The sequence below is a fragment of the Prinia subflava genome, unplaced genomic scaffold (genome assembly GCF_021018805.1).
Source record: "Prinia subflava isolate CZ2003 ecotype Zambia unplaced genomic scaffold, Cam_Psub_1.2 scaffold_208_NEW, whole genome shotgun sequence".
Classification (NCBI taxonomy): domain Eukaryota; kingdom Metazoa; phylum Chordata; class Aves; order Passeriformes; family Cisticolidae; genus Prinia; species Prinia subflava.
Window position 1 is genome coordinate 1 of NW_026960730.1, and position 51,878 is coordinate 51,878.

General features: G+C 65.1%; 5 protein-coding genes and 1 long non-coding RNA gene across 7 annotated transcripts; 5 read left to right on the top strand and 1 right to left on the bottom strand.

The window, feature by feature from the left end:
* Nucleotides 1-1,557: 1,557 nt before the first annotated feature.
* On the top strand, nt 1,558-12,754 carry LOC134565325 (neurexin-2-beta-like; the record flags this gene model as incomplete). The annotated part of the gene is made up of 6 exons (XM_063424846.1): nt 1,558-1,743; nt 3,643-3,814; nt 5,901-5,990; nt 7,976-8,295; nt 8,766-8,844; nt 11,951-12,754. Coding segments are annotated over 6 exons (1,581 nt in total), but the record flags the coding sequence as incomplete, so codon positions are not given.
* A 674-nt stretch (nt 12,755-13,428) lies between these two features.
* On the top strand, nt 13,429-18,910 carry FRMD8 (FERM domain containing 8). Its single transcript, XM_063424847.1, has 10 exons — nt 13,429-13,590; nt 14,063-14,221; nt 14,923-15,024; nt 15,114-15,172; nt 15,271-15,437; nt 15,996-16,184; nt 17,025-17,148; nt 17,230-17,412; nt 18,084-18,288; nt 18,690-18,910. The coding sequence occupies exons 1-10, from the start codon at nt 13,533-13,535 to the stop codon at nt 18,815-18,817; spliced, it is 1,374 nt and encodes a 457-aa protein (XP_063280917.1). The 5' UTR covers nt 13,429-13,532; the 3' UTR covers nt 18,818-18,910.
* A 1,966-nt stretch (nt 18,911-20,876) lies between these two features.
* LOC134565329 (uncharacterized) lies at nt 20,877-26,069 on the top strand. The gene is made up of 2 exons (XR_010083874.1): nt 20,877-24,573; nt 25,803-26,069. It is a non-coding gene; the product is annotated as an uncharacterized LOC134565329 (long non-coding RNA).
* Nucleotides 26,070-28,081: 2,012 nt separating this feature from the next.
* On the top strand, nt 28,082-37,210 carry SCYL1 (SCY1 like pseudokinase 1). The gene is made up of 16 exons (XM_063424850.1): nt 28,082-28,333; nt 28,818-28,961; nt 29,221-29,343; nt 29,824-30,038; nt 30,124-30,214; nt 30,668-30,823; nt 31,483-31,641; nt 32,376-32,483; nt 32,761-32,874; nt 33,513-33,668; nt 34,618-34,806; nt 35,445-35,517; nt 35,872-36,063; nt 36,219-36,301; nt 36,374-36,581; nt 37,110-37,210. The coding sequence occupies exons 1-16, from the start codon at nt 28,196-28,198 to the stop codon at nt 37,208-37,210; spliced, it is 2,250 nt and encodes a 749-aa protein (XP_063280920.1). The 5' UTR covers nt 28,082-28,195.
* Nucleotides 37,211-37,471: 261 nt separating this feature from the next.
* TRPT1 (tRNA phosphotransferase 1) lies at nt 37,472-42,108 on the top strand. 2 transcript variants are annotated; one of them, XM_063424848.1, is made up of 7 exons: nt 37,472-37,565; nt 38,274-38,355; nt 39,181-39,338; nt 40,219-40,393; nt 40,968-41,024; nt 41,139-41,249; nt 41,977-42,108. In XM_063424848.1, exons 1-7 carry the CDS (start codon nt 37,509-37,511, stop codon nt 42,051-42,053), a joined length of 717 nt encoding a protein of 238 aa, XP_063280918.1. In that variant the 5' UTR covers nt 37,472-37,508; the 3' UTR covers nt 42,054-42,108. The 2 variants fall into 2 exon arrangements, with proteins under 2 accessions (XP_063280918.1, XP_063280919.1); XM_063424849.1 differs by lacking the exon at nt 40,968-41,024.
* A 342-nt stretch (nt 42,109-42,450) lies between these two features.
* EHBP1L1 (EH domain binding protein 1 like 1) lies at nt 42,451-50,823 on the bottom strand (the record flags this gene model as incomplete). The annotated part of the gene is given in 21 exon segments (XM_063424845.1): nt 42,451-42,599; nt 42,726-42,840; nt 43,224-43,297; nt 43,523-43,622; nt 44,286-44,391; nt 44,622-44,664; nt 44,758-44,795; nt 44,894-45,029; nt 45,573-45,820; nt 45,916-45,930; nt 45,932-45,965; nt 46,253-46,341; nt 46,343-46,402; nt 46,915-46,978; nt 47,122-47,253; nt 47,374-47,377; nt 47,829-48,000; nt 48,458-48,493; nt 48,495-48,512; nt 48,622-48,717; nt 50,698-50,823. Coding segments are annotated over 21 exon segments (1,794 nt in total), but the record flags the coding sequence as incomplete, so codon positions are not given.
* Between the last annotated feature and the right edge of the window lie 1,055 nt (nt 50,824-51,878).

A 51,878-nucleotide genomic window follows, 5' to 3' on the forward strand; every position in this document is an offset into this window, starting at 1 on the left:
CTCACCTTTCTCTCATCCTCATCCTCCCCATCTCCATCAGCTCCGTGCTCTTCCTCACCCATGGGCACCACGATGAGCCTTCATCACCCTCAGCATCGTCACCTTCATCCTCCTCCTCCCCATGGCCCTTCCTCACCCACAGCCACCTCAGGGAGCCTTCATCACCCTGGTCTTCCTCATCAACCTTCTCCCTCCTTGTCCTTATGGGGACCCCAAAATCCTCCTCCTCCTCTTCCTCCTCCTCCTCTTCCTCAAGCCTCAGCCTCCCTCAACTTCCTCTTCGTGATGACAGGGACACAGATGGCCTTCCTCCCCCTCCTCCCCCCCTCCTCCTCCTCCTCCTCCTGCTCCTCCTCCTCCTCGTCTTCTTCCTCTTGCTCTTCCTCCTCGTCCTCCTCCTCTTTTCCTCTTCTTCCTCCTCCTCCTCCTCACCTGCCTTGGGAACCTGGGACAGCCTTCATCCTCCTCCTCTTCCTCCTCCTCCTGCTCACAGGCACCCAACCCCCTCCTCCTCCTCCTCCTCCCCCCCAGGAACTCCAGCCGGCCTTCCTCCTCCTTCTCCTCCTCCTCTTCCTCCTTCTCCTCCTGCTGCTTCTCACCCTCCTCCTCCTCCCCACCTGCTCGCGGGTGCTTCAGCCTGGCCTTCCTCCCCCTCCCCCTCCTCCTCCCTTGTCACCTCCTCTTCCTCCTCCTCCTCCTCCTCACTGCCTTGGGAACCTGGAGCAGCCTTCCTCCCCCTCTTCCTCTTCCTCTCCCTCCTTATCCTCCTTCTCCTTCTCACCTTCCTCCTCCTCCTCCTCCTCCAGGCGGGGTTTGGGGCTCAGGGCCGGGTTTGGGGGGGCCCTGCGGGGTCCTGTGCCCCCTCCGTGTGTCCTTGCACACGCGTGTGCCCGGCTGGGGGGCAGGGGTGTGTCACGAGTGTGCACCACGCGTCTGATCGGGTGGTTTGGGGGTGGTTTTGAGGTGGGTTTGGGGTTTTTTTGGGCTGTTTTGGGATTTTTTTTTGGGCTGTTTTGGGGGGTTTTGGCTGTTTTTTGGCTGGTTTTGGTGTGTTCTGGGTGTGTTCTGGGTGTGTTTGTGAGCACTGAGCCCTCGTGCAAGGCCAGATCCTCGTGCAAGACCCTGGGAGGGGTGAAGGGGGGGACACAAGAGGGACCCCCAGACATTGGGGGGGTCCTGACGGTCCCACAGCCCCTCCCCCAAATCCAGAGGTTCCCCCAAAAAATCTCCGGGGTCCCCCCAAGTGTTGGAGCCTCCCCCGTTCCTCAGGGTCCCCCTGGATGTCCTGGACCCCCCCAATTCAGGGGTCCCCCATAAATGTTGGTGTCCCCCCCCCCTCAGATTCCAGGTCACCCCCAAACTCCGGGGGTCCCACCAGGACCCCCCCAGGTGCCGCCCACTCCCCCAAATTCCAGGCTCCTCAAACTCTGCCTCCTGCCCCCCCAAAAACCCGCGACCCCCCCAAATCCAGAGGCCGCCCCCCAACCCTGAGCCCCCCTCTTTGCCCCTCACCCCCTCCTTTGCCCCCCTTGACCCCCCGTTTTTCTCTCCCCCCCCCCAGCGGGCACCACGTACATTTTCGGCAAGGGGGGGGCCCTGATCACCTACACGTGGCCCCCCAATGACCGGCCCAGCACCCGCGCCGACCGCCTGGCGCTGGGCTTCAGCACCCGGCAGCGCGACGCGGTGCTGCTGCGGGTGGAGAGCGCCGCGGGGCTCGGGGACTTCCTGCAGCTCCACATCGTAAGAGAGGGGAGAAAAGTGGGGTATGGGGGGCTGGGAGAGGCTGGGAGGGGCTGGGGGTTTATTTGGGTCTGGGGGTGCTGCTGCGGGTGGAGAGCGCCGCGGGGCTCGGGGACTTCCTGCAGCTCCACATCGTAAGAGAGGGGGGGGAAAATTGGGGTACGGGGGGCTGGGAGGGGCTGGGGGTTTATTTGGGTCTGGGGGTTTATTTGGGTCTGGGGGTGCTGCTGCGGGTGGAGAGCGCTGCTGGGCTTGGGGGCTTCCTGCAGCTCCACATCGTAAGAGAGGGGAGAAAAGTGGGGTATGGGGGGCTGGGAGGGCTGGAGATATGGGGGGGTCTGGGCGTACAAAGGGTCTGGGGGTTTATTTGGGTCTGGGGGTTTATTGGGGTCTGGGGGTGCTGCTGCGGGGTGGGGGCTCGGGGGCTTCCTGCAGCTCCACATCGTAAGGGAGGGGGAGAAAATTGGGGTACAGGGGGGGCTGGGAGGGGCTGGGGTTTTATTGGGGTCTGGGGGTACAAAGGGTCTGGGGGTTTATTTGGGTCTGGGGGTTTATTTGGGTCTGGGGGTGCTGCTGTGGGTGGAGAGCATGGACAGGCTCAGGGGCTTCCTGCAGCTCCACATCGTAAAGGGGGGGGTCTAAAAATTGGGGTACGGGGGGCTGGGAGGGGCTGGGAGGGGCTGGAAGGGGCTGGGGGTTTATTGGGGTCTGGGGGTGCTGCTGCAGGTGGGCACAAAATTGGGGTCTGGAGGGGTCCTGGGGCATTCTGGGGGGCTCCGGGGGTTCCTCAATTTGGTGACACCCTGAAGCTCTGCAGGAGGGGCACAAAATTGGGGTCTGGGGGGGTCTTGGGGGGGTCTAGGGGGCGCTCCGTGGGTTCCTGTCCAAATCCAGATTTGGGACCGTTTTCTGTAAGAGGAGCCAAAATCGGGGTGTGGGAGGTGGGGGGGTCATTCCTGGGCGGGGGGGGGAGGGGACAGTCACCCACCTGTGCCCCCCCCGTGCCCTCCCCCCGCAGGTGCAGGGGGCCATGGGGGTCCTGTTCAGAGCAGATTTGGGGCTGTTTCCTGTAAGAGGAGCCAAAATCGGGGTGTGGGAGTGGGGGATCATTCCCTGAGATGGGGACAGGGGACAGTCACCCACCTGTGCCCCCCATGCCCTCCCCCCGCAGGTGCAGGGGGCCGTGGGGGTCCTGTTCAGAGCCAGATTTGGGGCCGTTTTCTGTAAGAGGAGCCAAAATCGGGGTGCAGGGGGGGTCATACTTGGGGACAGGGGACAGTCACCCACCTGTGCCCCCCTGTGCCGTCCCCCCGCAGGTGCAGGGCGCCGTGGGGGTCCTGTTCAAAGTCAGTTTTTGGGCCATTTCCTGTAAGAGGAGCCAAAATCGGGGTGTGGGATCATTCCCTGAGATGGGGACAGGGGACAGTCACCCACCCTGTGCCCCCCGTGCCCTCCCCCCGCAGGTGCAGGGGGCCATGGGGGTCCTGTTCAGAGCCAGATTTGGGGCTGTTTCTTGTAAGAGGAGCCAAAATCGGGGTGCAGGGGGGGTGTCATTCCTGGGGACAGGGGACAGTCACCCACCTGTGCCCCCCGTGCCCTCCCCCCGCAGGTACAGGGGGCCATGGGGGTCCCTGTTCAGAGCCAGATTTGGGGCTGTTTCCTGTAAGAACAGCCAAAATCGGGGTGCGGGGGGGTCATTCTTGGGGACAGGGGACAGTCACCCACCTGTGCCCCCCGTGCCCTCCCCCCGCAGGTGCAGGGCGCCGTGGGGGTCCTGTTCAAAGTCAGTTTTTGGGCCATTTCCTGTAAGAGGAGCCAAAATCGGGGTGTGGGATCATTCCCTGAGATGGGGACAGGGGACAGTCACCCACCTGTGCCCCCCGTGCCGTCCCCCCGCAGGTGCAGGGCGCCGTGGGGGTCCTGTTCAACGTGGGCACCGAGGACATCGCGCTGGAGGAGCGGGGGGCGGCCGTCAGCGACGGGCGCTTCCACGTCGTGCGCTTCACGCGCAGCGGCGGCAACGCCACGCTCCAGGTGGACGGCGGCCCCCTGCACGAGCGCTACCCGCCAGGTACCCCCCCCGCCGCGCCCCGGGGCGCCCCCCCAGGGACCCCCAGAGACAAACCCACAACGGCCCCCCCTAGGGATGGACAGGGGCGGGTCCCACAGGGGTCCTGCAGAGCCCCCAGGGCTGTCACAGACCCCCCCCAGGTACCACCCAGGTACCCCCAGGGGTGTCACAGACCCCCTCAGGTACCCCTAGGGCTGTCACAGACCCCCTCAGGTACCACCCAGGTACCCTCAGGGGTGTCACAGACCCCCTCAGGTACCCCTCAGGTACCCCCAGGGCTGTCACAGACCCCCCAGGTGTTCCCCAGGTACCACTCGGGGCTCCCACAGACACCCAAGGGACACCCCAGGTGCTTGGGGACACCCCGAAGCCATCCCAGTGGCACCTTCAGACACCCCAGGGACACCCCAGGGACAGCCTGAAGCACCCCAGGGTGCTCAGGGACACCCCTATGGCAGCTGTAGGGACCCCAGGGACACCCCAGGGACACCCCAGGGACACCCCGAGGCACCCCAGGGTGCTCAGGGACACCCCCATGGCAGCTGTAGGGACCCCAGGGTGCCCCCGCAGCACCCACGGACACCCCAGAGCACCCAGAGCCCCCCTGTGGCACCGTGGGACACCCCGGGGTCACCCCCAGGTGCTCAGGGACACCCCAGGACACCCCAAAGGCACCTGTAGCCCCCCCCAGGCACTCCCAGCACCCACAGGGCCCCCCCTAACGAGGGCACTAATGAGACAGCGCTAACGAGGGGTCCCACGGCCACACCCGCCCCTCCCCCGCTAACCGGCCCCCCCTAAAGGCCACATAAACCCCCCAAGGGCCACCCCCACCCCCCGGTGACACCACGGCCGGCGCTGGGGACATCAGCAGGGGCGTCACGGCTGCGGGGACACCGCTGGTGACACCGGTGGTCCCACCGTGGTGGCACTGAAGGTGACACTGATGGTGACACCAATGGCCAGACCACAGTCCCATCTTGGTGATATTGATGGTGACACTGACGGGTGACACCAATGATGAGGCCACGGCCACACCAAGGCACCGGTGACACCGTGGACACACCGACGCCATGGTGACGGTGACACTCATGGGCTCACACCCCGGTGCCACTCACAGTGATACCGCCGTCCCACCATGGTGACATCAGTGGTGGCACCACGGTCCCATCACGGTGATGCTGATGGTGACACCGGTGGCAAGGTCATGATCCCACAGTGGTGACACCAAGAGTGCCACTAACGATGAGACCAAGGTCCCATCTTGGTGACATTGATGGTGACACCAATGGCAAGGCCACAGTCCCACAGTGGTGACACCAAGAGTGCCACTAACGGTGAGACCACAGTGCCATCATCTGATGGTGACACCAATGTCTTGGTGACATTGATGGTGACACCAATGGTGCCAATAATGATGAGACCACGGTCGCCACCATGGTGACACCGATGGTGACACCAATGGCAAGGCCACAGTCCCACTGTGGTGACACCAAGAGTGCCACTAACGGTGAGACCACGGTGCCATCATGGTAACATTGATGGTAACACCAATGATGCCACTAACAATGAGACCATGGTCCCTCCACAATGACACTGATGGTGGCACCAACACCAAGGCCACAGTCCCACCACGGTGACACCAATGATGCCACTGGGACCGTGGTGACACCACCGATGCCACTGAGACCACGGTCCCGCCACAGTGACACCGATGGTGGCACCAACACCAAGGCCATAGTCCCACCGTGGTGACACCACTGATGCCACTGAGACCGTGGTGACATCAATGATGCCACTGAGGCCATGGTGACACCACTGATGCCACTGAGACCATGGTCCCGCCACGGTGACGCTGATGGTGGCACCACCACCAAGGCCACAACCCCACCGTGGTGACACCACCGATGCCACTGAGACCACGGTCCCGCCATGGTGACGCCAATGGCGCCGCCCGCCGTGACCGCCGCCGTGACGCCACCGCCGCCACCCCTCTCGGCGCGGCGCTGCCACCGTGGCGCTGCCCACCGCCGGTGTCCCCGTGCCGTGCCCGTGTCCCCGTAACGCTCTTCTCCTCCCTCCGAAGGCAGCGGGGACAGCGAGCGGCTGGCGCTGGCGCGGCAGCGCATCCCCTTCCGCCTGGGGCGGGTGGTCGATGAGTGGCTGCTCGACAAAGGTAACGGCAGCGAGCGCCCCCCACACCTGGGCACCCCCCACACACACCTGGGCACCTCCCCTCAACACCTGGGCACCCCCCAAAAAACACCTGGGGGCCCCGCTGTGGGCGGCACCCGGAGATTTGGGGTCCCAGGTGTCTGGGACCTGTTTGGTTTGGGGAGTGTCCGGGACCCCTGACACCTGGAGGCTCCCACACCTGGGCACCGCCACACCTGGGCACCGCCACACCTGGGCACCCCGGGATGTGGGCACTCAGGTGTGTGGGACCCACCTGTTTGGGGTCCCCAGGTGTTCGGGGGTCCCGGCATTTCGGACCCCCTGTTTGGGGGTCGCGGCACCTGGGCCCCCCCAGGTGTGCAGGAGCCGCGTCCCGCAGGACCCCGTTGTCCAGGGACCCCCCCAGGTGTCCGGGGAGGGAGCGCAGGTGTTGGGGGAGGGGCCAGCCCCTGTCCCGCCCCCTCATTACCTGGTTAAAGGGATGCTAACGCACCTAACGGCCCCCCTAAACCGCGCTGAGCCCAGAGCCCCCCTAAAGCCGCATAAACCCGCTAAACCCCCCTAACCCCACCTGCCCAGGGGCTGCCCGGGGCCGGGGCTGCGCCAGGTGTGCACCGGACAGGTGTGCGCCAGGTGTGCACCACGGCTGGGGCGTGCACCAGGTGTGCGCCATGGCTGGGGCGTGCGCCAGGTGTGTGCCAGGTGTGCACCAGGTGTGCACCATGGCTGGGGCGTGCGCCAGGTGTGCACCAGGTGTGCACCATGGCTGGGGCGTGCGCCAGGTGTGCACCAGGTGTGCACCATGGCTGGAACATGCACCAGGTGTGCACCCATGGCTGGGGCGTGTGCCAGGTGTGCACTGGGCCAGGTGTGCACTGGGCCAGGTGTGTGAGCCAGGTGTGTGAGCCAGGTGTTTACCAGGGCCGGGTGTGCACAAGGGCAGGTGTGCACCAGGTGTCCGTGTACACAGGTGTGCACCAGGTGTCCGTGAGCACAGGTGTGCACCAGGTGTCCGTGTACACAGGTGTGCACCAGGTGTCCGTGTACACAGGTGTGCACCAGGTGTCCGTGGGCACAGGTGTGCACCAGGTGTCTGTGAGCACAGGTGTGCACCAGGCCAGGTGTGCACCACAGCAGGGGCTCACCAGGTGTTGTCCAGGTGTGCACAGGGCCAGGTGTGCGTGCGGAAGGCGCACAGGTGTGTCTGCCCTGCAGGCCCAGGTGTGCACAGGAGCCGCCCCAGCCTCGCACGCCCCGGCCCCGCCCAGGCAGGGCCCCGCCCCTCCCCCCCCCGCCCCACCTGACCCAAAATTGGCCGAATTGAGCCCGAGCGGAGCCGGGGGCCGGGGGGGGCGTTGGGGTCCCTTTAACTGCCGGGGGGGAGGGGGGTGGGGTGGAAGGGGTGTGGGGGGAGGGTGGGCAGTGTGGGGGTGCGAGGCACACCCAGGTGTGCCCCAGGTGTGCCCCAGGTGTGCCCCAGGTGTGCCCCAGGTGTGCCCCAGGTGTGAGGGTGGGGGATGGTGGCGGGGTGGGCGTGGCAGGGTGAGACAGGTGGGGCAGTGGGGGGGGTGTGCCAGGTGTGGGGATGAGGCCATGCCAGGTGTGCCAGGTGTGCCAGGTGTGCCAGGTGTGCAGCTGCCTTCTCCATCCATGACACTGTGTCAGGGTGAGCCAGGTGTGCAAGCCCCCCCCCATCCATGGGGGGAGGGTGTGAGTCTGGGGTGACAGTATTGGGGTAGTACAGGTGACACAGGTGACACAGGTGAGCTGGTGCCAGGTGTGCCAGGTGTGCCCCTCTCCCCCCAGGCCGCCAGCTGACCATCTTCAACAGCCAGGGGGATGTGTGTGGGTGAGGTGACAGTGCCAGGATGACAGTGTCAGGGTAGCACAGGTGACACAGGTGTGGCAGTACCAGGTGACACAGGTGACACAGGTGTGGCAGTACCAGGTGTGCCAGGTGTGCCAGGTGTGCCCATCTCCCCCCAGGCCGCCAGCTGACCATCTTCAACAGCCAGGCGCGTGTGCGGGTGGGGGGCCGGGACCGCGGCCGCCCCTTCCAGGGGCAGCTCTCGGGGCTCTACTACAACGGGCTGAAGCTGCTGGCGCTGGCGGCCGAGGGCCACCCCCGCGTGCGCCTCGAGGGGGACCTGCGGCTCGTGGGGGACCCCCCACCACCCCCCGCGCCCCCCGGCGCCACCCCCGCGCCCCCCGACATGGCCACCACCATCATGGAGACCACCACCACCATGGCCACGACCACCACCCGCCGCGGGCGCTCGCCCACCCTGCGCGACACCGTCGCCCAGGTAAGGAGGGGAGGGGGTTTGGGGGGTGAATTGGGGGGGAGGGGGGGTTTGGGGGTTTAATTTGGGGGGGAGGGCAGGTTTGGGGAGGGGGAGGTCACTGGGACAGGTAAATGGGGAGAGGGAAATTGAGGGGGGGGAATTGAGGGAGGGTCCTCCCAAGGGGGGGGGTGTGGGGGGAGGGGGGGGTAAAAGGGGGGAGGGTCTGCAGGGAGTTTGGGGGGTCCCAAGGGGGGGGGATGGGGGGGAGGGGCAGTTTGGGGGCTGAGAGGGGCCGCCCCCAACACCTGGGTGAGCTCAGGTGAGCCCTGAGCCCCCTCCCCAACACCTGGGTGTGCTCAGGTGAGCCCTGAGCCCCCTCCCCAACACCTGGGTGCGCTCAGGTGAGCCCTGAGCCCCCTGCCGGGCACTGGGGGGGTCTCTGGGGGGTTTGGGGGTCCCCAGGCCCCCGCTGACCCCCCCGTGCCCCCCAGAACACGGACGATCTGCTGGTGGCCTCGGCCGAGTGTCCGAGCGATGACGAGGACCTGGAGGAGTGTGAGCCGGGCACAGGTGGGTGCCGCTCCGGGGCCCCGGGCACGCGCGTGTGGCACGGCCCGGCACGCGTGTGGCACGGCCTCCAACACGCGTGCGACACGGCCCGGCACGCGTGTGGCACGGCCGCGGAGCCCGGGGCTCTTCCCCACCTCCCGCACAGGTGTGGGGGTGTGCACACGCACAGGTGCGGGGGGCCGGGGGCGTTGCACACGCGTGTGAGCAGGGAAGGTGCCAGGCTGCTCATGGCACGGGGACATGCGGGTACGGGAGCTGCTCACACACCTGGACAGGTGTGCGCACACCTGAACTAGTCACACACACCTGGACAGGTGTGCACACACAGGTGTGGACACACACACACACCCCTGGACAGGTGTGCGCACACCTGAACTGGTCACACACACCTGGACAGGTGTGCACACACAGGTGTGGACACACACATACACACACCCCTGGACAGGTGTGCACACATCTGAACTGGTCACACACACCTGGACAAGTGTGCACACACACACCCCTACACACACACACCTGGACAGGTGTGTGCACACCTGAACTAGTCACACACACCTGGACAGGTGTGCACACACAGACACCTGGACAGATGCACACACCTGAACTGTTCACACACACCTTGACAGGTTCACACACCTGAACTCTTCACACACACCTGGACAGGAGCTGCTCACACACACACAGACACAGGTGTGCACACACACCTGAACTCACACACACACTCACACCTGTCCCTCAAATGCAGCACCCCCCGCACCCCCAGGTGTCCCCCGTTTGCACACCCAGGTGCCCCCCCTTGCACACCCAGGTGCCCCCCCTTGCACACGCGCTCCCACCTGTGGCCCCGCCCTTCACCTGTGGCCCCGCCCCCACCTGCACAGGTGTTCCCGCCCATTCTGAGCACACACCTGAGCCCGGGGGCTGTGCAAGCCCCGCCCCCACCCCCCGCTTCCCCTGACGGACGGACACTCGGACACTCGGACACTCGGACACTCGGACGGGCAGGGAAGACACCCCGGGGTGGGGTCACCCCGTGTGACACCGTCACACCTGTGCTGCTGCTGGGACCTCAGTGAGGACCCCCCCCCACCCCCAGTGTCACCCCGGGTGTCACCTGGACACCCCCCGGACACCTGGGGCCTCACCTAGCACCCACAGCTGTCACCTGGACACCCCGGAGTGTCCCACCCCAGCACCCACAGGTGTCCCCCCGGACACCTGGGTGACCCCCCACAGGTGTCCCCAGGACACTGCGGTCCCCCAAGACCCCACTTGTGGGGGAGGGGCGGGGGACAGACAGACGGACAATGGACGGACAGTGGTGGACATTGGTGGACAGTGGTGGACAATGGACTCTGGATGGAGGACGGACGGACGGACACACGGACAGACGGTTGGATGCCTGTGGGGTGTCTGGATGTGAGGAGGGGATGGACACACAGGTGTGAGGATGGACGGACGCGTGGGTGGATTTCGGGATGGACAGACGGACACAAGGTGAAGGGGCGGATCCATGGAGAGGTGGAGAGATGGATGGACAGACGGACGGACGGATGGGTGGATGGGCTCAGGAATGGATGGATGGATGGATGGATGGATGGATGGATGGATGGATGGATGGATGGATGATGGATGGATGGATGGATGGATGGATGGATGGACGGATGATGGATGGATGGATGGATGGATGGATGGATGGAGGGATGGATGGACAGATGGACGGATGATGGACAGATGGATGGATGGACAGATGGACGGATGGATGACAGATGGATGGACAGACAGACGGACGGATGGATGGATGGATTTAAGGCTGGCAGGATGGACACAGGGATGGCCAGCTGTAGGGATAAGCAGAGGGATGGACGGACGGACAGACGGATGGATCAGTGAACGCACGGATTCAGGGATGGATGGAACCAGAGACAGACGGACACATGGATCGGGGTTGGATGGACACAGCTGGATTGAGGGATGGCTGGATGGACTCAAGGATGGATGGACGGATGGATGGATGGATGGATGGATGGATTCGAGGATCCATGGGTGGATTTAGGGATGGACAGATGATTCAAGGATGGATGGACGGACAAACGGATGGAGGGATGGATGGACGGATGGATGGATGGATGGGTGGACGGACAGATGGATGGATGGAGGGATTCATGGATGGATTCAGGGATCCATGGATGGATTTAGGGATGGACAGATGGAGGGATGGATGGATGGATGGATTCAAGGATGGATGGATGGACAGATGGACGGACGGATGGATGGATGGATTCAAGGATGGATGGATGGACAGATGGACGGACGGATGGATGGATGGATGGATGGATGGATGGATGGATGGATGGATGGATGGATGGATGGATGGATGGATGGATGGATGGAGGGATTCATGGATGGATTCAAGGATCCATGGATGGATTTAGAGATGCACAGATGATTCATGGATGGATGGACAGATGGATGGAGTCAAGGATGGATGGACAGATGGACAGATGGATGGATGGATTCAAGGATGGATGGATGGATGGATGGACGGATGGACAGATGGATTCATGGATGGATGGGTGGATGGATGGATGGATGGATGGACGGATGGCTCCAAGGCTGATGGCCAGTGGCCGGTGGCTGATGGCCGGGGGCCGGTGGTGGCCGGCGGTGGCCGGGGCCGGCCGGGGCCGGGCGCTGGCGCCGCAGGGGTGGCCGCGGCACCTTCTCACCGAGTGTCTCTTCTCTTCTTTTCTTTTTGTTCTTTTTTTCTCTTTTTTCTCTTTCTCTCGTTTTTTGTGTGCTTTCCCTTCCTTCCTGCAATTTCTTTTTCCTCCACGCTAAAATCACCCGGCCCCATCCCGCGATGTAAGTTGACGGCAGCGCCGCGGTTTGCTCTTAAAAAAAAAAAAAACAAAAAAAACGAGGAGAAAAAAAAAAAAAAAAAAGTAGCGGAATTAGCTAAAAATGCAGAGAAAAAAAAAAAAAGTAACCTAGAGCGGAGCTGGCGCGGAGGCGGCCGGAGGCGGCGGGGGGGGGTCGGGGGGCGCAGCGGGGCGCGGCGGCGGGGGCTGACGGGGGTCTCCCCGTCCCGTTTCTGTCTCCGCAGGCGGGGAGCTGGTGCTGCCGGCGTCCCCGGGCCCCCCCGCGCCCCCCGCCGCCCCCCGCGCCCCCCCGGGCTGCGGCCCCGACTGCGACGAGCCCTCGGGCTTCGCCTCGGGGGAGGCGGCGGACCCCGACCCCGACCCCGGCCACGCTCCCGGCCCCGAGCAGCCGCCGGCCGACGACGAGGACTTCGCGGGGCTGGGGGGCGGGGGGAGCCCCGAGGCCGCCGCCCCCCCGGCGGCCACGGCCGCGCCCCGCGGCGCCGGGACCGAGCCCACGGTGGCGGGCGCGGCTCCTCCCGGGCTGGTGCCGGCGGGCGAGCGGCACCCGCGGGAGGGCGCGGGCGGGGGGCGGCGCGGGGGGGGCTCGGCTCCTCCCGTGACCCGGCGCCCCCCCGTGCCCCCCACAGCCGCGCCCGGAGCGGTGGAGGTGGTGCGGGAGGCGGGCGGCACCACCGGCATGGTGGTGGGCATCGTGGCGGCCGCCGCGCTCTGCATCCTCATCCTCCTCTACGCCATGTACAAGTACCGCAACCGCGACGAGGGCTCCTACCAGGTGGACCAGAGCCGCCACTACATCGGGGCCGCCCCCGCCGCGCCCGGGGGGGGCCCGGGAGGGGCTCCCGGAGCCGCGTCCCCGACCCCGCCCGCCGGGACCCCCAAGGAGAAAGCGGCGCCCGCGCCCCCCAAAGCGCCGGGCAAAGCGCGGCGCAACAAGGACAAGGAGTATTACGTGTGAGGGGGGGGTCTCCGCGCGTGTCCCTCGACCCCCCCCCCCGCCGCCGCTCGCCGCCACCCCCCCCACACCGGGGGGATGTCACCTGCCCGCCCCGCCCCCCCCCCCGGACCCCGCCGCCGCCGCGGGGGCGCCTCTGTGGTTTCTCTGTGTGTGTGTGTCCCCCCCAAACCCGCCGCGGGAACGGGGGGCGGCGCGCGGGGGGGGGCGCGGGGGGCGTGCGGGACCCCCCCTCTCCCGAGAGGGGCGCGGGAATCCCCCTCCCCCCCTCCAATCGCCCCCCCCTCCCGACCTCGGATCGGTTTTTTACCGCCCCCCCCCCTCCCCTCTCGCCCCCTCCCCGGGTATTTCTTTGGGTTTATTTTTTAATTTCGAGAGCCCCGATTGGCGTCGGGACCCCCCGGGGTCCTGCCGGGACCCCCCAAAAGCGCCCCCGAATCCCTCCGAGCCCCCCCGGGCCGCCCCCCCGCCGCGCACAGAGGAATACACGGTTCTATACTTCGTACAGCGGCTCCGCCTCTTTCTGCACCCCCGGGACACCCCCGGGACCCCCGAGACCCCCCGGGATCCGCCGGGACCCCCCGACCTCCCCCCGGGACCCCCCGGTACCCCCCCGGGACCCCCCGACCTCCCCCCGGGGCGATCCCAGCCCTCCCCTCCGCCAGGGGGCGCCTCCTCCCGGCCCCGCCCTCGCAATGACGTCACCCCGGAGGCCCCGCCCCCTCCGCCCACCCGTGGCGCTTCCGCCCCGCGCGCGGGAGCGGCGCGAGGAGCGCGCGGAGCCGTGACCCCGCGGTGACCCCACGGTGACCCCGCGGTGACCCCGCGGTGACCCCACGGTGACCCCGGTCATGGACGGGGAAGGGGAGGGGGAGGGGGAGGGCGCGTCCGCCCCGCCGGGCGCTGCCGGTAAGGGGGCGGGGCCACGGGAAGGAGCGGGGCCGCGGGTCCGGGTGTGGGCGTGGCCGTGGGACCCCCGTGGGTGGGGGGCGTGGGGCGCTTTGGGGGCCGGGAGACCCCCAGGGGAGCGTGGGACCCTTTGGGGGGGTGGTCCGTGGGGGGGCGTGGCCGTGGGACCCCCGTGGGTCCTTGGGGTCTGTCCCTGAGTGGGTCCCGGGGGTGTTTCAGTCTGGGGGTGGGGCGGGGTGTCCCCGGGGGTCCCGGGGCAGGTTTGGGGGTCCCGAGTGGGGGGTTCCCTTGGTGGAGGGGGGTGTCTCACGCCCCCCGCCCCCCCAGCCCTGCTGTACCTGCCGGACGGGCTGTGATGGGGTGGCTGTGGGGGGTGGTTGTGGGGAGGTGTGTGGGGGTCCCGGGGTGTGTGTGGGGGTCCCGGGGGGTATGTGGGGGTCCCGGGGGGGTCTCACACCCCCGATCCCCCCAGCCCTGCTGTACCTGCCGGACGGGTCGGCGCTGCCGCTGCCGCTGGAGCCGCCCCCGGGCCCCACGGCCGCGGAGCTGCTGCGCCGCCTGCAGGGGGCGCTGCGCCTCCCGCCCGCCGCCGGCGACGCCCTCGCGCTGTGGCTGGGGTCGGAGCTGCTGGGTGAGGGGGGGACAGGGGACACTGGGGACATTGGGGGGACAGGGGGACATTGGGAGGGACCCGAGGAACACGGACATTGGGGGGACAGGGGGACATTGGGGGGACATTGGGGGGACAGGGGGACATTGAGAGGGTCACAGGTCCCGCTGTGGTTGGGGTCGGAGCTGCTGGGTGCGGGGGGGACTGGGGGCATTGGGGACATTAGGGGGACATTGGGTGGGACACGGGGAACATGGACATTGGGAACACATGGGGAGTTGGGGGGACAGGGGGACATTGTGGGGGACACAGGGAACAGGGATATTGGGGCGTCACAGCTCGCGCTGTGGTTGGGGTCAGAGTTTCTTGGTGAGAGGGGTTCAGGGGGACAGGGGAGGACATGGGGACACAGAAGGGACATGTGGGGACACGGGGTCGCAGCTCAGTTGTGATCGGAGCTGCTCAGTGAGGTGGGGACATCGGAGGGTGCCATGAGGGACAGCGAGACAGGAGGATCCCCCGGGGGGATGGGCTGGGGGGTCCGTGAGCCCCCGCGGGGTCCCCTTGGATCGGTGGGTCCCCGTGCCCGCGGGGTCCCCGTGGGTCGGTGGGTCCCCGTGCCCGCGGGGTCCCCGTGGGTCGGTGGGTCCCCGTGCCCGCGGGGGTCCCCTGGGTGGTCTCCGCGGGTCCCCGCGGCGGTGCCAGCCCTGTGTCCCCCCCAGAGGTGCAGCTGAAGCCGCGGCACCGACCCCTGCGCCTGGTCCGGCACTGGCCGGAGCTGCTGCTGCGCTTCAGCCTCGGCTCGCCCGCGGCCATCGCCCAAGGTGAGGGGCGGGGGGTCAGGGGGGTCCCCTCGGGGGCTGGAGGGTCCCCTCGAGGGTCCCCCGGCCCCACCGACCCCCTGCCCCCCCAGATGAGCCGTGTCTGCAGCTGCGCAGGAACGTGTTCTTCCCCAAGAGCCGCGAGCTGGAGGTGACGAGGGGGACACGGGGGACACTGGGGGGTGTGGGGTGGGGTCGCGGTGGTCGTGGGGTCTCTCCGGGTGACCTGGGGGTCTCTGCGGGTCTCAGCTGCAGGAGGAGGAGCTGCTGCGGTTGCTCTACGAGGAGGCGCGGGAGCAGCTGCAGGGGGGGCGCTTCCCCGTGGACCCCCCCGAGGCGGCCGAGCTGGGGGGGCTCAGCTGCCGCCTGCGCCTGGGGCCCTTCGAGCGCGGCCGGCACACGGAGCTCAGCCTGCGGTCAGCACCGGACCGTGCCCACGGGACCCCCTGCCCGGGGGACCCTTGCCCGCGGGACCCCCTGCCCATGGGACCCCTCCCCATGGGACCCCTGCCCATGGGACCCCTGCCCATGGGACCCCTGCCCGCGGGACCCTCACCCGCTGGACCCGTGCCCACGGGACCCGTGCCCAGGAGACCCCTGCCCAGGAGACCCCTGCCCGAAGGACACTCACCCGTGGGAACCCCAGGGACCCCTGCCCGCGGGACCCTCACCCATGGAAACCCCTGGGACCCCCTTTGCGACCCCACTCAAGACCACCCTGGGGCATCCCCCGTGATCCCCCTCTTGCGGCCACGCATGGGACCCTCTCACGCGACCACCCACGGGACCCCCTCCACCTGGGACCCCCACCCATGGGATACACCTGGGACCCACCCACAGGAACCCCTCCGGGACCGCTCCTCCCCACGGGACCCCCCATCCCCTGGGCACACGGTACCCCCTGACCCCCCTGTTCCCCCCGTGACCCCCCCGGTCCCCGTGTGTCCCCCCCGTGACGCCCCCGGTGTCCCCAGGCCGCTGCTGGGGGAGCTGCTGCCGCCGGGTCCTCCGGCCCGCTGGGGGGCGCTGTTCCGGCGCTCGCGCGAGCCGGGCCCCGCCCAGCGCCTGCTCGAGGCGTTCGCGCGTGCGCCGGGCCCCGAGGCGCCCCCTGCCGGATTGTACCGGGACTTCCTGCGCCGCTGCCACGCCCTGCCCGGCTACGGGTGAGGGGGGCGGGGGGAGCCCGTTAGAGACCCCCGGGACACCCCCGGTGGGACACTCCCAATGGGACACCCCAAATGGGACACCCCAATGGGACACCCCCCCTCTGACACCCCGAATGGGACACACCAAATGGGACACCCCAAATGGGACACCCCCAATGGGACACCCCCAATGGGAAACCCCCTCGGGATACCCCAATGGGACACACCAATGGGACACCCCAAATGGGACACCCCCCCTGTGACACCCCGAATGGAACACCCCCTAATGGGACACCCTAATGGGACACCCCCTATGGGACACCCCCCGGGATACCCCCAATGGGACACCCCCAATGGGACACCCCAATGGGACACCCCCCCGGGACACCCCAAATGGGACACTCCAATGGGACACCCCCCTGGGACACCCCCCCGGGACACCCCAAATGAGACACCCCCAATGGGACACCCCCACTGACGCCCCCAGACCCTCAGGGAACCCCACCAAGACTCCTCCCAGGGACCCCTCCAGACCCAAGGGACACCCCCAGGCACCACCCAGAAACCCCCAGATTGAGGGGGACCCCCCCAGATTGAGGGGGACCCCAAAAGAGCCCCCCGTGCACCCACCCTGCCCCCCAGAGACATTTAATGAGACCCACAGACCCCCAGGGACCTCTCCGAGGGACCCCCAGACCCACAGTGCCCCCCAGGACTCCTTCCAGACCCCCAAGTTCCTTGGTATCCACACCCCGAGGGACCCCCCCAAATCACCCCACGCTGCACCTGAGGACTCCTGGACTTTGGGGGAGCCCTGGGGTTTGGGGGTGACCCAGGTGTGTCCCACCCCCCCTCCAGGTGCGCCTTCTTCCCGGGAGCCATCGAGCGGCCCTCAGGGGGGCTGCTGGGCCGGGGGGGGCTGCGCCCCGTCAGCGTGGCCGTGGGGCTCGAGGGGGTCACCATCATCGACCCCCGCCAGAAGGTACTGGGGGGCTTTGGGGGGCTTTGGGGGGGCTGGGGGGGGTCAGGGGGGCACTGTGGGTGACACCCCCGTGTCCCCCAGCACGTGCTGCTGTCGCTGACGTACCCCGAGCTGTGCTGGGAGCTGGTGGGGGCCGTGGGGCAGGACGGGGACCCCGCGGGGCAGGACGGGGACCCCACAGAGCCCCCCCAGCTCTGGCTCGAGTTCGATGGGGAGCACGAGGGAGCCCCCGTGAACCGCCTGCTGCGCGTGTTCTCCCCACAGGTGCGGTGGGTGGGCGGGGGGCAGCGGGAGCACTCGGGGGGCACTCGAGGGGCACTCGGGGGCAGGGGGGTGTTGAAGGCACCGGGGGAGTTTTGGGGGGCTGTGCGGAGGTCAGTGAGGGGACAGTTTGGGAGCACTTGGGGGGTTCCCTGGGCTCGGTTTGGGGTCCCCTCAGGGGGTTGGTTTGGAGGCCCGTGGGGGTCAGTTTGGGAGTCCTGGGGGGTCCATTTGGGGGTCCCTGGAGGAGGGGAAAACTGGATAGGTGCCAGGGTATTGGTTTGGGTATCCCTGAGGTGGGCTTGGGGGTCCCTGGGGGGCGGTTCCGGAAGGGTTTGGGGGTCCTTGGGGGGGTCCCAGAGGGGTTTAGGGGGATCTCTGGGGGTGTCCTTTGGGGGTGTTTTGGGGGTCCTTGGTGGGGGTCCCAGAGAGGTTAGGGGAGTCTCTGGGGGTGTCCTTTGGGGGTGTTTTGGGGGTCCCTGGGGGGGGTTCCGGAGGGGTTTAGGGGGGTCTCTGGGGGTGTCCATGGGAGGGTCCCGGGGGTGTTTTGGGGGTCCTTGGTGGGGGTCCCAGAGGGGTTTAGGGGGGTCTCTGGGGGTGTCCATGGGAGGGTCCCGGGGGTGTTTTGGGGGTCCCGGGGGCTCTCGTGCCCCCCGCGCTGACAGCGCCCCCAGGCGGAGCTGATGAGCGCCCTCATCGAGTGCTGCATCGAGCTGGGCGGGGCGGCCCCGCCCCCCGAGGACCAGGCCACGCCCACGGGCGCCGCCGCGGCCACGCCCCCCGAGCCGGCCCGCGCGCAGGGCGCCCCCGTGCGGCGGCAGCAGAGCGTGACCCGGCCCCGCCTGCAGCGCCTGGCGACCATCGACTACGTGCGGGACGGTGCGACAGGCGACAGCGGCGACAGGGGACAGCGGGGACATGGGGGGCATGGGGGACAGCGGGGACATGGGCGACAGCGGGGACATGGGGGGCATGGGGACAGGAGGGACATGGGGACACACACATGGGGTGACCTCAGCATGGGGGCTGTTGGGGCCATGGCATCGGGGAGGGGGACACAGGAGCTTCCAGGGGACAAGGGGGACACTCATGGGGACATAGAGGGACAGGGACCTCGGGGGGGAATGTGACAAGCAGGGGACACGGGGTACAGGGTGGTCTGGAGGAACATGGAGCTGAGGGGACACGGGAGCCTGAGGGTGGTGAATTGGGACACCGGGGGTGGCACAGGGGACCCCGAGGCGTTTCCTGCCCTAAATCGCGCCCCGCTGTCCCCCCAGGGCAGGAGCTGCGGCGGGTGAAGCCCCCCCGGCGCTCGGTGTCCTTCTTCAGCCGGGGGGGGACCGGGGGCGGCTCCTACAGCCCCGTGGCGGGGGGCACAGGGGGGGCCGCGTCCGAGCAGGGCTGAGCCCCCCCAGACCCCTCCCAGTTCAGACTGGGAGCACTGGGAGCCCCCGAGATCTCCTCCTCTTTGTACTCACACCCCCCAATAAACTGCACTGCCCCCCCCTCCCCAGGCAGGGCTTGGTGGAATTTGGGGCCTTTTGGGGCAGACTGGGGCAGATTTGGGGCTAATCCAGAGCAGTTTGAGGCAGTTCGGAACCAGTTTGGGGATGATTCAGGGTGATTTGGGGCAGATCAAAGCTGAGTCCGGGTGGTTTGGAATTTACTTGGGGTGTTTGGGGTTAATTGGTGGCAGTTTTTGAGCTAATTTGGGATATTTGGGGTTCGATTTTGGATAATGCAGGGCATTTTCCAGCCAGTTCCTGGGGGTCTGAGGCCACTTTCAGTGGAGTTCGGACATTTTGGGGCCAGTTCTGGGGGGTTTGGGGCCAGTTCTGGGGGATTTGGGGCCAATTCTGGGGGGTTTGTGGCCAATTCTGCGGGGTTTGGGGCCAATTCTGGGGGATTTGGGGCCAGTTCTGGGGGATTTGGGACCAATTCTGGGGGGTTTGTGGCCAATTCTGGGGGGTTTGTGGCCAACGTAGCCAAATGGCGGCTCCACGTGACCGCGGCCATTTCGGGCTGCGGCCTCGGGGACACGCGTGTGTCACAAATGTCACGCGTGTGTCACAAATGTCACGCGTGTCACACGTGTCAGGGCTTCTGTGTTGAGGGGAGCCCCCCTCATTAGCACTAGCCAGATCTTTGGGGTAAATTCTGCCGATTTTGGGGCATCGCTCGTTGTCCATTTGGGGCCGTCACAAACCCACCCAGATTCCCCCTATTTCACTCTTTAACCCCTTTTCCCACTCAGCAGGGCTGCATTATACCAAAATATCACATTTTTCTACCCATAAACCCCACACGCCTCCGCTCTGCGGCAAAACCGCCTCAGTCCCCATTAACTTCATTTTCTTAAGGTGCTTTTTAGAAATTTAAGGAATTTTTTTTTAAGGGAGAACCGGTGAGAGTTTTGTGCTGTGGGAGGGGTCGGTGTTACTGAGGTTTAAAGAACACGGAGGAACTGCTCAGAAATCCAACACTTAGGAACTAAAAAAGGGAAGAAAATATAAGTATTTGACGGGGTAAAGAAATGTTTTGGAATAAATGTTTTGTGAGGGAAATCGTGAAGGACGCGGCCCCTCCCCCCCGGGGCTGCTCTGTGAGGAGGCGCCATTTTGGGGGGGGGCGGTCATGAATGAATAAAATGAGATTTTCTAAAGGGAATAAGGCATTTCTGAGGTAAAATTTGTCATTTCTGAGGTAAAATTTGTCATTTCTGAGGCGAATCGGACACTTCTTGAGGGAAATGAAGCTTTTTAAATACAAATCAGACATTTCTGAGGGAAGTAAGACATTGATGAGGTACGTAAGACATTTTCCAGACAATTAGGGCATTTCTGAAGCAAATCGGACACTTCTAGAGGGAAATCAAACATTTTTGAGACAAACCAGACGTCTCAGAGGGAAATGAGACTTTAATGAGGTAAAACCAGACGTTCCTGAGGGAAACCAGACATTTTCTGACGGAAGTCGGTCATTTCTGAGGCAAACGAGATTCTCCTGAAACAACTCGTGTTTTTCGGAGGTAAAACCAAGGAGAAAAGTGTGTGTTTTTTTAACCGTCCAGTCCCTCCGGACGCGGCGGAGGTGACCCGGCGCCTCCCCCGCCCAATGCGGGGCGCTCGGAGCGATCGCGCCGCGCTCCCGCCCCCGGCGCCGCCCCCGCGGCGACTGCGGCAAAGCGGCGGGAGGGGCCCGGAGAGGGGCGGGGTCTCCGCTTGGCCCCGCCCACTTTCTCCTCACTCCCGGATCCCTCCGCGCGCGGATCGCTCCGCCGGTCACGTGACCGGGGACGCTTCACACCGCGCCCTGCGCGGGTCCCTCCGCCGGATCCCTCCGCGGCCGCGCCCGCCTCCAAATTATTTTCTTTTTTTTTTAAATTTGCCTCTAAATGGGCGTGGGGGAGGGGCGGAATGAAAGTCGGAGCTGTGGGGGAGGGGAAAGAGTGGGGGGAGGGGGGTCTGTGCGAATTTCGCGGCATTTCGAGGGGGCCCCGCGGTGAATCCCCCCCCGTACGCGCCCCTTTTTTTTGTGAGGTAATTTTTGTGTGAAAAGTCGCTAAAAAGGGTCGGTTTTTAAAAGGATGGAAAGCCTCAAGGAAATGGTGGGTTTAGACTGAAAAACTGAGGTGATTTTTCTTCAAAAATTCACCAAGGGGGCTGCGGCAGTCTCCTGGTTTAGGTTAAAATTTGACCCGTTTGGCTTTAAAAAGCAGCTTAAAAGCTGCAAGGTTTGGCTTAGTGGTGATTTTTGAGGGCAAAACATGTATCATATGCCGCAAAAAATGGCTTTTACTGACCTTAAAGTGCTCTTAAAGCTCTCTGGACGTTTTAGTGCTATCCTAGTTACAAAAAATAATCGAAAACTGATTTTTAATTTTTTTTTCTTCAAGAAACTGCCAAGATTTGGTGAAGAGCATCTTAATGGAGGAAAATGTTTTAAAATGGCCTCTCCAGGCTGAGTTCCTGAGGAAAAAGCAGATTTTGGGGGCATTTCCATTCAAAGAAATGAATTTTAGGCATGCCAGAAGTGAGAAAATAAAACGAAGCTGAAATGAGGGGGATGTGGTTAATGACAATTAAGAATGGACAGATTACTGCTGCTGAAATAATTATTGAAGTTTATCTTCCCCCTTTATTTCCCTGATAGAAGTCACAATTTTTGTGAAAACCTGATTTACCTTTTTGATGGAAAATGCTTTAAAAGGGCCCCTCCAGGACCAATCCCTGTGAAAAAGCAGATTTTGGAGTATTTTCATGCGGAAAACATCAACTTTGGCCGTGTCAGGGTTGCTAAAATAATTTTAAATTTTAAATTAGGGCTTAAATCAGCTGCAAATGGGCGAATTTTTGCTGTAAAAATAAAATTGAGATAAATCTTCCCTAAATTCGGGGTCATTTTGGGGGAGGCTTTTTCCAGCACCTGAAATAGGGAGGAAAAATGACATTTGAGAGTCTTAACAGTGGAATAACACAGAAAATAATAATCATTAATAACAATATAGAAATAGTTTCTCCTACAGGAAACGCCCCAAAAATGTCGGAACAGCTCCTCCCACACCCCCAAAATGCCTCATTGGCTTCGTCAGCAGCTTTAATTAGCTTTAGAGCAGCTTTAATGAGTGATAATTAAAGGGTTGGGGAGGGGGGTTGTCCCCTCCTTACCAGCAATTTTTGGGGTGTCATTTCCGCCCGGAAACGCCTCGAAATGCCCAAAAAAATCGCCTAAAAGTGCCTAAAAAACGCTTAAAAATGCCTAAAAAACGCCTAAAAATGCCTAAAAATGCCTCCACACAGTGGGCTTTTATTCCATGAGACTTCCATGACTCGATGTGGCCCAAAATGGGGTGAAATGCTGAAATTTCGGTGCATTTCTGTGATTAAAAAGAAAAAAAAAATAGTTCGAGCTGTGCTGGACCAGGGTGGGAAAAAAAAGGTTTTTAAAGGGTTGTTTTGGCTTTTTGTGGAACAAAAATTGATGAAAATTAGGGTCTGTGCCCCCTCAAAAACTCCTTTTTCATCCCTAAGTTTTTTAAACCTTTCGAGAACAAACGGCGCCTCTGGCAGCGGCCCAACCGCGTGACGCAGCAAAAGCAAAACCGGGAGCAAAATGAATGAATAAAAACCTAACAAACAACAAAAAAAAGCTCTAAAACCACCCGGCAAGGTCGAAGCCAGGGATTTTAGGGCAGAATTGGCCAAACCGATCGAAAAATCGCCGTTAAATTTAACTATTTTCGTGCCGGACCGCGTGGCGCGGCCAAAGCCCCACGGCCGGGGGGGGGGGGGCGCGGTTTGTGAGGGAAAAAAATCACAGAAAAGGGTAAAAAAACGGGAAATAACGAGAAAAGAGGGTTTTTCACACTGGGGGCGGTGCGTTTTGGGGGGTGATTTTGGGGGGCGCTGCCCTTTTTTGGCGATTTTTGGGGACTATTTTGTCGCCCCCGCGGGGGCGGTGCTGGGCCTGTTATAAGGGAGGGCCCCGCGCCGGCAGCGCCCGGCCCTGGAGCAGCCCCGAATCTGCCAAAATTCGGCCCAAAACCGCTCGATTTTAAGCCAAAAAGCTCCTAAAGCTGCTCGATTTTAAATAAAAAGCTCCGAAAATGGCTTTATATTTTCTAGAGAGCTCCAAAAATGGCTTTACTGCCGATAAAAAGCTCTTAAAGCTGCGAGAATTTCTAGAAGGAGCTCCTAAGGCTGCTTTATTTCATAAAAGCGGCTCTTAAATCTTTATTTAAAAGAAAAGAGACAAAAGTTTTTTCCTTTAAGGAAAACTGAGCTCTTGAAGCTGCTTGATTTCAATAGAAATCCTTAAATTGCGGCGATTCCATTAATGGGAAAAGCCGGGGCAAGCCGGGGCACTTTTAAATGAAAAAAAATATTGCCAAAAACCTTAAAAAAGCTCTTAAAGCTGGTTTTTCTTGAAACCGAAGCTTCTGATGCTGGTTTTTAAGAAATCGCTGCTTTCAAAGCCGATTTCTGGGAGAAATCGCAGCTCTTTAACTCTTACAATTCCATAATGTGATATTTCCAAAAAGCCGGAGCGAGCTGGGGCGGTTTTATTTTCAAAAAGAGCTTTTTAAGCTGCTTTCATTTAAAGAAAGAAAAAAGCGCTTGATACGCTGTTTTCTGCTAAAAAAGCTCCTAAATTTGAATTTTTTAAAAAAGCTCCTAAAGCTTTAAAAATGTAATTTTGTCCCCAGGCGGGGCCGGGCCGGGCAGCGCAGGCGGGGGCGGCCGGTTTGGGGTGAAATGCGGCATTTTCAGGCTCAGGATGGATTGAGAGGAGCCAAATTTGAGGGAAAAGCAGGAAAAATGAAGAGTGAAGATGGAATCGGCAGGGAAATTAAAGTTTTTCTTCGCAGTGGCCCCATCTGGGGGAAAAAAGGACTTTTTGGTAAAATTGCGGCAGTTGGGCAGGGGAGGAGCAGAGAGAAGAGAGAAAAAAAAAGGAGAAAAAGACAGAAAATAGAACAAAAAAAAGAGAGAAAATAGAAGATATTCAGAAAAAAGAAAATAGAAAAATGTTAGAAAAAAGAAAATAGAAAAAAGAAAATAGAAAAAAGGAAAATAGAAATTGGAAAAAAAGAAAATTTAAAAAGCGTAGAAAAAATGGAAAAAAGAAAATAGAAAATAGAAAAAAAGAAGAAAATTGGAAAATAGAAGAAACTAGAAAAAATTAAAGTAGAAAATTGGAGAAAATAGAAGAAGTTAGAAAAAAGAAAATAGAACAAATAGAAAATAGAAGACTATAGAAAAAATTACAGAAAAATTTAAAATAGACTGGAAATAAATAGAAAAAAATACAGTTGGAAAAATACAATTGGGAAAAAAGAAAATAGAAAAATAAGAAAATAGAAAAATAAGAAAATAGAAAATTATAGAATAAAAGAAAAACCCAAGTTCTGAAAATTTGAGAAGATGGAAGTGAAAGAAAACAGGGAAAATACGAAGAGAGAAAAAAATAGAAGAGAATAGAAGAGAGGAAAAATGAGAGAAAATCAAAGAGGATTTAGAGGAGAAAATAGAAGCGAAAAATAACGAAAAAAAAAGAAGGATAAAGGGAGAAAAAGGAAGAAAAATCCCGATTTGGGTCCCGGAGCCAGGAAAATTGAGGATTTTGAGGAAAATCCCAAACGGAGCCAGAGGCAGCGGCCGGGTGAGGCCCCACCCCCCCCGGGGGTTTGGGAATTTTGGGGGGATTTTGGGGGTTTTGGGGTTTTGTCGTTTCAGGCGCCGCCGCCGTCGCCCCTTCCCCTCCCCCTTTTTTCTATTAAACTCCCCAGAAATGGGGAAAAAACCCCAAATTCCTGCAGCGCCTCCGGCTCCGCCGCTCCCGCCGGCGCCGCTCCGTAAGTGTCAAAGTCTTTCTTTTATCCCAAAGGCGTCCGCGGGAGGGGCCGGTGATAAAAACCAACCAAAAAAGGGAGAGAAACGATCAAAAGAAATGTTCTGTATTTTTTGGGAGGGGGAGGAAGAGGGAGGGGGTGTCTCGAGTGTTTTTCCCCCTCAGGGAAGCAGCGAAATGCAGGGAAAAAAAAGCAAAAAAAGGTGAGAAAAAGCCGAGGAAAGGGAAAAAAAAAAAGAGGATTTAACCAGAAAAGGCCAGTCTGCACTCAGAACGCGCTCAGGAGATTCCGGCAGGGATTTGAGGAGAAACCCCCCCAGATTTGGGGAATGCAGAGAAGTAAGAGTTGATTTAATTTCATTTTTTTGGGAGGTCGGTTTTTGTGGGGAGGGGGCGGTTTTGGGGTGTTTTCCGCCCTTTCCGCAGCCGCAAGTGGGAGGAGTCAGCAGCACCAAAAAGAAGCTTTTTTACCCCAAAGTGAAGCTGGAAGAGCAGGAATGTGGCTCCAGGAATTTTCCTTAGGAAAAAACGAAGTAAAACCCCCCAAAAACCCCGCGGGGGGGGGAGGGGCTGGAGCAGGCGTGGGGGGAGGGGACAATAATCATCTTTTCAGGTTTTTTCTCCAAAACCAGCAGCAGGAATGCTTAAATTTAGACTTTTATCCCCAAAACGAGTAAGTGTAGGAGCGAGCGAGGGGGGGGAGCCTCAAATTTGAGGCCAAACCCCCCCGAAATCGGCGGCGGCAGGTACCGGGCGCGCCCCTCCCCCACCCCGAGCCCTCCCCCCACTCGGGACCCGCGCGGGAGGGGGGAGGGGCGGCGGATTTGGGGCGATTTCGGCCGTTTTGGGGCGTCGGGAGGCGGGGGAAGCGCGGGGACCCCCCCGGCGTGGCGTGCGGGCACCTCCCGACCCCAAATCCCCCCAAAAGCGGCGGCAAAACCGCGACCTCCGGGCGCTTTCACCAATTCGGCCGCTTCTCGCCCCAAAGCCGGCTGTGCTGACAGGGGGGTCTGGGGGGGTCTCGTGGGTGTTTTTTGCAGCCCCCGCCGGCCCTGCCCCCGCCAGAGGAGCCTCCGAGAGCCAGACTGGGGCAAAAAACCCCAAAACAGGGTCTGCAGGAACAGTAGGGAGCCAGAAATTGGTATTTTTTGCCGCTTTCACCCCAAAATGGGTCACTCCAGGGATGGAAGGGGAGGAGGGGGAGATTTGGGTTTGGCCGCTTTCCCCACCCCCAAGAAAAAACCCTAAAATTGCCTCAGAACGCGCTGCTGGCAGGGCCCGCCCCCAAGCTGGGAATTTAACCAAAATCCAGGGGTTTTTCCCCAAAAAAAAAGCTTAGTCAGCGCCTTTGTTTGGTGCCTGGGGAGGGGGAGGAGCTTTTGAACCATTTTCCCCAGATTTTCCCCCAAAAGCGAAGGGATGGAGGAGCAGGTTCGGGGGATGGGGGGTTGGGTGTTGTCTCTCTCCCCTCCCCACAGTGACAGTGCCAAAACCGCCTCGATTCGCCCCAAAATGGACAATTGCCTCCAAAAAACCAAACAAAAAAAGGCTTAAAAAACCTAGAAATCCCCCCAAAATAAGAGGCAGGAAAAGGTGAGCGAGCGGAGTAAGTACCGGCGGGGCCCCGGGAACGCGCCGACCCCAAAATCCCCCGGTTTCGGCCCAAACTGCGAGGGGGGCGCGTGATTAACCCAAAATCCCCAATTTCGGAGCTAATTCTGCGCCGGGGGCGCGCGTTGGACCCCGAGGGGCCCTCACTGAGCCCGTTTAGCGCCGGGATTGACCCAAAATCCCCAATTCTGAGCCCATTTTGCGCCGGGGGCGCGGGATTGACCCAAAATCCCCAATTCTGAGCCCATTTTGCGCCCTCTTTCTGGCCCTATTTTGCGACCGGGATGCGCCTGTGGCCCCGATCCCCGTTTGTGTTTTAACCTGGGCCGTGACTCAGACCCAAAATCCCAATTTCTGTGCCCAAATCGCGCCGGGAGCGCGCGCTGGGCCTGAACCCCCCAGGCCGCCTCGTTTGGGGCGCGCTCCGGCCCCAATTTCCCCACATTTTGCCCCAGATCTCTGGGGCAGGGCCGGAGCCGTTTTGGGGAGGTTTTTTTGGGTTTTATTTCCCCCATTTCGGGAGGTTTTTTCTTTTCCTGAGAAAACTTTTCCCCGTTTTCTCAGGTTTTGCTTTTTCTCCTCCGGACCCAAAAAGGCCAAAAAAAAAAAGCAAAAGGCGCCGGTGGTGGCACCCCCGGGACCCCCCGGGGCGGGGTTCGAGCCCCCGCGGCGCCGCTGCTGCTGCTGGCCTGGGGCTCTGTCGTGACGGAGACCACCCCATATCGCGACAGGGAGCCCCCCATATAACGGGGAGACCCCCCTGTTTGTCCTCCTTGATTAGGGGAAGGTATCCAGGGGAAAGGGTGACCCCCATATCCCGACAGGGGCCTCGTATCGTGACAGGAGCCCCCCTGTATTGCGACAAGGACCTGATATCGTGATGGGAACTCCCCCTTACTTGTTCACATGGCTTTGGGGGACCCATGATAAAGGGAGGGGGTTGTTCCATGTCGTGACAGGGAGCCCTCTTAGTAATAGACCCCTGCATATCGTGACAGGGACTCCTTATTGTGACAGGACACCCCTGCCCTTCATGTCCCAGAGCCCCACGCTGAGTGACCCACCCACCAGGACAGGGGTCCCCCATATCCCGACAGGGATCATCTATCGCGATAGGAACCCATGTTCTGCAAGGGCTCGATCACAACAGGACCCTGGATCGCGCTGAAGACAGGTGTTGAGACAGGACGCCCCTGTCACGACAGTGCTGCTGTATCGTGACAAGGACCCCGCGTTGCTCAAGGAGCCCGGACTGCGCTGGGCCCTGCATTGCTGTGAATCCCCATTGTCGTGACTGACTGGGACCCCTCTGTCACGACAGGGACCCCCAGTGACCAATAAACTGCTGAGTCCTGACCGGCCTTGTGTCGTCACTGGGGCTGGGGGGGTGATGTTGGTGCGTGTTACGTCATTGCCTGTTCCCTCTGACGTCACAGCGTGGGGTGGGTGCGCGTGGTGACGTCACCGCCGCATCCTGCCGCGTGTCCTTTCATAAGCCCCGCCCCCTCTGGCGCTTCTGGGCCCGCCCCCTTTTCCGCTCCGCCCCCGCCCTTTTCCTGGCCCCTCATTGGCTCCTTCAGGCCCCTCCCCAGAATCCTATTGGCTCTTCTGGGCCCCGCCCCTCTCTCCTCCCACTCCCCACCCCCGCCCCCTCATTGGCTCACCCAGACCCCGCCCCGAGCCCCTCATTGGCTCGCCGAGGCCACGCCCCCCGGTCCGTCACCGGATCCTCCCGCCCGGCGCCGCCGCCGCTTCCTGCGGGTCCGCCCCGGCCCCGGGACCCCCTCGGACCCCCGGGACCCCCCGGGACCCCGGGCCCGCCATGTGGCTCTTTTCCCGGGACCCGGTGCGGGACTTCCCCTTCGAGCTGGGCTCGCCCGATGCCGATCCCGACGCGGACCCGCTCCCGGACCCCGCGGCCCCGGCCCCGCTCTGGCGGCTGCTGCGGGGGCGCCGCAAGGTGGGCAGGCTGCGGGAGGGGTGGCCCCGTGTCCCCTCGCGTGTCCCCTCGCGTGTCCCCTCCCTGTCCCCGGACCCCTCCGTGGCCACGGCCCCGCCATCCCCTGCCCCGGGTCCCCTCCATGTCCCCACGACCCCCCCATCCCTCTGTCCCCCCGTGTCCCCACCCCGGTGTCCCCCGGTGTCCTTATCCCTTTGTGCCCCCCGCTGTCGCTGTCCCCTCGAGCTCCCCGTGTCCCCCATCAGGTCCCGATGTCTCTGTCCCCACGTCACCACTGTCCCCGCATCTCCATGTGTCCCCCCCACGTGTCCCGTGTCCCCCTGTCCCTCCCTTCTCCCCCCGGGCCGTTCCCCGTGTTGTCCCCTCGCTGTCCCCGCTGTCCCTGCCTGTCCCCGCTGTCCCCTGCCTGTCCCCGCTGTCCCCTCACGGTCCCCGCTGTCCCCGCCTGTCCCCGCTGTCCCCTCACGGTCCCCGCTGTCCCCAGGCCGATGGCGCTCCGGTGTCGGTGTTCGCGCACAGCCTGGGCCCGGGGGGGGACCCTGCTGCCACCGCCCTGGCCCGGGCGGGGCTGAAGCGGCTCCGCAGCCTCCGACACCCCAACATCGTGGGGTACCTGGACAGCCTGGAGGTGACGGGGACAGCGGGGACAGCGGGGGGACAGCGGGGGGGACAGTGGGGACAGCGAGGGGGACAGCGGGGGGACAGTGGGGACAGCGGGGACAGCGGGGGGGGACAGCAGCGGGGACAGTGGGGACAGCGGGGGAATGAGGGGATGGGGGTGAGTGGGGGGACATGAAGGCATTGTGGGGATGGGGGGGACATTGTGGGGACACAAGGACCTGGGGGGGACACGGGGGGTCCCCGGGTGACCCCGAGTGTCCCCCCAGACCGAGCAGTGCCTGTACCTGGTGACAGAGGCCGTGACCCCCCTGCGGCGGCACCTGCGGCTGCACCCCCCGAGCGGGGACTCGGGAGAGCAGGAGGTGGCCTGGGGGCTGCAGCGGCTGCTGGTGAGGAGGGATTTGGGGGGATCTGGGGGGATTTGGGGGGATCTGGGGGGATTTGGGGGCTGCAGCAGCTCTTGGTGAGGGGAGAGGATTTGGGGGGTCTGGGGGCTGCAGTGGCTGCTGGTGAGGAGAGAGGATTTGGGGGGTCTGGGGGCTGCAGTGGCTCCTGGTGAGGGGAGGGGATTTGGAAGGTCTGGGGGGATTTAGGGGGATTTGGGGGGGTCTGGGGGCTGCAGCAGCTCTTGGTGAGGGGAGTCTGGCATTTGAGGGGAATCTGAGGGGGGTCCCTGAGGCCTTTGGGGGGACCCTGCAATCAGGGGGTGGGAGGGGTCTCCAGGATCTGGGGGGGGGGCCCAGGTGGGTGAGGAGACCCCCGGGATTTTGGGGGGCTCCTGAGATGTTTTTGGCTCCTGGTGGGAGGGCAGCCTTTCCTTTGGTGGGGGGGGGGTTACCGATATCGGGGGGCTTTTCTGTCCCCCCCAGACGGCGCTGGCGTTCCTGGGGGTCTCGGGGCTGGTCCACCACGCGCTGGGACTCGACGCCGTCTTCGTGGACCCCGGGGGCGAGTGGAAGCTGGGGGGGCTCGAGCGGGTGGCGGCCGCCAGCGAGGGGACCCCCGCCCGCCCCCCCGGGGACCCCCCCCGGCCCCAGGACCCCCCCGAGCTCAGCGACCCCTCCCGAGGGCAGGGGGACCCCTGGTGAGTTGGGGAGGGGACATTGGGGGGGCTCAGGGGACCACGGGGGTCCCCCGTGCCCCCTCCCCACTGTCACGGCCCCCCCCAGGGCAGGGGACATGTGGCGCCTGGGCTGCCTCATCTGGGAGGTCTTCAATGGACCCCTGCCCCGGCCGGGGGCCCTGCGCAGCTTCGGCAAGGTCAGGGACCCCCCCAAAATCCTGGGGACCCCCCCCAAATCCTGGGGACCCCCTGGGCACCCCCAAACTCCCGGGATCCCCCCAGACTTGTGGAGCCACCAAATTCCTGCTCACCCCCAGAACTCCCGCAGACTCAGGGGTACCCCTGACCCCGTGTCCCCCCTGTCCCTTGGGGTCCCCCTTACCCTGTCCCCTCCCGTGTCCCCCCAGTGCTCAGGGTCCCCCTGACCCTGTCCCCTCCCGTGTCCCCCCAGCCCTCGGGGTGTCCCTGACCCCCTGTCCCCCCAGCGCTGAGGGTCCCCATGTCCCTGTCCCCTCCCGTGTCCCCCCAGCCCTCGGGGTCCCCATGTCCCTGTGTCCCCCCAGCACTGGGGGTCCCTGTGACCCTGTCCCCTCCCGTGTCCCCCTGTCCCTCAGGGTCCCCCTGATCCCGTGTCCCCCCCTGTCCCCCAGCTGCCCCCCGGGCTCATCCCGCCCTTCTCGGAGCTGGTGGCGGCGGATCCGGGGGCCCGGCCGGGCCCGGGGCCGCTGCTGGAGCGGCTGCAGCGCCCCGGAGCCTTCCTGGCCTGCGCCCTGGTGCGCACCGGGCTCTTCCTCGAGCACTTCCAGGTGTGGCCTCAGCCTCCTCCTCCTCCTCCTCCTCCTCATCCCCGTGTTCATTCCTGTGCTTTTATCCTCGTCCTTGTCCTCAGTCTCATCTCTGTTTCCTCTCCTTGGTGCTTCTTCTTGTTCTTTATCCCCATCATCATCCTCATCCCTATTCCTTCATCTTCCTCACCTTCATCCCCATCACCCTTCCTATCCCCATCCCTTCATCCTCATCCTCATCTCTGTTTCCTCATCTCGGTGTTTCTTCCTGTTCTTTATCCCCATCATCATCCTCATCCGTATTCCTTCATCCCATTTCTCACCTTCATCCCAGTCATCCTTCCTATCCCCCTTGCTTCATCCTCATCCTCATTTCTGTTTCCATTTCCATGCCCCTCCCTGTTCCTTCATCCTCATCCTCATCCCCATCCTCATTTCTGTTTCCATTTCCATCTTCATCCCTTCATCCTCATCCTCATTTCTGTTTCCATCCCTGTTGCTTCATCCTCATCCTCATCCTCATTTCCATCCCTGTCCCTGTCCCTTCATCTCCCTCCCCCGATGTCCCCCCTGACCCCTGGGGATTCTGGGGACCCCCGGGGTTTTTGGGGACCCCCGGGGTTTTTGGGGACCCCCCGGTGTCCCCCCTGACCCGCGGGGTTTTTGGGGACCCCCGGCAGGTGCGGGACCCCTCGGAGCGCCGGGAGTTCCTGCAGGAGCTGCCGGCGCTGCTGCCGGCGCTGCCGGGGCCGTTCCGGCGGCACAAGCTGCTGCCGAGGCTGCTGCAGGCGCTGGAGCTGGGCAGCGCCGACGCCGGGGCGCTGCCGCCGCTGCTGCAGGTGGGACCCCAAAATAAACCCCCCCAAAAACTATCCTGACCCCCCAAAATCCCACCCACAGCCCCCTGATCCACAAAATAACCCCCCAAAAACCTCCCTGATCCCCAAAATCCCACCCACAACCTCCCTGATCCCCAAAATAACCCCCCTGAAACCTTCCTGATCCCCAAAATCCCACCCACAACCACCCTGCTGCAGGTGGGACCCCAAAATAAACCCCCCAAAAACCTCCCTGATCCCCAAAATCCCACCCACAACCACCCTGCTGCAGGTGGGACCCCAAAATAAACCCCCCAAAAAACTATCCTGACCCCCAAAATCACACCCACAGCCCCCTGACCCCCCAAAATCCCACCCACAACCTCCCTGATCCCCAAAATCCCACCCACAACCTCCCTGCCGCCGCTGCTGCAGGTGGGACCCCAAAATAAACCCCTAAAAACCTTCCTGATCCCCAAAATAATCCTCGAAAACCACCCTGCCGCCGGTGCTGCTGGTGGGACCCCCAAAATAAACCCCTGAAACCTCTCTGATCCCCAAAATCCCCCCAAAAACCTCCCTGATCCCCAAAATCCCACCCACAACCTTCCTGACCCCCAAGATAACCCCCAAAAACCGCCCTGCCACCACTGCTGCAGGTGGGACCCCCAAAATGCCCCCCCAAACTTCCCCTGACCCCCAAATTCCCCCCTAAAACTCCTCTGACCCCCCAAGTCCCCCCATCACCCCCCCAGGTCGCGAAGGTCCTGGACCCCCCCGAGTACCAGCAGAGAATCGTCCCCGTCCTGGTCCGGCTCTTCTCGTCCCCCGAGCGGGGCCTGCGCCTGCGCCTGCTGCAGCTGGTGACTGGGAGCACTGGGAGGCACTGGGATAGGACTGGGAGGGACTGGGAGGCATTGGGATGGGACAGGGATAGGACAGGGATGGGAGTGGGAGGCACTGGGAAGGACTGAGAGGCACTGGGAGGGGACTGGGAGGGACTGGGATGGACTGGGAGGGACTGGGAGGGCACTGGGAGGGATGGGGGGCAGTTCATGGGGTTTGGGAGGGGTCCATGAGGGGTTGATCCGTGGTTTTGGGGGAGTCTCTGGGGGTGCTCAGGGGTCTCTCCCCCCCCAGCTCGAGGAGTTCATTGAGTTCCTGCCCGAGGCCACGGTGGATTCCCAAATCTTCCCCCACGTCGCCCACGGGTTCCTGGACTCCAACCCGGCCATCCGCGAGCAGACGGTCAAGGTGGGACCCCCAAATCCTCCAGGACCCCCCAAACCACCTGGGAACCCCCCAAATCACCCAGGACCCCCCCAAACCACCCGGGAACCCCCCCAAAATCACCCGGGAACCCCCCAAACCACCCGGGAACCTCCCCCCAAATCACCCAGGACTCAAAAATACACCTGGGAACCCCCCCAGATCACCCAGGACTGAAAAACACACCTGGGACCCCCCCAAAAATTGTCCAGGACCCCCCAAACCCCCCTGGGGACCCCCCCAAATCACCCAGGACTCAAAAAATCACCTGGGAACCCCCTAAATTGCCCAGGACCCCCAGAGCTCCCCCAGAAGTTACCTGGGGATCCCTCAGAACCACCTGGAGATCCCTAAAAATCAAACGGCAACCCCCAAAACCTCCTGGGGACCCCCCCCAAATCACCTGGGTCTTCCCTGGATGGGTGGGACTGAGTGGGGACCCCCCCCCAAATCACCTGGAGCCCCCCCAAGCACCTGGGAACCTCCTGTGGGCCCCAAAATGGGGGGGACTCCCCCCCCAAATCCCACCCGGGCACCCCCAAATGGGTGGGATCAGGTGGGACCCCCCCCCAAATCCCACCCGGGGGTGCCCCCTGACCCCTCCTGTGTCCCCTCCCCCCCAGTCCATGGTGCTGCTGGCGCCCAAGCTGGGGGAGGGGCGCAGGGGGGGGGAGCTGCCCCGGCTGCTGCTGCGGGTGCAGGGGGGCGACGCGCTGGGACCCCTGCGCTGCAACGCCACGCTGTGCCTGGGGCGCCTGGCCCCCCACCTGCCCCCCCAGGTGAGACCCCCAGAACCCCCCCGAGACCCCCCTGAGACCCCCCCATAACCCCCACGCTGTGCCTGGGGCGCCTGGCCCCCCACCTGCCCCCCCAGGTGAGCCCCCTGAGACCCCCAAAACCCCCCCTGAGACCCCCCCATAACCCCCCTGGGTGCCTGGGGCGCCTGGCCCCCCACCTGCCCCCCCAGGTGAGACCCCCTGAGATCCCCAGAACCCCCCCGAGACCCCCCTGAGACCCCCCCATAACCCCCACACTGTGCCTGGGGCGCCTGTCCCCCCACCTGCCCCCCCTGGTGAGCCCTGAGACCCCCTGAACCCACCCTGAGACCCCCCCATAACCCCCCTGGGCGCCTGTCCCCCCACCTGCCCCCCCAGGTGAGCCCTGAGACCCCCTGAGACCCCCTTGAGACCCCCCCTGGGCACCTGGCCCCCCACCTGCCCCCCCAGGTGAGACCCCCAGAACCCCCCAAAACCCCCTAGACTGTCCCCCCCCCCTTCATTCTGTGACCTCCCCAGGACCCCACCCTGGCTTGGGACCCCCTGTCCCCCTTCACTGTCTCCCCCTCAGTGTCCCCTGTCCCCCCTCAGTGTCCCCTCCCCTCACTGTCCCCAGCCCCCCCTCACTGTCCTTGCCCCCCCCTCACTGTCCCAGCCCCCCCTCACTGTCCCTGTCCCCCCCCTCACTGTCCCCAGCCCCCCCTCACTGTCCCCAGCCCCCCTCAGTGTCCCCAGCCCCCCCTCACTGTCCCCAGCCCCCCCTCACTGTCCCCGTCCCCCCTCACTGTCCCCAGCCCCCCCTCCCTGTCCCTGTCCCCCCTCACTGTCCCCAGCCCCCCTCAGTGTCCCCCCCTCACTGTCCCCAGCCCCCCTCACTGTCCCCAGCCCCCCCTCACTGTCCCCAGCCCCCCCTCACTGTCCCTGTCCCCCCTCACTGTCCCTGTCCCCCCAGACCCTCCGGCGGGTCCTGGCCCCCGCCCTGGCCAGGGCCACCCGGGACCCCTTTCCCCCCGCCCGGGCCGCGGCCGTCGCCGCCTTCGCTGCCACCCATGGGTGCTACTCGCCCGCCGAGGTGGCGGGGAGGGTGCTGCCCCCCCTGTGCGCCCTCACCGTGGACCCCCACCCCGGCGTGCGGCAGCAGGTGAGGGGGGGCTGGAGGGATTTGGGGAGGGGGCTGGGGAGGGACCCCGGGGAATTGGGGAGGGGGCTGGGGGCTGCAGGTCCCTGGGGTGGGGGTCCCTTGGGGGGTGTCTGGGTGCTGGGGAGGGACCCAGGGGAATTGGGGAGGGGGCTGGGGGCTGCAGGTCCCTGGGGTGGGGGTCTGGGTGCTGGGAATTGGGAATTGGGGAGGGGGCTGGGTGCTGCAGGTCCCAATGAAATGGGGGTGGGGGTCCCTGGGGGGGGTCTGGGTGCTGGGAGTTGGGGAGGGGGCTGGGTGCTGGGGGTTCACACTGGGGGGGTCCTGGAGACATTGAGGGGGGTGAGGGTGGTTGGGGGGGGTCCCAGAGCTCTTGTGGGGGGTCTGAGTGCTGGGGGGTCGCACTGGGAGGCGGGTCTTGGAGAAATTGGAGGGGGTGGGGAGGGTCCCAGAGCACTTTCGGGGGGGTCTGGGGAGTCACACTGGGGGGGTCTTGGAGAAATTGGAGGGGTCAGGGTGGTTGGGGAGGGGTCCCAGAGCTCTTGTGGAGGGTCAGGGTTGTTGGGGGAGGGTCCCAGAGCTCTTGGGGGGGTCTGCAGGGGTGGGGTCCGGGGGTCTCTCACCATTGGGGTCCCCCCCAGGCATTCCGGGCCATTCGCAGCTTCCTGGAGCAGCTGGAGGCAGCGGCCGAGGCCGGGGGGGCGCAGGAGGGGGGTAAAAAATGGGGGGGGGGGGGGTAAAAAAATGGGGGGGAGGGGGTAAAAAATCGAGGAGGGGGTAAAAAAAGGGGGGGTAAAAAATGGGGGGAGGTGGTAAAAAATGGGGGGGAAAAAAATGGGGGGGAAGGGGGCAAAAAAAAGGGGGGAGAGAGCAAAAAATGGGGGGTGGGGCTAAAAAATGGGGGGGGTAAAAAAATGGGGGGATAAAAAATGGGGGAGGGGCAAAAAGTGGGGGGAGGGGGAGAAAGGAAGGTCTGGGGGAAAGGGAGGGAATTGGGGGGGTGACATCGGGGCTGGGGGGGATTTGGGGGTGCTCCCCCCAGCCCGTGACCCCTCCCCCCCTCTGCAGAGACCCCCAGCGCTGGCAGCGCCCCGGGGGCGCCCGCGGGGGGGCTGGGGGCCGCCGTGTCCTGGGCTGTCACCGGTGTCACCTCCCTGACGGCGCGGCTGATGGGGGGCGAGGGGGGGGCGGCACAGGGACCCGCCCCCGCACAGGGACCCCCCCAGCCCCCGCCCGAGAGCCCCGCAGCCCCCCCAAAAGGTGAGTGACCCCCTCCCCTTTTATCCCCCCAATTCCTGATCCCCCCCCCCCCAGCCTTGGGGACCCCCCCCAGCCTTGGGGACCCCTCCCCGAGTTTTGGGGACCCCTCCCCGAGTTTTGGGGACCCCCCCCGAGCTCTCGTTTGGCCCCCCCAGAGCCCCCCCCCGAGGAGAGCCCCCCCGAGGAGCCCCCCCTGGACGACGCCGATGGGTGGGACGAGGACTGGGGCAGCCTGGAGGTGAGTCTGGGGGCTGGGGGGGCACGGTGAGACCCCTCCCCATCCCCTCACTCTGTCCTTTCCCCCCCCCAGGACATGGAGCTGCCCCGGAGCCCCCCCGCCAGCAGCCCCGAGGATTTGGGGACCCCCCCAGAGCCCCCCGCCCCCACAGAGCCCCCCCCCAGCGCCCCTCCCCCAGCCACAGGGGGCGAGGAGGGGGGATGGGGGGTGGGGGGCGAGTGGGGCACGGAGGACGCGTGGGAGGCGCTGCCCAGCCAGCACGGTGAGACCCCCAAACCCACCCTGGGGACCCCCGGACCCACCCTGGGCACCCACGGACCCACCCTGGGCACCCACGGACACCCCCAAACCCACCCTGGGGACCCCCAGAGCCACCCTGGACACCCCTGGAACCCCCCCAGACCCAGCCTGGGCATCCCCGGACCCACCCTGGGCACCCCAGACCCCCCCTGGGGACCCCCAGACCCACCCTGGGGACCCCAGACCCCCCCTGGGGACCCCAGACCCACCCTGGGCACCCCCAGACCCACCCAGGGCACCCCCGGACCCCCCCCATACCCCCAGAGATCGCCCCCAAACCCCCCCAGGACTGCCTGGGGTACCCCCCTCCCCGGGACCCCCAATAAACCCCTTGGGACCCCTCAGTGACCCCCAATGCCCCCTGTGACTGTCCCCAACACCCCCCAGGCCACCCCCAGCTCCTCCATCCCCCCACACCCCGCTCTCCCGGGACCCCCCGGTCCCCCCCAGGCCTCCCTGTCCCCGTGTCCCCCCGGTGACCTCGGTGTCCCCTCAGGGCCCCCCCCGGGCCGGCGGCAGCGGGAGCAGCAGCGGCGCCGGGAGCTCGAGGCCAAGCGCCGGGCGGGTCCCCGGGGCCCCCCCAAACTGGGGGCGCGGAAAATCGACTGAGGAGGGGTCCCGGAGGAGGGGAGGGAGCGGGGAGGGAAATCCCGGTTGGGGTTTGGGGTTTTTTTGGGTTGGGGGGATCAATAATAAAACCCCGAGACCCGCAATGAACCCGCGGCGGCGGCGGCGGGAAAATTCGTGAGGGGGACACGTGACTGGGCGGGCACGTGGCTCGGAGCAGGGGTCACGTGGCTCGGAGCAGGGGTCACGTGGCTCGGAGCCGCGGTCACGTGGCTCGGAGCCGCGGTCACGTGGCGCGGGGCGGTCACGTGGCGGTCACGTGGCGGTCACGTGGCCCCGCATGGCGGGCGGGGAGGGCGCGAGCGCCGCCCAGCGGCGGCGGCGGCGGAGGGAGGAGGTGGGAGAGGGGGGAGGGGCGGGGGGAGACCCCAAAATTTGGGGAGGGGGGGGAGGGGGACACCCCCGGATTTGGGTGGGGGGCGCGCCACGGGGGGTGGGGACACGAGGAGGGAGGCGGGGGGTAAGGAGGGGGGGGGCGATTGGGGGGAGGGGTGACAAGGACAGCGGAGATTGGGGGGGCACCCTGGGGTGGGGGGACACCCCAAGGTGGGGGAGGGGACACCGCGGGGTGGGGGAGGGACACCCCGGGGAGGGGGAGGGGACACCCCAGGAAAGGGGGGGACACCCAGGAAAGGGGGGGGACACCCCGGGGGGGGGAGGGGACACCCCAGGGTGGGGGAGACAAGACCCCCAGAATGGGGGGGACAGGAATTCCTGGAAAGGGGAGGGGACAAAGATGGGGGGTGGGAGGAGAAGCACCCAAGGGTGGGACCCCAGAGGTGGGGGGACACGAGGGGGGGACACCCCAGGGTGGGGGGGAGCGACGAGGACACAAAGAGGGGACAAAAGGGGGGGGACACACGAGGGGGTGCTCGTGGGGGGGGTCCAGGTGTTGGGGGGTATTGAAGGGGGGACATTTGAAGCTGAATTTGGGGAGGGGGTCTAAGATTGGGGGTCGCTCGTTAAGGGGGAGCTGTGGGCGGTGCCCAGGGGTGGGCTGGGGTCACCCAGGGGTGGGCTGGGGTCACCCCTGGGACCCCCCCAGGACCCCGGGGTGCGGCTGTCCAAGGCCCTGAGCTACGTCCTGCGCCACGGGGCTGCGGCCGAGGGGCTGCCCATGGGCCCGGGTGCGTGAGACCCCAAAACCCCCCGAAAACCCACCCAAAACCCCCCAAAACCCACCCCAAAACCTTCCCCGAACCCACCCCAAAACCCACCCCGAGACCCCCAAACACCCCCCCAAAACCCACCCCAAAACCCACCCCAAAACCTCCCCAAAACTCACCCCAAAACCCACCCCAAAACTCACCCCCAAAACCCCCCCAAAACCCACCCCAAAACCCACCCCGAGACCCCCAAACTGCTCCAGGAACCCCCAAGTTGCTGCTGACACCCCCAAAAATCCACCCCAAAATTCCTTCTGAGCCCCCCCAAATGCCCAGTGGGGTTCCCAAAACAGCCACCAGCACCCCCAGCTCACCCCAAATCCCCCTGGGACCCCCCAAATGCCCCCTGGGACCCCCCAAATCCCCCCCAGCTCACCCCAAATCCCCCTGGGCCCCCCAAATCCCCCTGGGACCCCCCAAATCCCCCTGGCACCCCCCAAATCCCCCTGGGCCCCCCAAATCCCCCTGGGACACCCCAAATCCCCCTGGCACCCCCCAAATCCCCCCCAGCTCACCCCAAATCCCCCTGGGCCCCCCCAAATCCCCCCTGGGACCCCCAAATCCCCCCTGGGACCCCCCAAACACCCTCTGGGACCCCCAACCACCCCTGGGACCCCCAACCACCCCTGCCCTCCCCCCAGACGCATTTTGGGACCTTTCAAATCCCCCCGAGTGCCCCCTGGGACCCCCCAAACGCCCCCTGGGACCCCCCAAATTCCCTGAAACGCCCCCTGAGCCCCCCCAGAGGCCCTGACGGGGGTCCCGGGGGGTTTTTGGGGGGCTCAGACGGCTTTGTGGAGGTGGGGGCTCTGCTGCGGCTGCGGCGCTTCGCGGGGGTCTCGGAGGGGGACGTGCGCAGGGTGGTGGCCGCGGACCCCAAGGGTCGCTTCGCCCTCCGTCCGGACCCCCTGAGGGTGAGAGCGAACCAGGGGCACTCCCTGCCGGTGAGGGGGGGACTGGAGAGGGGTTTGGGGGTCCCCGAGGGGATTGGGGGGCCTGGAGAGGGGTTTGAGGGGGGGTTATGAGGGATTTAGGGGGGTCCTGAGGGGATTGGGGGGGCTGGAGAGGGGCTGGGGGGGTTTATGGGGGTTTGGGGGGGTTTATGGAGGATTTGGGGGGCCCCCGAGAGGACTGGAGGGGTCTGGCGAGGAGTTTGGGGGGGGTTATGGAGATTTAGGGGGGTCCTGAGGGGTTTGGGCGGTCCCCAGGGGATTGGGAGGGGTCTGGAGAGGGGTTTGGGGGGGGGTTAGGGGGGGTTTTGGGGGGTCCCGGGGGATTAGACGGGCTGGGAAAGGGATTTGGGGGGGTTATGGGGGATTTGGGGTGTCCCTGAAGGATGGGGGGAGGGTCCGGAGAGGAATTTTGGGGATCCCAGGTGCGATTTGGGATTTTGGGTGGGATTTGGGGTGTCCTGAGTGGGATTTTGGGGATCCCGGGTGGGATTTTGGGAATTTCAGATGGGATTTTGGGGGTCGCGGGTTGGATTTTGGGGGTCCCGGGTTGGATTTCGGGGGTCGCGGGTTGGATTTTGGGGGTCCCGGGTTGGATTTCGGGGGTCCCGGGTTGGATTTGGGGGTCCCGGGTTGGATTTTGGGGGTCGTGGGTTGGATGTAGGGTGTCCCGGGTGGGATTTCGGGGGTCCCGGGTTGGATTTTGAGGGTCGCGGGTTGGATTTTGGGGGGTCCCGGGTGGGATTTTAGGTGTCGTGGGTTGGATTTGGGGGGTCGCGGGTTGGATTTGGGGGTCCCGGGTGGGATTTTAGGGGTCCTGGGTTGGATTTGGGGGGGTCGCGGCTGCTCCACGGGCGCTGTCCGGGGGTCGCAGGTGCCGGAGCTGGAGCTGACCCCCCTGCGCACCCCCGGGGCGCTGCCCCCCACCCTCGCCCACGGCACCCGGCGCCGCCTGTGGGCCCCGATCCGGGCGGGGGGGCTGCGCCCCATGGGGCGGCAGCACCTGCACCTGGCGGGGGGGCTCCCCGGGGACCCCGGGGTGCGCAGCGGTGAGTGACCCACCCCCAAAAAAACCCCCCCAGGACACCCCAAAACCCCCCGAGATCCCCAAACCCCCGCAGGGACCCCACACTCGCCTGCCGGGGGAGCCCGGGGTGAGCAGCAGTGAGCGACCCCCCCCCAAAAAAAATCCCGGGGAACCCCTGAACCCCCTCCCCAAAAACTCCCCGGGCTCCCCAAACTCAGCAGGGACCCCCCAAAGCCCCCCCCAAACCCCCTTGGCACCCCCAAATCCTTCCTGAGGTGTCCCCAAATCCACTTGAGGCCCCCCCAAATCCCGTTCTAGAACCCCTCGAACACCTCAAATCCTCCTTGAGACCCCCAAACCTCCCCCCTGAAGCCCCCCAGACCCCCCCAAATCACCTCAGGACCCCCCAAAACCCCCCTGGAGCCCCCAAACCCCCCCGTGGAGCCCCCCAGACCCCCTCCAAATCCCCCCAGACCCCCCCCAAAACCCCCCTCTGAAGCCCCCCAGACGCCCCCAAATCCCCTCAGGACCCCCCAAAATCCCCTCAGGACCCCCCAAAACCCCCCCGGACCCCCCCAAAATCCCCCTCCCCGCAGGGATGAGGTCGGACTCGGAGATCGCCATCCTCATCGACGGCCCGCGGGCGCTGGCGGGTGAGGGGGGGTCCCGGTTTTTTTGGGGGGTTGCCGATGTTTGGGAGGGTCCCCGATGTTTGGGGGTCCCCCCCGATGTCCGTGTGACCCCCCCGGCCCCTCCCCCCCCCCCAGACGGGATCCCCTTTTTCCGCTCGGCCAACGGGGTGATCCTGACGCCGGGGGACGCCCAGGGCCGCATCCCCCCCAAATATTTCCTGAGGGTTCTGCAGCTGCGGCCGCACCGTGAGGGGGACCCCAAAACCGGGGGGGATTGGGGGGCTCAGGGGGACCCCAACACTGGGGGTTTGGGGGGCTGAGGGGGACCCCAAAACTGGGGGGGATTGGGGGGCTCGGGGATTGGGGGGGATCCCAGAACTGGGGGGGATTGGGGGGCTCAAGGGGCTTGGGGTGACCCCAAAACCGGGGGAGTTTGGGGGGACCCCAAAACTGGGGGGGATTGGGGGGCTCGGGGGGACCCCAAAACTGGGGGGGGCTCAGGGGGAATTGGGGGGCTCAGGGGGTTCGGGGGGGACCCCAAAACTGGGGGGGACTGGGGGGCTCAGGGGGACCTCAAAACTGGGGGGGATTAGGGGGCTGAGGGGGACCCCAAAACTGGGGGGGATTGGGGGGCTCAGGGGGCTTGGGGGGACCCCAAAACCGGGAGGAATTGAGGGGCTGAGGGGGTTTGGGGAGACCCCAAAACTGGGGGGGACTGGGGGGCTGAGGGGGTTTGGGGGGATCCTAAAAATGGGTGGGATTGGGGGGCTCAGGGGGGTTGGGGGGACCCCAAAACTGAGGGGGATTGGGGGGACCTCGGGGATTTGAGGGGGAGTTGGGGGGCGCTGAGGGGGTTTTGGGCAGACTCAGGATTTGGGGGGGCTTTGGGGGGTCCGGGGTTGGGATTGGGGGGGGGGTCAGGATGTCGGGGGTCCCGTTGCCATGGCAACAGCTCCTCTTTCCCCTCCCGTAGGGTGTGAACTGCCCCTGGACGGGCCCTGGGATGAGGGGGGGGAGAGACCCCCGGACGAGGATTTGGGGGGGGTCTGAGCCCCCCGAGCCCCCCAGACATCAATAAAAGCCCCCCTGAGCACCACGAGCGTCACATGGCCGGGCTCAGACTCAACTCCCCCTCCCCAAATAACGCCCGGAGGGACCCGGGACCCCCCCAGTCCCCCCCAGTCCATCTCAGTCCCTCCCAGTCCCTCCCAGTCCCATCCCAGTCCATCCCAGTATCCCCAGATCGGATTTCACACAAAATCTCCTTTATTGCCGCATCCGCCAGGACCTGGGGGGATCCCGCGGGGGTCCTGGGGGTGGTTTAGGGGGTCCCACGGGGTGTCCCGGGGGTTGCCCCGGGGGTTTTGGGGGGTCCCAGGGCGGGTCCCGGGGGTTTTGGGGGTCCCGGGGGTTGCCCCGGGAGTTTTGGGGGTCCCGGGGCGGGTCCCGGGGGTTTTGGGGGGTGTCCCGAGGGTTTTGGGGGTCCCGGGGAGGGTCCCGGGGGTCCCTCAGCAGATCCCGCACGTTTCCCTGCGGCCGAAGCGGCGGTGCCGGGGGTCGAGGCTCCGCTCCAGCTCCTCATCCTCCTCCTGCGCCCTGCGGGGTCGGGGGGCGTCGGGGCGGGCCGGACCCCCGGAAAAACCCCCGGGACCGTCCCGAGACCCCCTGGGATACCCCCGAACCCTCCCGGGACCCCCCGGGACCCCTCCCCGGTGTCCCCACCTGGTCTCGCGGCGGTGCCGGTCCCGCACCAGCCGGTCCCGCCGGTTCACCAGTGCCACCAGTTCCTCCAGTAAGAGCTGCTCGCGCTGGCGCTGGTCCGGGGGCTTCTGCCACTCTGGGGGGGGACCCCAAAGGTCCCCAAAGGTCCCCAAAGCTCTTTGTCCCCTCCCCCCCGGTGCCACCTTCTGCCCTCGGCATCCGCCGCGTCCCCGAATGTCCCCAGGCGTTCCCGGTGTCCCCTTGTCCCCAATGTCCCCAGTGTCCCCAAAGGTCCCGCCTGATGTCCCCCGCCGTGTCCTCCCCACCCCCAGTGTCCCCAAATGTCCCCCCGTCCCCTCGATGTCCCCCCTGTCCCTCCTGTCCCGGTGTCCCCTCGATGTCCCCCCTGTCCCGGTGTCCCCTCGATGTCCCCTGTCCCCTGTCCCCTGTCCCGGTGTCCCCTCGATGTCCCCCCTGTCCCGGTGTCCCCTCGATGTCCCCCCTGTCCCGGTGTCGCACCCTCTGTCCCCAGCAGCCCCCGCAGTTCCCGGCTCAGCAGCTCAAAGCGCCGCTCCAGGTCCCGCTCCTGCGCCCTGGGGTGACACGAGGGGACAGAGAGGACACGGAGGTGTCACCGCGGCTGGCGGAGCCCCCCGTGTCCCCCCCCCGGTGTCCCCAGTGTCCCCTCGCGGGGGCTGGAGCCGGGCCCGCCGCGCTGGGGGGGCACAGGGAGGGGACGGAGGGGACACGGAGGGAGGGTGGCGCTGTCCCCGCGCTGTCCCCGCGGTGTCCCCGCGGTGTCGCCGCTGTCCCCTCACAGCAGCTGCAGCTGGTCCTGCCGCCGCACCAGCAGATTCCGCTGCTGCACCAGCGCGAACCAGTCCCGGAGCAGCCGCTCCTCGCGGGCGGGGTCCGCGCCTGGGGACAGGGGGACATCGGGGACATTGGGGACATCGGGGACACTGGGGACATCACGGGATGGTGGCCCGCGCGCCCCCGGTGTCACCACGATGTCCCCATGTGCCCCCACTGTCCCTTCTTTTCCCACGTCCTCACATGCCCGGTGTCCCCCCCGTGTCCCCAGTGCTCTTTCTGTGTCCCCAATGTCCCCAAAGCCCCCCCAGTGTCCCCATGTCCCCCCCTGTCCCCAGTGTCCCTGCTGTCCCCAAAGTCCCCCAGTATCCCCAGTGTCCCCCTACTGTCCCCAGTGTCCCCAATATCCCCATGTCTCCCCAACCTCCCCACTGTCCCCAAAGTCCCCCCACTGTCCCCAAAGCCCCCCCAGTGTCCCCATGTCCCCGGTGTTCCCAGTGTCCCCAGTGTCCCCAATGTTCCCGGTGTCCCCAGTGTCCCCAATGTCCCCAGTGTTCCCAGTGTCCCCCCAGTGTCCCCCCAGTGTCCCCCCCAGTGTCCCCAGTGTCCCCGGTGTTCCCAGAGTCCCCAGTGTCCCCAGTGTCCCCAGTGTCCCCGGTGTTCCCAGTGTCCCCAATGTCCCCAGTGTCCCAAATGTTCTCAGTGTCCCCAGTGTCCCCACTGTCCCCAGTGTCCCCAGTGTCCCCAGTGTCCCCGCTGTCCCCTCACCGCTCTCCATCAGGTCCCGCAGTTCCCGCTCCAGCTCCGGGGCCTGCGCGTCCAACCGGGCCTGGTCCTGCTCCAGGGCCACCAGCTCGGCCGCCACCCACTGTCCCTGTCACCCATGGGACACCAGTGTCACCCCCAGGGCCACCCCAGAGCCACCCACTGTCCCTGTCACCCGTGGGACACCAGTGTCACCCCCAGGGCCACCCACTGTCCCTGTCACCCGTGGGACACCAGTGTCACCCCCAGGGCCACCCTCTGTCCCTGTCACCCCTGGGTGTCCCTGCCCTCCCCCCAATGTCCCCCCTCCCCCATTGTCCCCCCCCGTGTCCCCCTTACCCCGCTCTCCTCCTCGGGGGGTCCGGGGGCTCCTTTGGGGTCTCTGAGGGGGGGGGAGGGGACACGGGGGTGACCCCGAATCCCCCCGGGGGGGTCCCACGGCCACGCCCCCCCCCGCGACACCCCCAGCACTCACCGGAGGGGGGAGGGGCCGGGGGGGGTCCCGATGTCACCCTGGGGACAGAGGGGGGGGGTCAGGGACCCCCACAGTGGGGGGGTCTCACCTTGGGGGTCCCAGGGGGTCTCAGGGGGGTTCTGGGGGGGGGTCTCACCTTCGGGGGGGGGTCCCGGCCCCCCCGCGGGGCGCCGCAGGTCGGGGTCCCGCAGGTGGGGGAGGCTCCTGGAGCGGGGGGGGGGGCGTGGGCCGGGCCGGGGGGGGGCGGGGCACAGCCGCCCCCTCCCCAAAGGCTGCGGGGGGGTCCTGGGGGCGCCCCCCCCTCCTGAGGGGCATTTGGGGGGTCCTGGGGGGGCTCCCCCCCCTCAGTGGGGTCCGGAGGGCGCCCCCCCCTCCGTGTCCCCAATCTGGGGGGGCTCCCCCTCCCCAGGGTCCATGGGGGGGTTTGGGGGCGCCCCCCCCTCGAGCTGGGGGGGGTCTGGGGGGGTCTTTTGTGTCCCCCCCTCGGTGACGCTGGTTTGGGGGTCCCGGGGGGGCTCTTGGGGCTCCTCCTCGCTGGAGCCGCTCTGGGGGCACGGGGGGGTCCCCCGGGGGGGTCCTTTGGGGGTCCCCCTCGGTGACGTCACTCAGGAGCTCTGGGGGTGTCCCCTCCTCGATGGGGCTGCTCTGGGAGTCCGCGGGGGTCTCTGGGGTGGTCTTTTGGGGGTCCCCCTCAGTGACGTCACTCCGTGATTCCGGGGGTGTCCCCTCCTCGGCAGGGCAGCTCCGGGGGTCCGCGGGGGTCTCTGGGGGGGTGTTGGGGGGTGTCTTTTGGGGGTCCCCCACGGTGACGTCACTCCGTGATTCCGGGGGTGTCCCCCCCTCGATGGGGCTGCTCCGGGGGTCCGTGGTGGTCTCTGGGGGTCCCCCCTCGGCCGGGCCACTCCGGGGGTCCCGGGGGGTCTCCGGGGGGGTCCCCGGGGGGGTCCCCAGCAGCGCGCGGACCTGGCTGAGGAAGGTCATGACCCCGAGGCTGTCGGAGGGTCTCCATGTCCGAGGGGTCCAGGAGCCGCGGGACCCCCAAGGCCGCGAAGGCATCGAAAGCCTGGGGGGGGGGCAGGGAGAGAAGGGGGGGGTCAAGGGGGGGGACCCCCAACCCTGGAGCCCCCCCGGGGCCCCCCCAGCCCCCCCCCCACTCACGCGTTTGTTGTTGCCACCGGGGGTCCCGGGGGTCCAGAGCGGCGAAGTCGCTGGGGGGGGACATTGAGGGGGGGGGGGGGCTTTGGTCACTGCGGGGGGTCCTCGAGTGACACAAACCCCCCCCAAAACTCCCTCCCCCATTCCCAGGGACCCCCCAACATCCCCGGGGTGCCCCCCCCACCCATGGGTGCCCTACCCCCGAATTGCTCCTCAAATCCCCCCCGTCCCCCCCGGTGTCCCCCCGAAATGCCCCCATGTCCCCCCCCCATCATCTCAGGACCCCCCAAACCCCTCCCCAGCCCCTCCCCCCCGCCCCCCACCGAGCCCCCCCCCTCACATTTCCTGGGGTCTCAGCCGGTGCAGGAGGGCGCAGAACCCCAACCCGCTGCTCCAGGACCCCCCGAAATCGGTGACGGCGACCCCCCGGGTACCCGGCCGTGACCCCCTGGCACCAGGCCAGGAGCGCCCCGCGACCCCCGGGGGGGCCCTGGGGGGGGGCACGGGGGAGGGGGGGTCAGCACCGCCACACCCAGAGACCCCCCAGAACCCAGAGACGCCCCCAGCACCCAGAGACCCCCCCGGGCACCCAGAGACCCCCACAGCACCCAGAGACCCCCCCCGGAACCCAGAGACCCCCCCGGGCACCCAGAGACCCCCCCCCACAGCACCCAGAGACCCCCCCGGAACCCAGAGACCCCCCCCAGACCCAAAAGGAGGGTCCCAAACACCCACCACCCATGTGGGACCCCCCTTTATGGGGGACCCCTCCTCCCCCAGCGCCCCAAGGGGAGGTCTCGGCACCCCCAAGCCCCAGAGACCCCCCAGACCCAATTTGGGGGGGCAGAACAGCCCCAAAGAGCCCCCAGCCCCATGGGACCCCCCCCCCATACGATGCCCCCCCTCCATTCTGGGGGTCCCCACTCCCCCCCTTGGGGGCTCCCCAAACTTCCCCCCCCCTCCCCAATTCAGGGGGTCCCGAGCCCCCCCTCCCCCACTCACCGCGGTGATTTTGGGGGGGGGCTCCGGGGGGTCCCTCCGTGTCCCCAAAGTGGGGGGGTCCCCCCTGGGGGGGGGCGCTGGGGGAGAGGCGGGTCAGGGACCCCCGGGGGGGGGCTGGGCTCGTGTCACCCCCCCCCGGGGATTGGGGGGACACCGGGGGGCTTGGGGACACTTTGGGGACACTTTGGGGACAGGTTGGGGACCCACCTCGGGGCGCAGGGGGGGCGCCCCCCGCCCTGTGAGCCCCCCCCCTCGTCCTCGGGGTCACTCTCGAAGTCCCCCAGGTCGGCCACGTCCCCGGGGGGGCTCAGGCTGGTGACACTCTGCATGTCCGCGTCCCTGGGGGGGACAGTGTCCCCAGGGGGTCCCCAAATGTCCCAAAGCCCCTCAATGTCCCCAAGACCCCCCCATGGTCCCCCAAGTCGTTGTGTCACCCTAAATGTCCCTGTGTCCCCCTACTGTCCTCAGAAACCCCAATGTCCCCAATGTCCCCCAATGTCCCCAGTGTCCCTTCAATGTCCCCAGTGTCCCCCCAATGTCCCCATCCCCTGTAATGTCCCCATTACCCCAATGTCCCCAATGTCCCCAATGTCTCCCATGTCCCCCCAATGTCCCCAGTGTCCCTTCAATGTCCCCAGTGTCCCCCCAATGTCCCCATCCCCTGTAATGTCCCCAATGTCTCCCCATCCCCAATATCCTCAATGTCCCCCCAGTGTCCCCCCAACGTCCCCCCAGTGTCCCCAGTGTCCCCAATGTCCCCTCAGTGTCCCCAATGTCCCCCATGTCTCCCCATCCCCAATGTCCCCAATGTCCCCAATGTCCCCCTGTCCCCAATGTCCCCCATGTCCCCCCAATGTCCCCAGTGTCTCCCCATCCCCAATGTCCCCAGTGTCCCCAGTGTCCCCTGTCCCTACGTGGGGTGTCCTCCAGCAGGACCAGCCCGCGCAGCCGCAGCCGCAGCGTGGCCGCCGCCACCCTGCGGGTCCTGGGGCGCAGGGACAGCGACACCGGAGTGTCCCCTGTCCCCGCCAGGCGCGCCAGCTCCAGCGGCGCCGCCGCCACCACCGAGCGCCGCCCGCGCGACTCCTGCGGGGACACCGGGGGGGTCACCGGGGACACCCGGGGGACATCCAGGGGATACCCAGGGGACACCCAGGGAGACCTGGGGACATCCAGGGGACACCCAAGGGACACCCAGGGATGCCCAGGGGCCACCCAGGGGACACCCAGGGACACCCACACCAGGGACCCCAGTGTCACCCCAAAAAACACCCAGGGACACCTGAGGACCCCCAGGGACCCCCCAGAGGCACCAGGGGACACCAATGACACCCTGAGGGACCCCCAATGACACCCCAGGAGATCCCGATGTCACCCAGGGGGCACCAACGTCACCCAGGGACCCCCTAGCTGTTTCCGAGGTGTCCCCCCCGATTTTGGGGTGTTCCCCCCCCGGTTTTGGATGTCCCCCCCGTTTTTAGGGTGTCCCCCCCATTTCGGGGTGTCCCCCCCCCCGGTTTTGGGTGTCCCCCGCCCCCCTCACGTTCACCACGAGGAAGTTCCAGGATTTGTCATCGAAAGGTGGCGGCCTGGGGGTCCTGGGGGGCACGGGGGGGGTCAGCGGTGGGGTCACAGAGAGGGGGGACTCGAGGGGGGGGTGGGGGGACATCGGGGGGGTTTTAGGGGGTCTGGGGGGGTCTCACGTACCCGGTAAAGCGTCACGACCACCTCGAGGGTCTCGGGCACCACCCACACCACCATCCCCCGCTGCGGGTTCTGGATGCCCGGCTGCCACCTGCGGGGCTGCACCCCGGTAAGGGACCCCCGGGACCCCCCCCAAACCATCCCTGACACCCCCGGGACCCCCGGGACCCCCCCCGGGACCCCCCCCGGGACCCCCAAACCATCCCTGACCCCCCCCCGGCTGCCACCTGCGGGGCTGCACCCCCGGTAAGGGACCCCCGGGACCCCCCCGGGACCACCCCCAAACCATCCCTGAGCCCCCCGGGACCCCCCCAGGACCCCCAAACCATCCCTGACACCCCCGGGACCCCCGGGACCCCCCGGGACCCCCCAAACCATCCCTGAGCCCCTCGGGATCCCCGGGACCCCCCCCCCGGGACCCCCCCTCGGGACCCCCCCAAACCATCCCTGACCCCCCAGCTGCCACCTGCGGGGCTGCACCCCCAATCAGAGACCCCCCCCCGGGACCCCCCCCAAACCATCCCTGACCCCCCAGCTGCCACCTGCGGGGCTGCACCCCCCCATCAGAGACCCCCCACCCCGGGACCCCCCCAAACCATCCCTGACACCCCCGGGATCCCCCCGGGACCCACCCCGGACCCCCAAAACTATCCCTGACACCCCCCGGCTGCCACCTGCGGGGCTGCACCCCCCCCTCAGAGACCCCCCCGGGACCCCCCCGAACCACCCTGAGACCCCCCCCGGGACCCCCCCCAGATTTCCCGGGATCTTCAGAGACCCCCAAAGACCCCCCCGGCCCCGCCCCCACCCTTGGAGCAGACCCTGCGGTGCCGCCGGCTCCAGACCACGCTCACCCTGTCGGGGGTCCTGGGGGGGCGGGGGGGGGGTCAGGACACCCCTGGGACCCCCCCGGGACCCCCAAACCGACCCCTCCAAACTGAGCCTCCACAAACTGACCCCCCCCAAACGGACCCCAACTGAGCCCCCCCAACCTGAGACCCCCCCCAAACCGACCCCCAAAATGACCCCCCCAAACTGATCCCCCAAACTGAGCCCCCCAACCTGACCCCCCCAAACTGAGCCCCTCCAAACCCCCCTGCCCGCCGGGACCCCCAAATTCACCCCCCCAAATCTTCACCCCCCTCCCCTAACTCTGATCCCCCCTCCCCCAAATTCCCCCCCGGGACCCTCCAAACGCGCCCCCTCCCCCTCCCCCACTCGCGGAGGGGGGGTCGCGGCTAAATTTGGGGCCGGGGGGGGAAACCGGACACCCCCGGGTGGGGGAGGGGAGGGGGGAAGTTCCCCTCCTCCCCCGGGTCTATTTTAGCCCGACCCCATTTAAGGACATTTTAAACCCAAAATGAACCCGGGGGGGGGGATTTGGGGGGCTTTGGGGTGTCCTGGGGGGGTCACAGAGATTTTTGGGGGTCTCATTGATGTGGGGGGTCCCGGGGGGTTTGGGGGGCTCTGGGGGTGTCCCGGGGGGGGGTTGGGCTGTCCGAGGGTCTCGGAGGGGTTTTTGGGGGGGGGTCCTGTGGGGTTTTTTTGGGGGGGTCTCAGGGGTTTGGGGGTGTCCTGGGGGGGGTTGGGGTCGCCTCCCCCACCCTTGGGGGTCTCAGAGGATTGGGGAGGTTCGGGGGGGGTCCCGAGGTTTTGGGGGGGGGGGAATTCCATAAATTTGGGGGGAATCCCGGAGGATTCGGGAGTTCCTAAAGATTTGGAGGGGGGGTCCCGGGAGGTCGGGGGGGATTTTGGGGAGGGGTTGCCGGGTGGGGGGAGGTGGATTTTGGGGTGGGGGTCCCGGGTAGGATTTTGGGGTGGGGGTGGGGGTCCCGGGGTGGATTTTGGGGTGGGGGTCCTGGGTCGGGGATGGATTTTGGGGCGGGGGTCCCGGGAGGTCCCGGGGTGGATTTTGGGGTGGGGGTCCCGGGGGTGATTTTGGCGGGGGTCGCGGGGGGGTCGGGGGTGGATTTTAGGGTGGGGGTGGACTTTGGGGTGGGGGAGGGGGTCCCGGGGGTGGTGGGGGGTCCCGGGGTGGATTTTGGGGTGGGGGTGGGGGTCCCGGGGGGGGTCACTCACCATCCGCCCCCCCCCTCCAGCAGCAGCTCCTCCAGGGTGGCCTCGAAGCGCACCTTGGCCGCGCGCTTCCCCGCGCGCTGCAGCCGCTTCCAGACGCTCCCCATGGACCCCCGGGACCCCCCCAAAATAACCCAAACCCTCCCCTCCCCCCCCAGAGCCCGCACTGCCCCCTCCCCCACTCGGGACACCCCCCCCGCCCCCCCTCAGACAGCGTCGGGATCGCGATCGGTCGCGACAGCTCCGCACCCCCCCCCCGCCACCGGCCCCGCCCGCGGGAAATCGGAGAGGGGGGGAGGGGCCGCCCCTCCCCCACCCCCCCACGGGACATCAGTGTCCCCTCCCCTCCCCCCCCCGGGGGATTTGGGGGCGATTTTGGGTCAGATCGGGGCTTTGGAGGGTTCGGGTTTGCTTTGGCTTCGATTTTGTCACCGAATCAACGCTTTTATATCAAACCCCTTTTATATCAATTAATTTCATATCAAACCCTTTTATATCAAACCTTTTATATCAAATTAATTTCATATCAAACCCTTTTATATCAAACCTTTTATATCAAATTAATTTCATATCAAACACTTTTATATGAACACCTTTTATATCAAATTAATTTCATATCAAACCCTCTTTTATATCAAATTAATTTCATATCAAACCCTTTTATATCAAACCTTTTATATAAAAATCTTTTACTGATCCCGACTCTGATTTTTGTCCAGGAACTTCCCAGGGCTGTTCCCAAGAGGATTCCCGGGGTATTGATCCCTGTCGGGATCTATTGATCCTTATCCTGATCAATTGATCTGTCATTGATCCATCGGTTCTTTGTCTGGATCCATTGATCCTTCCCAATCCATTGATCTGCCATTGATTCCCCTCTGATCCACTGATCCTTGTTGGGATCTATTGATCCTTCCCCAATCAACTGATCTCCATTGATCCAGTCCTGATCAATTAATCCTCCCCCAATCCATTGATTTCCCTCTGTTAATTGATCCTCTCCTGGTCCATTGATCCTCCCCAATAGATTGGTTCCCCCCCAATCCATTGATCCTCCCCAGTCCATTGATTCCTTTGTGATCTATTGATCCTTCCCAACCCATTGATCCTCTCCCAATCATCGATCCTCCCCAATCCATTGATTCCCCTCTGATCAATTGATCCTCCCCAACTCATTGATCCTC

Bases quoted from the DNA above. Each gene is read 5' to 3' on its own strand.
- FRMD8 (XM_063424847.1), top strand. From the start codon at position 13,533: ATGGACGGGGAAGGGGAGGGGGAGGGGGAGGGCGCGTCCGCCCCGCCG. The intron at 15,438-15,995 runs GTCAGCACCGGA...CGGTGTCCCCAG, and splicing joins CACACGGAGCTCAGCCTGCG to GCCGCTGCTGGGGGAGCTGC. The intron at 17,413-18,083 runs GTGCGGTGGGTG...CAGCGCCCCCAG, and splicing joins TGCGCGTGTTCTCCCCACAG to GCGGAGCTGATGAGCGCCCT.
- TRPT1 (XM_063424848.1), top strand. From the start codon at position 37,509: ATGGCGGGCGGGGAGGGCGCGAGCGCCGCCCAGCGGCGGCGGCGGCGG. The intron at 37,566-38,273 runs GTGGGAGAGGGG...GGACCCCCCCAG, and splicing joins GGCGGCGGCGGAGGGAGGAG to GACCCCGGGGTGCGGCTGTC. The intron at 39,339-40,218 runs GTGAGGGGGGGA...CGGGGGTCGCAG, and splicing joins ACCAGGGGCACTCCCTGCCG to GTGCCGGAGCTGGAGCTGAC.
- SCYL1 (XM_063424850.1), top strand. From the start codon at position 28,196: ATGTGGCTCTTTTCCCGGGACCCGGTGCGGGACTTCCCCTTCGAGCTG. The intron at 30,824-31,482 runs GTGTGGCCTCAG...GACCCCCGGCAG, and splicing joins TCTTCCTCGAGCACTTCCAG to GTGCGGGACCCCTCGGAGCG. The intron at 32,875-33,512 runs GTGGGACCCCCA...CCTCCCCCCCAG, and splicing joins TCCGCGAGCAGACGGTCAAG to TCCATGGTGCTGCTGGCGCC.